The sequence below is a fragment of the Parasteatoda tepidariorum genome, chromosome 9, assembly GCF_982258835.1.
Source record: "Parasteatoda tepidariorum strain Cologne lab strain chromosome 9, Ptep-v5.0, whole genome shotgun sequence".
NCBI lineage: Eukaryota > Metazoa > Arthropoda > Arachnida > Araneae > Theridiidae > Parasteatoda > Parasteatoda tepidariorum.
Window position 1 is genome coordinate 25,787,964 of NC_141763.1, and position 70,800 is coordinate 25,858,763.

General features: G+C 29.3%; 1 protein-coding gene across 20 annotated transcripts; it reads left to right on the forward strand.

The window, feature by feature from the left end:
- Positions 1–1,230: 1,230 nt before the first annotated feature.
- On the forward strand, positions 1,231–40,814 carry LOC107452885 (uncharacterized). Of its 20 annotated transcripts, XM_087151109.1 has the most exons (18): positions 1,231–1,360; positions 1,567–1,661; positions 5,450–5,555; positions 15,286–15,393; positions 16,114–16,233; positions 16,753–16,872; positions 17,393–17,512; positions 18,033–18,152; positions 18,672–18,791; positions 25,354–25,476; positions 25,987–26,109; positions 26,620–26,742; positions 27,259–27,381; positions 27,892–28,014; positions 28,535–28,657; positions 29,178–29,297; positions 38,273–38,388; positions 39,803–40,814. In XM_087151109.1, the coding sequence occupies exons 3-18, from the start codon at positions 5,549–5,551 to the stop codon at positions 39,833–39,835; spliced, it is 1,722 nt and encodes a 573-aa protein (XP_087007235.1). In that variant the 5' UTR covers positions 1,231–1,360; positions 1,567–1,661; positions 5,450–5,548; the 3' UTR covers positions 39,836–40,814. The 20 variants fall into 20 exon arrangements, with proteins under 20 accessions (XP_087007235.1, XP_087007234.1, XP_087007240.1 ...); XM_087151108.1 differs by having other exon boundaries at positions 1,567–5,555; XM_087151106.1 differs by having other exon boundaries at positions 1,298–5,366.
- The last annotated feature ends 29,986 nt before the right edge of the window (positions 40,815–70,800 follow it).

Below are 70,800 nucleotides of genomic sequence, written 5' to 3' on the forward strand. Positions count from 1 at the left end.
ATATATATATATATATATATATATATATATATATATATATTCATAAAATTTAAATTAAACAGTTTTCCTTGTAATAAAAAGTGTGCTCTCTCTCACGCTACGCCTATGATCAGAATGTAAATTACAACTAAAAATGATTTAGATTACAGATAATAAATAATTTATATAGGATTTTGGCTTTTTAAAAATATTGCACATTTTAACGCTAATTGTAAATTTTATTAAAATTTTGTCATTAAACAAGTAGGCTTATTTTCCTTTATATCTCTTTGATAAATTTATTATTAATTTTATTAGTCTCAAGATATGTAACTACACTATTTTTCAAATGAGTTTATTAGCCTAATATTCAAAAAACTTAAGGAAATGACTGTCTGTTCAATACAAACTATGTACAAGTATTTTATTTCGATTATGTTGCAAATGGTTTTGAAGTATAAGGCATGGAATTAAACAAATATTTCTTTAAATACTTAAAATTGTTAAAAACAATCAAAAAAATATTCACATTTTGCGCAGTTTTGTGGTCATTTCTATTATTAGAATCAAAGTCACAGATATTAAATTATACTACTATTATGGCATGAACAACTGGACCTGATCTGCAAATGAGGGGCCCGAGGAGCAGAACTGTCAGAGGCCTTGTGGTCATTACTTAAAACTAAATTTACCCGTTGTTTGATAATTTATCCGTTGATTGATTATGAAGTGTTTTTAAATTATTTATGACGCAAATTAATTGTGATGTATTAGTAAATTTGAGCCTGTATTTATTTCAATATTTGTTAACTTATAACTAACTCTAATAGACAATTCTTAAGGAAAAACACAAAATAAGAATAAATAAATATAAAATTGTAATATTTAGGAGTCTTAGGCTTGGGCCTCTCAAGCCTTGTAATAAATCAGGGACTAATGGCTATGCAGGGGTCTGACTTTTAAGGACGAAATTAAAATACAAAATTACAATAGTTCTCTATAATAATAAGAAAAAAAAAGTTTTTATATTTGCAAAAACATTAATTATTTTTATTTTTCTTGTTTTTAACTGATGAATTTAAATCAATTGGAACATAAATATTGTCTGAAATACTGAAGAGGATATATACCTGCCCCCCTTCTTGCGCAACGCCGGCGTTGAATTTCGTAAATCTTTAGAAGGAGAAAATAAAACGAAGGCACGTGTGAGAATCGAAATCTGTCGCTAAACTCCTGCAAACGCCAGTGAATCAATATACGCTATCTCTCTCCCTGCATGCAGTGACGTCATTTTCGGCCAATAGCGTTGTCCGGCGCATTTAGTATTTAAACGCTCGTCTTTATTTACATTGCACTAGAGCTGTACGATTGTCACTGATAAGTATTATGCTTTTTTGGATAAAATATTTAATAAGATGAAGCTTAATGAACATTAATTTTATTTTTTCTCCTTAACTATTTTTGTTAATTGTTAAATTTGTATATCTCATTTTATCGCAAGTCTATTTTATTTTAATTCATATAAATACATTTGTTATCTGCTTTTCTTCTTTCATCTTAAAATCATTTAAAATTGCATTTTTTCAGAGGCATTGACGCAATTTAAGGAGTGATTTTTATCTTAGGATAATTATTCTTCATTTTGAAATGCATCTTTCGCTGCAAGGAGTGCTTCCGGATGAGTACCTTTACGTTTTTTCATCAAAATATTTTTTACTATTTTTTTCTAATTATATTATGTTTCTATATATGTATGGTATAATTGATGTAAAAATATTGATTTGTAATATAAAAAAATTTTTCAGCGTCATGATATCATAATAACGATATATTTATCTATACATATATTGAAATATCGTTATTATGATATCATGATGCTAAAAAAATATTTATTTTTTACTACTTAATATCCCTGTCTAGTGTGACATATTTTATTTTTGACTAGTAATTCGTGTGACTAGAAACTAGTAATATTTTGAGCTTTACATTTTCTTAAAAAGCTATTTTTAGTGGATTTATTATTTTAACGATAATTTCTTCAATTTGATGTATTAAACAATCACCTGATTTTTGGAAGAAAAAAATATTAATTTTTTTATTATTCCGTACCGTATTGTTATTGATATGCATTTTGTTCATTATTTACAAAAATAATTAAGCTGCTAATTTTGACTTTTTTTGATAAAAGAAAGGTATGTATCTGAGAGCTAATGAGTTTTAAAGTATTTACATATTTGTTAAGTTTTAAAGTCGAATGCCTTATTAGTGATTACATACTAGTGCATTGATTTTACGAAAAATTGAAGCACTAATATGCAATTTGTATTTATTCTGGATTTATTAATAGATACGCTTTTGGAAACTCCTATTAGTGCTTTTTTTCTCGACATATCTTTTTTTGTATTTCGATCATTTTTATTATATCTTTTGAGTATCATTTCATATAACTACAATTCACAATTTCAATTTTATTCATTTTTGGTGATTATTTTGTACATACATGTTCATTTTCACTATAGGTACAATTTTCCTCGAATAGTGATATTGTAATCATTGAAAAAACATAATCGTTCAATAATTTTTACAGCGTTATAGACTAGAGCATTTTGGTTACAGAATGTGTACATTTGGTTTAACGATATGCCTATCCTAAATGTATAGTTATTCATATTTATTTTTACTCACTTAAAATGAACGAGTTAAAATAGCTCAACTTGAGTAAAATTTCACTCATTCGTCTTGAAAAAAGTAGCCTTCTCATCTAGAGTTAAACTCACTCAAGTTAAAGAGTCAAATGAAATAACTCAAGTTAAATGGATAATTTTAAATCGAACTTAAGTGAAATTCAATCGTGCATGATTGACCATAAGTATTACTTGAGTGGATCGTTTTAAGTCGAACTTGAGTGAATTTAAATCGTTTTTAATTGACCATCAGTATCAATTGATTGGATTGCATTAACTCGAATTTGAGTGATTTTCAATCGTTTTTGAAAAACTATTAACATCATTTGAGTGCATGAATTCTCTGAATGTTCTGAATTCGTGAAGCTTCTGGTTTAATAAGTACGAGTTCCAATTCAATAAATCCAATCTGATTTAAATAAATTTCGCTATGTATTTCATATAAATATATCATAGAGAAAAATAAATTAATTCTATATAAAATGTTTAGAATACAGTAAATATAAATATATACCTATTGTTATTTTAATGTATTGTTTGGATAAGTACTGATGAGATTTGGACAAAATAATGGAAACATTTCTATACTAGCCCATATTTTGATCTTTATCAAAAAACACTTTCAGGATCATTTTATAAATATAGATGTGCTTATGCTACGCGATTTCTCATACTTGTCAATGAAGTTTTTAGAGGTTTGGGGGATTAACAATAAATTACAAATGACAAAATGAACAGTTTTGAACATCCTATGCAAAAATGTAGTAATAAACTTGCAATTTGTAATTAATTTTTATAAATTAAAAAAAAACAATTTTTTTGTCTTACGTTTTTATCTATAACTTTAAAAATATTAAATAAAATAAAACAAAATTTTTAGAGCAATTTAAATTTAATAACAAAATTTTTGCTTTAAAATTCGAAAAAAAAAATTCTTGATTTTCCATGAATCTAAAACCTTGTTCAGTTATTGAAATAAATTTTAAAAAAATAGTCTATGTTGTTTTAATCACAGGTTGCATATGATTTAAACGTAGTTGTAATCCTTCTTCAGTCACAAAATATTTCATTTTTATGTACTACATATAATCAAAATTGTGCAATTAATATTAAAAACCTAGAGAAATGGCACCTTTACAATTTTGCCCCCTTCACTTTTATAATATATAAATATATATATCTGATATTCAAATTGAACTCAAATTTTCTATGTTGTAGTAGTTACTATTTTTGATACTGCATTCTTTTTTTTTTTTTTTTACTGTTAATCTATAAATATTGTAAAATTATAATTTTTTTTGTATTTTAAAATACTTTAGCATTGTACTTTTAATTAATAATTCTGCATTTTCATTTTTGCTTCAAAAATTGAATTTGAGGAAAAGTGGTAGGAAATTTTATGTCAACAAATGGATGAATCCAGCGAGTGTAAACTTTCATAAATAAAAGCCCGTCAACTTTATTAATAGAAAGCAATATAAATAACAGCATGTTTAGACAAGGGCAAGACATAAAATCCATTATATTAAAATAAAAAGTTAAAATTTTAATATGAGATCTAAAAAAGTTATAAAAAACTTTACAGATCTAATATATCACCACGTACTTTGACAAAGATTCTAGCACGGAATCAGATTTTTTTGATATTCTATAATTATCATCATTTAACTCCTTCAATTTTAATAAATTTCATTTGAAAAATGATTTAAATGACTAGTACTTTATTTACAAACGCTAGAAAATAGCTAATTTAAATGGAAAGTGTATATAACATATTCTAAATAATGGTAATTTAAATAACTATAAGAACTACAGGTATACTTACTTACCAAAAAATAAAACAGCATCTTCTTCAAAAATATCGCTATTAATTAAATGATTCAAAATATTGAAAGACATATTCACTAGAAAAAAAAATTTAAAATAGAAGCGAGAGAATATCCTACTTAGATTGTAGAACACAACAATTTTATTGAGATTAATTATCGTTTGCTTTTTAAAATAAAACGATTAAAATTCCAGCTTATAGCTTGCACGCAATTAAATAATGAATAACAACTCAAGAATCGCTTAAATATCTGTCACTCTAATTCGATTTAACGCTAAGCAGGTATATCACTCAAACATAGGTGTACTTGTGGGTATTCAATTTATCGCCTATGTCAACTTTCATCTAGTAAAAGGTAACACACGATATATACAAGTTATTATATATTATATACTACTTATTTGGTATTTAATATTTATAGTGGTAGTTACGCCACATTACTCCCTTTCTAGAATTTTATCTGTGATATAATTCGATGAACGGTTACAACTAGTTGATTCATGCTGTTTATTTATTTATATCAATTTTTTGCTCATTATATGATTTTCTTTGTTTATAGCATTTCCGCTCATTATATTTTTTGTTTATTAACCGGAAGTCTTTATTTACTTCACCGGATTTTTTTTTCTTTGTTTGTGCAGTATATTTTTAAGCTAATCAACTGTTTAATGTCAATGTGGATCATTCATCATCACGTCTGGGTCACCAATGTGGGGATTTAATTTTTCGAGTAGGTCAAACTTTCATCTATCAAAAGGTACCTCATTGGTATTTAATATTTATAGTGGTAGTTACGCCACATATTCAACTCAAGTTGAGAGATAAGAATTTCACTCTTTTTTTAGTAGAAGAATTCACTCATTCATTTTAAGAGAGTATGTATTATTATTATGAAATTTATTATGTAAATTAATAGAAGTTTTTATAACAATCTTGTTCATTTTTTGTTTGTTTATAGCTGTCGATGCTTATAATCCCGACCAAAGCTTGACAACTGTATTGGAATCCACTCCGAAATATTTTTTTCCTCAAACCTAAAGATCCTAAACCGGACAATATGTCTGGTGAGTTGTTGTGTCCAGTGAATTAGTAGCATTGTTTTTATTTCTACAGATGAGTAATATTTTTTTTTTATTTCAACTGATTGTTAATGTCTTACTAAAGCAGTGATCACCAAACTTTTGAAGCTTCTTAACCCTTTGACGGTCAGGGAAATGAGCAGTTTTCGCTTCATTAATTCGCGCAGTATTACGAGCAAACAGTAGTCGAAAGTGGCAGCTGTTTTACCCATAGAGTTGATATACTGGGTAGAGAGAGTAGAATAACCCCCGACCCGTGGACAAGATAAAGTCACGTGACTGTAGCCCAAACTCGCCGTTCACTGAGACCGCTTCGATTCCCGTCCATTCGTTTAGCATTGCGATCGTCTGATGCAATTAACTGTCTGTCTTTTTAATTCAGAAATAAGAATGGTACAAAAGTCCTGAGCATTTTACTGCACGGAGAAGCTTTCTAGGGACTGTCCGATAACTTTTTACAAGAAAGGGCGACATTTTTTTTCACTTTTTCTATTTTAAAATTAATTTTAAAATTTTTCCGATACTCAGTCATGCTCTGATAATCATGTTTTATTTGCTTTAATAATCAATTACGCTCGTTTTTGCTCTCTTTTTTTTGCATTTAACATAAGTTTTTATTGTTTCTTATACTTTAAACTTATAATGTTTAAGTATATTTCAATATATATGCTATTTTTAGCTGAAATAGCTGCAAAGCTTTGTTGGCTTCCTTGGCGAGATACTTTAGCGCCAAGGAACAGTTGAGTAAACTTTCGGTTTTGTTTTGTTCTCTTTAAATGTCGATATCATTTCTGTATATTCTGAAGATTTTGTTTTATCTTTACCTCTTGATTACTAAAACCCAATATTTATCTTGTTCTGAAATGTTTCCTTTAAATTTATATATTTAAATAAAAAATGTGGTACATAAGAAATTGTGTTTTTTAAATTATATAGGAATGCTTAAAAAACCCATTATTTGTATATTCTTATATGTTTGATGAATAATTAAATTCTATGAAATATTTTTAGTACTTAAATATAAAATAGTGTATAGTAGTCTCAATGTTAATTTTCAATAAAATTGTATAATTCTGTTACTATACATAAAATGAATACAAATTATGTACTATTTAGAAAATAAATTAAGGTACATTTAAAATAATCATTAAGTACTTGTTTATCTTCTTTTTATTTAAAAATAGTTGCTATATTGGAAATACTTTATTTTACTAGTATATTAAAGTGTAGAATTAGTTTGATTTAGTGCAACAAATTTAAAAAACATAACATAGAAGTGGCTAAGTTGTATAGGAGTAAATTAATGCAGTAAATTAGCTCATGTGATGGATTGGTATGGAATAAATTGTTCAGACGGCCAAGGCTAACAGCTGGCTGTGGGGCAAAGATTTAACATCCTGAACCTTTCTTGTAAAATTTCAACTGTTTTTACCTTTGTATAGATTGTATATATTTTATTTGATAGCAGGCTGAAAGATGTAGTTTTAAAAGCGCTTACTATTTTTAAGAAAATTACGTTTTTTATGGAGGGGCATTGTAATTTTCTTAATGTCCATAAAATGATTATGGTTTTTTTATTTGTAAAATAAAATATTTTTAACTGTTACTTTTTAAGTTACTGATTTTCTGTATAAAAATTATTAAATATATATTGACCTATAATAGTTGCATGAATTTACCTCATAAAAAGTTGCATAAATTGCAATTTCTATCACAATAAAAGTAAGGTATTTTAATTATAAGTTCGTTATTAGTTTCAATCTACATTTAGTACAAAGCAAAAATTCTAATTGCTTTCTCTTTTATTTAAGTATTTTTCGTTTAAATTTCGAAAGCTTTTCTACTAGTCACTTTGCGTGTACAATTCAATTTTCCTTGTAACTTATGGAATTAGATTGTACATGAAATACAAAGTAAAATTTCTTATTAAACTCTTTTATTATTTTCCTTTATTAGTTTAATGCTTTTAATCTTATAATTTTCTCTATTCGGCGCTGAAAACTTTTATATTAGAATAAATATTTTATTTCCTATTTAGACAAATTGTTGAGTATTAAGTTAAAATGCAACAGTAGTTAATTTTTGAAAATATCTATTTTAAGTGTCAGGAAAAAAAGAAGTCAAAATTCTAAATTAATAATGTAAATAATCTTTATTACAATAATTAATATTGTAAATAATTTAATGTATTCAATAAATAAATAAAATTCTAAACGTTATTAAATTTAATCAAAAATATGTTTTCTAACTAATCTGTTCTACTAAAAACGGGTTTTATTTTCCTCGAAGCTATTTTTCCCGAAATTTAATATTACCTCTCGAGCAGTCTCTTGGTGAGCATAAATAAAAATGATAAAAGTGTTGCAACATTAACGTTATTTCTAAGCATCGAACTTTTTTCAGACAATCTGCTTAATTTTACAATTTGCTTTATCTAACAGTGATAAAACTTTTAAAACGTAAAGATTAAATTTATTTTTTAAATGAACTTATGTTTCATTAAAAAAGAAAGCGACATTTTCAAATTCACATTTTAAGCCCTGGTAAGAGTTAAAAAATCGTGATTTTTGTATCGAAGTTATTATTTTTTTAAAAAAAAAATAACAATAGTTAAATGTAATAATAGTTATTACAATATATGTTGTTAAATTTTTTTATTAAATAGGTCTTTGCAATAAAAACATTTAAAAATTTTTTTTCTGAGTATAGTAATAAATATAAGTGGTGCAAAATATCCTTTTTTATTTTTATATAATGAATAAATTTTTAAGGAATAGTGTTAAGGGTAAAGACGAGAACTACTTAAATTTTTTTAATAAAGGCAGTACTTTAATTAAAAATTATTTGTTAAGAAAAAAGCTCCTTATGTTTTAAAAACCCATTTAATAATATTAAAGAAATGTGATTAACGAAAATATTTTTTTGCTCTCTTTCAAATGCTGCGATTATTTGCGCATCGGTAATATCGAAATAAAGCTGTTTAAAACATTTTGTGCGCAAACATTTGTGATACTGCGCCAAGTATTGCACTCTTTCCATCACGTGATTGTTGCTCTTTGCTTGCTATCTGTGGCGCGTCTTTTCGGAAGGAATAAAGCGAACTTGGTTCCTCTACCTACTATTTCAACTCTATGGTTTTACCCCGCCGTTCTTCCGAAAATGTCACCCTTTTCTGGCGAGGCCAACTGCTCCGCTTTCTGGAATTGGTATAATAAAGTGGTAGCAAATTATGTAGCAAAATTCGCAGGAGAAGGACAGTTACGCCCACTTTTTAATTGAGCAACCAGTAGATATTGTTGCTTTAACGTTGCATTTTATATGATACTTATAATTTTTGATATTTAGTGGTGAAAAAATTACTTAAAAGAAAAAATACTAAACTGAAAGTAACTTGAATTTCGCTACCTCTAGAAAATACTATTTTACAAAGCGGTGGCGTAGATAGCTCACCTCACGCGTTTTAAAAACTTCTTAAAGTATTTGTAGTACATAAATAACAGTTTTTACGTACTTTAAAATAATAAATGACAATTATTAATAGTTAATTATAAATGATTATAATCAATTATATAAATAATAGTTAATTATAAATGATTATAATCAATTATATAAATAATAGTTAATTATAAATGATTATAATTAATTATATAAATAATAGTTAATTATAAATGATTATAATCAATTATATAAATAATAGTTAATTATAAATGATTATAATCAATTATATAAATAATAGTTAATTATAAATATAAGACGAATATTAAATTGAAAGGACTAAATAAATACAACTAATGTAAAACTTTATGAAGCATTTAAATACAGTAATACCTAAACACTCTGAACAAAGTCTACATCAGACTCAAAACTTGATAAGCTTTCTGTATCACGATCATAATCATCATCATAATAATCTAACTTTCGCTTTACACCCATTTTACTTTACAAACACCGTAAAAAACGCGCCAAAATAAGCATAGAAAGAACAAGGTAAAAAAATAAATTCCCCCTTCATTATGAAGAGAAATTCATGGAACCCCTACTGCCATCTGTAGGCAGGAAAACTAACTACGTTTTGAGAGAAGGATTCGTTTTAACGTAGTTAATGCAGAATAATAATGGCGAACGAGCTGAGCTCGTCAGCGCGCATTGGGGAGAAGTTTCACTACGCGAGTCAGGGGTGAAAGCGAGACAGAAAAGAGGAAAGGCTGGTAGTAAAACCATTTCAGTTATAGCTAGTTTGGTATACAGTTAGGAGTTTACTTATTCTCTTTTAAATTTTTCAACAATATCTACTTTATCTTGGACTTACTTACTTTATTTAAAAACAACTGGGCACCTGGACCGCGCAGCGGCCCCTATCCCATTCATCATGAAATTACAACAATGAGGTAAAAACATTTTGAATATAAGCAGTCGTTGTGGTAGCTTTACAATAATATTACCATGATTAGAGAAAATACAAACTTAAACAGAGATATTTACAGTAATTGCCATGAAAATATGCACAGAAAATATAACGTTGATTTGAAAAAAATTACAACTTGAACAAAGATATTTACATTAATTGCCATAAATATGTACAGAAAATTGAATATGAGCATTAATAAATGATGATTATGTATATACAAAAGTCGTGATTCAAGAACGTGAAGATTTAACATAAATTTTCGACAAGCCTTAGTGGCGCCATCTAGTATGCTCAACTTTAATTTGAAAGGGCAGTATGCAGTATTTATTTATAATCTGTATGGGAAATTAGAGTTCTGAATAATAATAAGAGTTCAAATAAAAGTTCAAATCAAGTAAAAAAAAAAAAAAAAAAAAAAGGAAAAAAAAAGATGTTACTGTGCAAGAGTGGCTTCCCCCATAATCCTTTGAAACAGTTGAAGCACTTCTTGATTTTTTAAAAGTTCTTGCAATTCTTTAATTATTGTAACCAGCCTTTGAGCAAGTCCTGTTATTGTTGGTGGTATGGCACGTGTTCCCCTCCTGCGGGGACGGGCTCTGCACCCCGTGTAGTTGGCTGTATGAGAGTCTCCGCAGTTGCTGCACTTAGGTTGGGTATTTTTATCTTTTTGGCACTCGTATGATCGGTGTTTGGCGGCGCACTTTACACATCTTGATGGTGAATTACATGATCTTTGACTGTGGCCAAATTCTTGGCAGTTGTAACACTGGATTGGATTTTGCCCGCCTCGGAACCTTTCAATACTGACCGGGATACTTTGTATATTGGTGATAGAGAAAATTTGTCGATTAACATCTGTTTCTGAGAGAATTGTAAGAAAAAGTGGGAGGAGCCTGTAGGTCCCGCACACTTTTCTCTTAAACTGAATTATCTTTTGCGTTATGATGTCTGACTTCGCCAGTTGCTGGGAGATATGATCAGTACAGAATCCAACTGGAAGACCACGAATAAGAACTTTTATATGCTTAATTGGTTGAACTTTTTCTGGAGTTGTGGGTGGATCTACAGTTGAACTGAAATCCTCCTTGGGTGGGGCTACGTCAGTATCAGATATAGATTCAGATGGTTGTAAGGAGGTGGCGGTATCTATCGGTGAAAAAAGTTTACTATTCGTGGTCATGATTAGATTTGCTTCAGCTTTTTTGACATTATTTTTCCTTTTCTTCTTCTTTAAAGGGGGTTCTGCAATATTTTTGGTTGAGCTTTCTGAATCTGTGGTTGACTCATTCCCCGTCTGTTTCAAAAGTTGGCCTCCTTCATAAGTTTTCATATCAATGACATCAATTGGTGTTGTCGGTATTTCGGGCCTATTTGGCACAGGCATGAGAAACTGCTCCAATTGATTTAGTTTCTCAAGTAGTTCTTTATTTTTCCTTTCATCTTCTTCAATTCTTCTTTCCATGTCTGCTAACTCTTTAGCCATTTTGGTTTCAAAATCCGAGCATTCCTCATCCGACGTTGAGCCACGTGTAGGTCTTTCGGTCAGCCGCTTTCCGCCACGTCCGTGGTGGTGATACGTAGCCATTGTTGCGTGATCAAAAGACACCAATGAAAATCCGAAAGTTCTACGACCTCCTAAAAGCATAAATTGTTCTTCCACATCACTCAGAGCATCAAAAACAACATGACCGAGTTAAAAACTGATCACGCGTAGGATCAAATACCACTTTATCTTGGAAAAGAAGCAGTTTTATATATATGCCAGAATTATAAAAGAAATCTTGATAGTTACAGATATTTCATTTTTTTCGAAAAAATGCTGGAATGAAATGTTCTACGTACCAGGTTTTTCTCTTTTCCGTCTTGCTGTATAAGGGGGTAGACGGAAAAAAAGGTCCCGGAAAAAAAAGTACGAAAAAAAAGGTCCCGGTAAAAAAGGTCCCTGGAAAAAAAGGTCCCGGAAAAGAAGGTCCCGGTAAAAAAGGTACCTTCATAGGGAAAATCTTCAGGGATATTTCCCCTCTCGCTTTCTGGGCAGCATGAATGCTTCTCGCTGTTTCAATGAATATTCTTTTTATCTGTAATAATTCAGATTAAATCATTGAGGTAAGGAGAAGGGTAAGGGGGGGGGGACTTATGGGCTGGTTGTATTACGCTTTTTTTTTAAATTTTATTTCGCTTATTTATTCTTCTTTGATTATTTTTTAAAGCGGGAAGATACTATTTAAATTTTTCAATTATGTTTTACTTTTTTTTTGTTAATTTTTTTAAGTGAAAAATGCGTTATTTTCTATTTTAAATTATATTTTGTGAAGAAGTTGCTAATGTGAGGCTTAAAGTAGCCAATCGGGGAAGTTTGGAGAATTTATGTGTTGGATGTTTATTCGTGATTGGAGGTGAAAGTATTGGTCCTTTTTAATTAGTTAAAAACGCGCGACACGGAAAAAAAAACATGCACGGAACAGCAAAATGCGCTTCAATCTAATCTTCTCATTTCAAATATTTTCCCCTACAGAATTTTCCCTACACAGGTACCTTTTTTTCCTAGAACCGTATAAGAGCTTTCACCCATGACGCGAGTAGTGCCTCCACACGGTCTTTCATAAGTAGTCCGCGCAGACTGCTTAAAAAGCGAATCAGTTGTGCGCATGTACCCAAAACCTTTTATAAAAGTAATTGAGAGAAATTTATCTTATATATTTGAGAATTGAATCTGTAGTGGTTGACAAGTGAATAAGGCAAACCAGTAATATTCATAAATAAAATAAATTTTTAGTCATATATTTGCTACCACTTTCTTATTTTAACTAGATTTTGTATTAAGTGACTAGTTCAGAAAGTGAATATCCTTCCCAGTGGTCTGATCGGACTACCTATAAAAAACCGTGTGGAGGCGTTGGTAGTGCTCGTTACTAACCATTACGGTCGAAAGCTTGCTCCCGAGCGGAACTCGTTTGCGCGCATTATAAAGCACGATTCGATTGCGAGCTGAACTCGTTCATAACCGTCAAAGGGTTAATTATGGTACAGTTTTTTAAATCCCTCTGTTGACTACCAGCTAAAAGAGCTTCCACCATTTTTTTAAATTTTAAATATGGTTATTACCTGTTAACTTACATTTCTATTAAAGACGACACGACGTTTCATATTTAATAGAACTAAAGACGTTTGAACTGGGAGCTTTAGCATCAATTTGGCGCACACTTAGATAGAAACAGGCCTCCTCAAAAGAGATAATGTTTCTTTATTAACTTGCAACAGAGAATAGTTCAAAATTTTTTCTGAAGCATTTATACGCTGATTTAACGAATACAATTTTGGGAATGGAGTAATCAGTTACTTGAAAAAATCAGCAATGAAAACAAACTTTCATATGTAAATCGGGATGCTTCTCCTTATGATCAGAATTTCTCTTGAGATAACAGAACTATTATATTGATGCATAATTCTTGCTCTAGCAGAGATGCCAACTTGCTCCGGACAGCAAATATTTATTTTAAAGTGGTAGTTTATCAATTGTGATTCTTGGTTTAAATAAATTCAATTTAGTAGATTTTTATCCACCACTATTTCTAAATAATTCGTAGGCTTATATAATTCATCACTTCATTGATCTTATAGTACAAAGCTATCGCAACGTTGTAATTTCATGATGAATGGGGCAGTGGGCCGCTGCGCGGCCCAGGTGCCTAGTTGTTTTTAAATAAAGTAAGTAAGATCTTATGGTACTATTCATGACTTGTGCTGCCCATGCAGATATTTCGAGTCACCAACTGCCTTGAACTCCTCCTTTATCTTTCTTCCCTATGCCAATAGTACCAGTCGCCCTAGGGCATAATATCAGATTAAGAGGTCAGGTGCCCCCGAAACGCGGGCAGGCACCTTAACAAATCCAGATCGTCGATCTCATGGCATGCTGTACCTTTTAAAAAGCAAGCAAAATTTACTTTGTAGTAATTTACCGCTTTTTTTAATTATTTTGTCGTGTCCGGAACAGTTGGCATCTCTGCTCTAGTTAATTTGTCCCCACCACGGCTTCTTTTTCCATTTTATTACCAATCATATAACTCAGATTATTGTAACCGGGAAGAAACCCAACAGAAGCTGCAGACAGCCGAGGGGAAGGTGGATCCCCCACCGTGCACATATATTGCCATTGTTTTTTCTACATTAATGTTTGTGTCGTCAATGTTTGTGCCTAGACAACAAGCCTAGTCATGTACCTAGCCATCAGTCATAATGTTTCAAGTCATGTACTAGGTTATGTATTATGTACTTAGTCATCTTATCTTTTTGAGTGAAGTCAGATCTAATCAATCAGTAAAAGCTCACCAGGGCTGGTGCTCAGATACCAAAACAAATGTAACTAGGTGCAGTTATCTCATGAGAAATCTTTAAAAAAGTGGTAATCAACTTAAATCGACTATCGCTTTACAACTAAACTAAACGTTTGCAGTGGCATAGTAAATGTTATTTCGTGTGGAGCGAAACTCTTTATTATCACTATATTACTTAATATAGTGATTTCTTTATATGCTTACATACATATATATATATATATATATATATATATATATATATATATACAAGAAAACACGAAGAAAGTTAAGAAAAACAATAAGTATCATTTATTGCGCATAAGCTGCAAGTAAACAGAACTCATTAGATAAGTTCAAAATGAAGATAAAACAAAGGAAAATTATAGACATATGAAAAAAGGGGGGGAATAATAATGAAAAATTAATAACAAACAACTGATCAAAAAAATAATTATTAAATTTTTTTAAAAAAATCGAAAAATTAAAGATATAATCTCATCAGCCCACACGATTATATCCGTTTTTTTTAAATCAGTTGTTTGTTATTTTTTTTCATTATTATTCCCCCCCCCCCTTTTCATATGTCTATAATTTTCCTTTCTTTTATTTTCATTTTGAACCTATATATATATATATATATATATATATATATATATATATATATATATATATATAAATAGATACATAGATAGACATTGTCAAGAATAAATAAAAATATTAAATAGTTAAATGATTTCGTATATTTAATAAATTATTCTATCATCAAAAATATCATGAGCCTCGAGATACTTTTGGATTGAGCGCGTAGATACTTTATGTTTTTATCTTACTATGATACTCACTGATTTTCTGCCTGACACGAATTAATCACTTACTAATGTCACTTGTGTATCACTTTATGTCATTCACTATCATTTTTAAAATCCATTAGTTGTGTACACTTTCACAGCTCAAAACGTTTGTTTTAAATTTAATAACGTGTTTATAGCTCCTGGATACTATGATCTGGATCAAGTCTTTAAGAAAATGGAAGGATCAAAGGCCAGTTACAGTTATTCATTTGGAGAGAAGGATCACGTGATGGATGACACACCGGGTAATCAAAACATCTAATGAAAAAACACAAAATATTACTGCATGTTAGAATAAAAGCATTTGTTTTCCATTAGAATTTTATTAGATTTTCAATATATTCAGGGGTAGAACAAAATTGAGGAGACATGCTAACTCTAACTCTATGAACACTCTATGAAAATAACTTCATAGTTTTGGAAGCCTTCCAGAGGCAAAGCTCTTGGCACAGTTTGGGAGAAGCTTTAAGAAACGGTGTCCTTTTTAACAGTGCAAAATTCGGATCGACCAAATTGAGGAGAGGAAAATAGTAACTTCTTTCTAAATTTAATGCCAAAAAATTTTTAAATCATGTTATAGGATTACGAAAGTTTTCAAAGGATAATTGCAAATTTAAATTCTGGGTAAGGAGTACTTACCCCGGGGGCTATCTGCTTCTTCATCGAAATATAATAGAATTAAAGAAGGAATGAGAAGATTACGTTAGTAAATTAAAATGATAAAGAAAACAAAGTTTTTTTACCTATTGCTACTCACACAAATTCAGGCTAGTGTGCTGACATGAAACTAAAATGTAATTAAAAAATATTATCACTAAATAATTTTAACAATTAAATTAGTAATCATAAGATGCATTACAATCGTAATTGAGAATCCTCAGCCTCTTGAATGCAATTGTAAATTCGAAATTTTGCTAATATTAAGAGTTATCGTATAAAAAATATAATATTTTTAAATATTTCAGCTGCAGGTTATTGCGATCCCGATTCCGGCTATAAGAATCAGCAAGATGACCATCTGCAAGATAACAAAACCTACACATGCGGGCATAAAGGTTTACATCAAAGTGTTGATGCAACCCCCGGTATAGTTAAAGATTTATTTCCTATTAAAAACTTATATTGATAACTGATTTAACTGATGACCAAACTGAGGAGAAGAAGTTAATAACTACTTTCTTACTTTAATACCAACAAATTTTGAAATCATGTTGTAGCATAAAGATATTTTTCAAAGGATAATTGCCAATTTAAATTCTTGGTACAGAGTACTTAACCCAGGGGCTATCTGCTCCTTCATCGAAATATAATAGAATTAAGGAAGGAATGAGAAGATTGCATTAGTAAATTTACATGACTAGCTATTCAAAGTTTTTTTAAAGCATTGCTACTCACACAAATTCAGGCTAGTGTGCTGACATGAAACTTATATTTATTCAATATTATTAACGCTAAGAAATTTTAATAATTAAAGTTGGTAATTATTATATGCATTACAATAGTAATTGATAATCATTAGTCTTTTGAATGCAAAGTTTAATTTGAAATTTTACTAATATTTACAGTGAGTCTTATGAAAAATATAATATTTTCAAATATTTCAGCTGCTGGTTATTGCGATCCAGATTCGGGCTATAAGAATCAACAAGATGACCATCTGCAAGATAACAAAACCTACACATGCGGGCATAAAGGTTTACATCAAAGTGTTGATGCAACCCCCGGTATAGTTAAAGATTTATTTCCTATTAAAAACTTATATTGATAACTGATTTAACTGATGACCAAACTGAGGAGAAGAAGTTAATAACTTCTTTCTTACTTTAATACCAACAAATTTTGAAATCATGCTATAGGATTACGATACTTTTCAAAGCATAGTTGCCAATTTAAATTCTTGATAGAGTACTTAGCCAAGGGCTATCTGCGTTTTCATCGAAATATAATAGAAATAAGAAAGGAGGGGGATGAGATGATTACGTTAGTAAATTAAAATGATAAACAAAACAAAGTTTTTTAAAGTATTGCTACTCGCACAAATTCAGGCTAGTCTGCTGACATGAAACTTATATTTATTCAATATTATTAACACTAAGAAATTTTAACAATTAAAATTGGTAATTATTAGTTGCATTACAATAGTAATTGATAATCATTAGTCTCTTGAATGTAAAGTTTAATTTGAAATATTACTAATATTTACAGTGAGTCTTATGAAAAATATAATATTGTCAAATATTTCAGCTGCTGGTTATTGCGATCCAGATTCGGGCTATAAGAATCAACAAGATAACCATCAGCAAGATAACAAAACCTACACATGCGGGCATAAAGGTTTACATCAAAGTGTTGATGCAACCCCCGGTATAGTTAAAGATTTATTTCCTATTAAAAACTTATATTGATAACTGATTTAACTGATGACCAAACTGAGGAGAAGAAGTTAATAACTTCTTTCTTACTTTAATACCAACAAATTTTGAAATCATGCTATAGGATTACGATACTTTTCAAAGCATAGTTGCCAATTTAAATTCTTGATAGAGTACTTAGCCAAGGGCTATCTGCGTTTTCATCGAAATATAATAGAAATAAGAAAGGAGGGGGATGAGATGATTACGTTAGTAAATTAAAATGATAAACAAAACAAAGTTTTTTAAAGTATTGCTACTCGCACAAATTCAGGCTAGTCTGCTGACATGAAACTTATATTTATTCAATATTATTAACACTAAGAAATTTTAACAATTAAAATTGGTAATTATTAGTTGCATTACAATAGTAATTGATAATCATTAGTCTCTTGAATGTAAAGTTTAATTTGAAATATTACTAATATTTACAGTGAGTCTTATGAAAAATATAATATTGTCAAATATTTCAGCTGCTGGTTATTGCGATCCAGATTCGGGCTATAAGAATCAACAAGATAACCATCAGCAAGATAACAAAACCTACACATGCGGGCATAGAGGTTTAAGTCGAAGTGCTGATGCAACCCCCGGTATAGTTAAAGATTTATTTCCTATTAAAAACTGATATTGATAACTGATTTAACTGATGACCAAATTGAGGAGAGGAAGTTAATAACTTCTTTCTTACTTTAATACCAAAAAATTTTGAAATCATGTTGTAGCATAAAGATATTTTTCAAAGAATAATTGCCAATTTAAATTCTTGGTACAGAGTACTTAACCCAGGGGCTATCTGCTTCTTCATCGAAATATAATAGAATTAAGGAAGGAATGAGAAGATTGCATTAGTAAATTTACATGACTAGCTATTCAAAGTTTTTTTAAAGCATTGCTACTCACACAAATTCAGGCTAGTGTGCTGACATGAAACTAAAATTTTATGAAATAAAATTAACATTAAGGAATTTTAACAATGAAATTAGTGATTATTAGATGCATTGCAATAGTAATTGAGAATCATCAGTGTCTTGAATGCAAAGTTTAATTTGAAATATTACTAATATTTAGAGTGAGTCTTATGAAAAATATAATATTTTCAAATATTTCAGCTGCTGGTTATTGCGATCCAGATTCCGGCTATAAGAATCAGCAAGATGACCATCTGCAAGATAACCCAATCTGCACATGCGGACATAAAGGTTTAAGTCGAAGTGCTGATGCAACCCCTGGTATAGTTAAAGATTTATTTCCTATTAAAAACTGATATTGATAACTGATTTAACTGATGACCAAATTGAGGAGAGGAAGTTAATAACTTCTTTCTTACTTTAATACCAAAAAATTTTGAAATCATGTTGTAGCATTAAGATATTTTTCAAAGGATAATTGCCAATTTAAATTCTTGGTACAGAGTACTTAACCCAGGGGCTATCTGCTCCTTCATCGAAATATAATAGAATTAAGGAAGGAATGAGAAGATTACATTAGTAAATTTACATGACTAGCTATTCGAAGTTTTTTAAAGCATTGCTACTCACACAAATTCGGGCTACCCTTATGAAATATCGAGGTATAAATGAGGTATATTTTAAAGATATAAAGGAGGTTGTTATTTAAATACGTCGTTAGGTTGAAAAGGGTGTGAATGAATACCTCAAACTCAAATATACCTTAAATATAACTCCAGAGGTATATATGTTTCAACCTGAAGTGTTTAATTTTACATCTGTGGAGAGGTAGATATTTAGTACTTTAAGGTGTTTCGTTTTCAACCTTAGGTTATTACTTACCAACCTGAAGTATATTTTTTTATACTTGTGGAAGCATTTATTCAACAACCTAAGGTGTTTCATTAAACACTTCAAGTTATTATAAATCTTCCTCAGGTGCATTTTTGACAGTTGGAAAGGTAACTTTTTACTAACTTGAAGTGTATTATGTTGGACCTCAGGTAATTATATTTCTTCCTTAGCTATCTAATTTTATGATTGTAGAGGTATTTATTTATCAGCCTATGGTGTGTCGTTTTACATTTCAGGTTATTATAAATCTACCTCAGGTGTATTTTTTAACAGGAAAGGTAATATTTTTCCAACGTGAGGTGTATTATTTTCGACCTCAGGTAATTATTTTTCAACCTCAAGTATAGATTTTTATGCTTCAAGAGGTATTTATTTATCAACCTATGGGTTGGCGTTTTATACATGAGGTTGTTATAAATCAACCTGAAGTGTATTTTCGACACTTGGAAAAGTTATTTTTTATTAACGTCTTGTGTTCCATGTTCTACCTTAGGTTATTATTTCGTAACCTCAAGTATATATTTTTGTAATTTTAGAAGTATTAATTTATCAACCTAAGATGCGACATTTTACTCTTCAGTCTTATGTAGTTCAACCTAAAACTGTTTTTTTGGTACTTACGAAGCTAATAATTCCCAAACGTGAGGTGTTATACGGTCCACCTAGTTTAATAATTTTTAACTTCGCTATATAAAAAATATAATATATATGAAGATATTATGTACATTATATGAAGAATAATGTATATCATTAAATTTTTTTACTCGTGGAGATCTTCATTTATCAACCTGAAGTTTTTAATATTAAACCTTCGGCAGTAATTGCTTCTTTTGTTAAGCTGTAAAAGAAAGTTTCAAATGCATAATTCTTCTGTAATTTTAAAAAATTTAATTAAATCATCTTGAATATCCAAATTCTACAGTTAGGAAAATTTATTTATGGGAACTCATATTTTTAGAAGATAGTTGTCGAAAGTGCTTGAATTTTCAAAGCTATAAAACAACAAATTTAAATAATCACTCAGCTGAAATTCAAATTACTTTTATTTGAAACTAAAATTTCATTTTTTATACAAACCCACAAAATTATTTTAAATACTGTTTCCGTCTACCTGTTAAAATTTGTAATTATTGGAACCTAAAAGGAAATAAATATGAATTAGTAAGAAAGTCATATTTACAATAATAGTGGCAGGTTCTAAAATATTATAAATTGTTTTTTGTTATGATTTAACTTAACTGGATGAAATCAATTTTCTTTTTCAGAAAAATAGCATTCCTCTTCTGCCATTTCTTTTCAATCCTCGTAGCTAAAAAGCAAGACAGGTACCACAGCCACAAAATTAAATACACTGAAAAAAGTATTAACATTACAACATTTACAGAAATTCAAATATATAATTCCAAACTTATTATGCAATTTTAACGCTTTTTATTTTCCTATTCATCTGATATCATTACGGTACTTGTAAGTTTGATAATTAGATTTTCTTTCTATTTTTCTTACAAATCTTTAAACTCAATAAACCTAATCTATATTTTTAAACTTTTTTGTCAGACTTCATGAAACTAATAGCTTTTTTATAAATTTTTGATGCTGATTCTGAAAAGGACTTCCGTTATTGTCAATCACATCAGAGTTTCTTAAAAAATAGTTATTTTAATATTTCTTAATCAATGTAATCAAGAATCAACAATCGTTTAATGAATTGAAATTTTTAAGTTATGTGCCAATTTTTATTCTTTTTTTTACACTCAATCTAATAGGACCGATTTCAAGCTGATAAGGAGCATTTATTTTAAAGTTGTGAGCAATTTTAAGAGAGGAAAATATCTAAGAAAGAATGATTTGAAATAATACTTTTAAAAGAAGTTGAGTATAATATCTCCTATATAACTTATGATACCGAGCAAAATAAAACTAGTAGTTAGGTGATAGAAACATTTGTTTAAATATGAAAACGCATCCCATAGGATGAAATTCAAAAAAAATTCTTACAACTTTCAGCAATAAATGTTTTTATTTGTAATTGATTTTATTCAATTCAGCATTAAAATTGCATAAGAAACTATACTAACTTATTTCTGAAAAGTTAAAGATTTTCGAAATTCGCTAATTTTTGAAGTAGTGAATCATAAAAAGCTGCAAAATATGCTCATAACCTTGAAACAAATAGTTATAGAAACATGAAATCGGGTTTTATTTAATTATGCTCAATATTCTAATAAGTAATAACAATCTGCTTAGAAAATAATTAACGTGGGTAATTTGTGAAAAAATAACATGTAGTGAAAAATAACAGTTTTGTGATCAAACATGAAAAAGTGAGCTAGTACAGTTACTAGCTCTCAATTATCAAATATCTAGCAAACTATTGTAATCAACAATTACATAAATACTGTAGTTTATTAGGAGAGATTAATTTTTCTTTTTGGTATAAATTCAGAACAATTTCCCAGGGGACGGCTGAGCAATACCTTGCAAGCCACCTTTCTTCGCTGCTGCACATGTGCTATTTACAGCCTAGGTCATCTCAGCAATATCAGAGAACTGTGGATAAGCTCTGTTAAAAAAAAAAAAAAAAAATTATATATATATATATATATATATATATATATATATATATATATATATATATATATATATATATATATATATATATATATATATATATATATATATATATATATATATATATATATATATATATATATATATATAATACAAAGATTAAATACTTTTGTATTAATAAAAGCATTAAAACTTCATTCCTTTTCATAAAATATCTTTAGTAAAGGATAAGGGTAGAAATTCTATTTTGGGACTTCAAGGCTAAAAACATGCCAATGAATAATAATTAGATTTATACTTCAAAAGAAAAGTTATTTTAAGATCTTTCACTTCCATATAAGGAAAGTCTAAACGATTTGCTGTGAGTAATAAATAAATTGATGAGGCGTAAGAATACAGAAAAAGGCAATAGTGACTGGCCTCTTCACAATTTGTAATCATCCTATAAAACGCAGGACCGAATGTGTTTGCGTGGCTTTTTGTTGTTTATCATGCTTAAATAAAATCCGTCAGCTTAGACGGGATATGTGTTTCCCCTCTCCCACTTGGAGAGGGGTTAAACTGCTATTTCACCATCGTTTAGTAAAATAAAATATTATGCCGAAACTGGACTCCTTAATCATGCTGCTTTGACTGTAAATAACTATGATGCTAGATTTTTAGATATAGACTTTAAAAATGATGAATTAGTTCTGTTTGAAGAATTTACTTATCCTAATACGAGGAAGTTGTCACCTCCTTTTAGTGGACCGTATAAAATTCTTCAAAAAATTTCAGAAATTAATTACAAAATAAATAAAAAGAATATTTTGAGTAAACAAAATTTTGAAATAGTGCATATTTCAAAGCTTAGGAAATATCACAGACCACAAATGTTGAAATTAAATCATGAATAGTCACCAAAAGAAATTTTTTACTTTCTTCAAGGGAAGAAGTAATCCCTATATTTTTGAGAGATCCGAATCGCGTTGTGTGGAGATGTTTACCTCAGCATCAGTTAGGAGTGAGGGCGAAGTAACTTGAACTTTTTTTTTTCTCAACACAGTGAGAAAAAACTTTCTAAACTATTTTTGTTTATGTCCATTCTGGATCTCTCAATTCCACAGTGCTTCATGAAATTCTGTTTTCCTCCATTTCAACGAGGAATGCAGAATTTCATCAAGTAAATAACCCCATTAACCACACAGAATCGTAAATTCTGATTAAATGACACTTGTTGTCCAAGTCATTTTGCATAAAAAAATTTTATATTTTTGTGTGGAAAAATTTTTGAAAAGTTTAATAGAAAAGTTATAAATTTATGTTTCATTTTTCTTTCTGTTTAGTTCACTAAACAGATAAATTTTATTATTATGTTTTTATTGTTGTTACTGTAAAATAATTTTTTTTCACATGTTGGAAAAAGGTTATTTGTAAGAAAGAGGACAGTCATACCAACATAAAGTTTATATATTCATAGTATTTTAAAATTTTTATTTTGGCTTACCAAAATTTTTTTGGGGGGATGTAATACAAAAATTAAATATTTTTGTATTAATAAAAGCATTAAAACTTCATTCCTTTTCATAAAATATCTTTAGTAAAGGATAAGGGTAGAAATTCTATTTTGGGACTTCAAGGCTAAAAACATGCCAATGAATAATAATTAGATTTATACTTCAAAAGAGAAGTTATTTTAAGATCTTTCACTTCCATATAAGGAAAGATTAAACGATTTGCTATGAGTAATAAATAAATTGATGAGGCGTAAGAATACAGAAAAAGGTAATAGTGACTGGCCTCTTCACAACTTGTAATCATCCTATAAAACGCAGGACCGAATGTTTTTGCGTGGCTTTTTGTTGTTTATCATGCTTAAATAAAATCCGTCAGCTTAGACGGGATATGTGTTTCCCCTCTCCCACTTGGAGAGGGGTTAAACTGCTATTTCACCATCGTTTAGTAAAATAAAATATTATGCCGAAACTGGACTTCTTAATCATGTTGCTTTGACTGTAAATAACTAAAAAATAACGGTGTGGTTCCACCGTTATTACATATATATATATATATATATATATATATATATATATATATATATATATATATATATATATATATATATATATATATATATATATATATATATATATATATATATATATATATATATATATATATGTATTACAAAAAAAACTTGTATGTTAATCAGATTTAAAATGCAGTGTTATTATACATATTTTCACTCATAAACAACAATATAAACTTCGCCTACAGATATCCAAGCAAACGATCACCATACAGCTATAGTAGAATTTCAAAGCAAAACTGCTATTTTAAAAATCTTTCAATTTTCAACGATTTATTTATAAGAGAAATTATGAACATTTTACTCAATTAATCAGCTTGCATATTTGCTACGTTTAAATATATACATTTAAGCGAAGTAAAAAAATAGTTATATTTGAATAAATAACAAACGATAAAATATACTATGCGTAACCTGCTGTAACGATTCACCAGTAACGTTACCCAAAACAGCGACGAGAAATATTCCGATTGTTCTCTCTTATTACAATAGACTACAACAATAGCCTTTAAGAATATCCTCCAACTTAAATCATTTAAGATCAAGACGCGTCCTTAATACAAAAATACTAAAATTTGAGAAATTGAAGCATATTTGATTAAAAGTGATAAAACTAAATTAATAAATGTCAAACACACTTACCGAATTTCGAATAGACTTTCGATTTTCAACACAAACGCCATTTGCCAGCTCGCACGGAACTCTGGGAAGTGAGCTAGTTAATATGAAGTGTACTTTAAACAAACTGAAAATAAGCTTAGGTATAAATAAAATGACTTCATACACCTCAATAAATACCTCACTCTTTTTAGTTGAAATAAGGTATATTTTTTTATACCTCGTAAATACTTAACTCTCGTTAGTTGAAATAAGCTTAATTTTTTTATACCTCATAAATACCTCTTTTGTTACAAGTATCAGAAAATCAACCTGGTATACCTTAAAAATAACCTTATCAGCCAAACTGATTTGAAGTGAATTTTAAACAACCTCAAAATTAGCTGAAGTTAATCTAAAACAACCTCCTATGCCTTAATTACAACATTAACGAGGTATAATTTTTATTGCTGTTTTCTCAGCAACCTTAAATATACCTCAAAACAACCTCGGTGCCTCAAAAAAATCTCAAATGTACCTTAAATATTCGTAAGGGAAGTCTGCTGACACGAAACTTAAATTTTATTAAATAACATTAACACTAAGGAATATTAAAAGTTAAATTAGTAATAATTAGATGCATTACAATAGTAATTGAGAATCATCAGTCTCTTGAACGCAAAGTTTAATTTGAAATATTGCTAATATTCAAAATAAGTCTTATGAAAAATATGATATTTTCAAATATTTCAGCTAATGGTTATTGCAATCCAGATTGGGGCGATAAGAATCAGCAGGAAGAACATCAGCAAAATAACCCAAGCTACGCATCATTTGAACATAAACATTCACCTCAAAATGTTGATGCAACCCCCGGTATAGCTAAAGATTTATTTCCTATTAAAATCTGATATTGATAACTGATGACCGAACTGAGGAGAGGAAGTTAATAACTTCTTTCTCACTTTAATACCAACAAATCTTGAAATCATGTTATAGGATAAAGATATTATTCAAAGGATAATTGCCAATTTAAATTCTTGGTACAGATTACTAAGCCCGGGGGCTACCTGCTCCTTCATCGAAATATAATAGAATTAATGAAGGAATGAGAAGATTACAGTAGTATATTAACAGGAGAAAAGAAACAAAGTTTTTTAAAGTATTGCTACTTACACTAATTCAGGCTAGTCCGCTGACATGAAACTAAAATTTTATTAAATAATATTATTGCTAAGGAATTTTAACAATTAAATTAGTAATTATTAGATGCATTTCATTAGTAATTGAGAATCATCAGTCTCTCGAATGCAAAGTTTAATTTGAAATATTGCTAATATTTAGAGTGAGTCATATGAAAAATTATAATATTTTCAAATATTTCAGCTGCTGGTTATTGCAATCGAGATTCGGGCTATAAGAATCAACAAGATGAACATCAGCAAGATAACCCAAGCTACACATCATTCGGACATAAACGTTCACCTCCAAATGTTGATACAACCCCCGGTATAGCTAAAGATTTATTTCCTGTTAAAAACTGATATTGATAACTGATGACCAAACTAAAGAGAGGAAGTTAATAACTTCTTTCTTACTTTAATGCCAACAAATTTTAAAATCATGCGATAGGATTACGATATTATTCAAAGGATAATCGCCAATTTAATTTCTTGGTACAGAGCACTATGACCAGGGGCTATCTGCTCCTTCATCGAAATATAATGGAACTAAGGAAGGAATGAGAAGAATACGGTAGTAAATTAACATGAGAAACTAAACAAAGTTTTTTACAGTATTTCTTCTTACACTAATTCAGGCTAGTCCCCTTGAATGAAACTAAAATTTTATTAAATAATATTATTGCTAAGGAATTTTAACAATTAAATTAGTAATTATTAGACGCATTTCAATAGTAATTGAGAATCATCAGTCTCTTGAATGCAAAGTTTAATTTGAACTATTGCTAATATTTAGAGTAAGTCGTATGAAAAATTATAATATTTTCAAATATTTCAGCTGCTGGTTATTGCAATCGAGATTCGGGCTATAAGAATCAGCAAGATGAACATCAGCAAGATAACCCAAGCTACACATCATTCGGACATAAACGTTCACCTCCAAATGTTGATACAAGCCCCGGTATAGCTAAAGATTTATTTCCTGTTAAAAACTGATATTGATAAATGATTTAACTGATGACCAAACTACAGAGAGGAAGTTAATAACTTCTTTCTTACTTTAAAACCAACAAATTTCAAAATCATGCTGTAGAATTGCGATATTATTCAAAGGATAATTGCCAATTTAAATTCTTTGTACAGATTACTAAGTCCGGGAGCTATCTGCTCCTTCATCGAAATATAATAGAATTAATGAAGGAATGAGAAGATTTCGGTAGTAAATTAACATGAGAAACTAAAAGTTTTTTACAGTATTTTTTCTTACACTAATTCAGGCTAGTCCCCTTGAATGAAACTGAAATTTTATTAAATAATATTATTGCTAAGGAATTTTAACAATTAAATTAGTAATTATTAGACGCATTTCAATAGTAATCGAGAATCATCAGTCTCTTCAATGCAAAGTTTAATTTGAAATATTGCTAATATTTAGAGTGAGTCATATGAAAAATTATAATATTTTCAAATATTTCAGCTGCTGGTTATTGCAATCGAGATTCGGGCTATAAGAATCAGCAAGATGAACATCAGCAAGATAACCCAAGCTACACATCATTCGGACATAAACGTTCACCTCCAAATGTTGATACAACCCCCGGTATAGCTAAAGATTTATTTCCTGTTAAAAACTGATATTGATAACTGATGACCAAACTAAAGAGAGGAAGTTAATAACTTCTTTCTTACTTTAATGCCAACAAATTTTAAAATCATGCGATAGGATTACGATATTATTCAAAGGATAATCGCCAATTTAATTTCTTGGTACAGAGCACTATGACCAGGGGCTATCTGCTCCTTCATCGAAATATAATGGAACTAAGGAAGGAATGAGAAGAATACGGTAGTAAATTAACATGAGAAACTAAACAAAGTTTTTTACAGTATTTCTTCTTACACTAATTCAGGCTAGTCCCCTTGAATGAAACTAAAATTTTATTAAATAATATTATTGCTAAGGAATTTTAACAATTAAATTAGTAATTATTAGACGCATTTCAATAGTAATTGAGAATCATCAGTCTCTTGAATGCAAAGTTTAATTTGAACTATTGCTAATATTTAGAGTAAGTCGTATGAAAAATTATAATATTTTCAAATATTTCAGCTGCTGGTTATTGCAATCGAGATTCGGGCTATAAGAATCAGCAAGATGAACATCAGCAAGATAACCCAAGCTACACATCATTCGGACATAAACGTTCACCTCTAAATGTTGATACAACCCCCGGTATAGCTAAAGATTTATTTCCTGTTAAAAACTGATATTGATAACTGTTTTTACTGATGTCAAAGCTGAGGAGAGGAAGTTAATAACTTCTTTCTTACTTTAATACGAACAAATTTTAAAATCATGCTGTAGGATTACGATATTTTTCGAAGGAAATTTTCCAATTTAAATTCTTGGTATAGAGTACTTAACCCAGGTTCTATCTGTTACTTCATCGAAATATATTAGAATTAAGGAAGGAATGAGAAGATTACGGTAGTAAATTTAACATGAGAAACTGAACAAAGTTTTTTAAAATATTGCTACTCACACAAATTCAGGCTAGTGTGCTGACATGAAACTAAAATTTTATGAAATAAAATTAACATTAAGGAATTTTAACAATGAAATTAGTGATTATTAGATGCATTGCAATAGTAATTGAGAATCATCAGTGTCTTGAATGCAAAGTTTAATTTGAAATATTACTAATATTTAGAGTGTGTCGTATGAAAAAATATAACATTTTCAAATATTTCAGCTGCTGGTTATTGCGATCCAGATTGGGGCTATAAGAATCAGCAAGATGAACATCAGCAAGATAACCCAAGTTACACATCATTCGGACATAAACGTTCACCTCCAAATGTTGATACAACCCCCGGTATAGCTAAAGATTTATTTCCTGTTAAAAACTGATATTGATAACTGTTTTTACTGATGTCAAAGCTGAGGAGAGGAAGTTAATAACTTCTTTCTTACTTTGATACCAACAAATTTGGAAATCATGCTATAAGATTACGATATTATTCAAAGGATAATTGCCAATTTAAATTCTTGGTACAGAGTACTAAGCCCTGGAGCTATCTGCTCCTTCATCGAAATATAATAGAATTAAAGAAGGAATGAGAAGATTACGGTAGTAAATTTAACATGAGAAACTGAACAAAGTTTTTTAAAATATTGCTACTCACACAAATTCAGGCTAGTGTGCTGACATGAAACTAAAATTTTATGAAATAAAATTAACATTAAGGAATTTTAACAATGAAATTAGTGATTATTAGATGCATTGCAATAGTAATTGAGAATCATCAGTGTCTTGAATGCAAAGTTTAATTTGAAATAATACTAATATTTAGAGTGTGTCGTATGAAAAAATATAACATTTTCAAATATTTCAGCTGCTGGTTATTGCGATCCAGATTGGGGCTATAAGAATCAACAAGATGAACATCAGCAAGATAACACAAGTTACACATTCGGTCATAAGCGTTCACCTCGAAATGTTGATGCAACCCCCGGTATAGCTACAGATTTATTTCTTATTAAAAACTGATATTCATAACTGATTTAACTGATGACCAAATTGAGGAGAGGAAGTTAATAACTTCTTTCTTACTTTAATTCCAACGAATTTTGAAATCGTGCAATATTTTTGATAGGATAATTGCCAATTTAAATTCTGGGAACAGAGTACTTGATTCAGGGTGTGGTGTGATCATGGGATCACCACAATATTTACTCTTCCTACTGGGCTGTCTCCAACAGGAGCGCCCTCTTCATTGCCTTTGCAGGATCTCTAGGGCTCGACTCATAGCTCGTCTTTAGAGATTCTTGCAACCGCTAGGGAGGGGACGCTATCTTTTGGAGATAGACCAGTATTCCCCGTGGATCTCGAATAGTTGGTTGCTTTCTTAAGCAGCAGGATAATTTTTTGTTTTTTCCCCCTGTGTGCTCTAGAGTTTAATCATTGATTTTTACCATAATAAGTTTTTCCTTATCTCCTAATTATTTGAACCATCAGGTAAATTCAGCAAGAAAACAATTATTATTCAAATGACTTAAATTAAATTACTATCTACTCCCTGGAGCACACAGGGAGGATCCAGCATGCACGTGGTGCAGTTAGGCTCTTGTGCATGGATGAGCCGCTTACTGAAATGAACATGTTTCTCAAAAACTGAAATGAAATAGAAATGTTAAATAAAATGCCTTAGTCTACAAAAATCTGTATTTTTCATTTGAATGGAGACATACAACTTCCAGCACAAGCAGATGGCGAATGATCTTCACCACATGGCCCTTCCATCAACCACATCCCCCGAGTAACATAGTAATATGGAGCCGCATGACCAGGATCCTAGAACAGCTGATGGTTTTAGATGCTAATCTAGAGAAATACCGGAAAGAAAATTTTTTTCTGTGCACGCCTTCTAGTGTGATCGTCTTCCATTCGAAATGCAGGGGTTTCAACAGTTTACGATGAAAAAGGAACCAAGGATGAAGATCGTAAATAGATGTTCCGCATTTTGAGTAGTGTTATGCTCCGCGTGTGCTAATTGACGTTGACGTTGTGCTTTTGGAAAATTCGTGCTCCGCGTGTGCTAATTGACGTTGTGCTTTTGGAAAATTTCACCTGTGAGTATAAAATGTCAAGATAACGATATAAAGTTTTTGAAAATTTTTACTTGTTGATATCCGGAGGTGTTTTGTTTATATGTGTCAAGCTCACCGTTATATTTATATATATCTTTCGCATTTAATATTTAATGCATTTTATTTATTACAAAAATTTTTTCAACCATTTAAGTTTAAATATAATATTTGAATATTGGTATTTAATGGGTCTCATAAGAGTTAAATTAATATAGTAAACAGTTCATTAATTTTAAACAAATTAATATGTTGTATTCAATTTTTATATTTTTAAAATTTATTCCTTATTCAATGTGCCTCATTATAAATTTTATATAAGTAACTATTTTGTTTTAAGGCATTTTCATTTGGCAAAACCTAATTATATAACTGTATTTTCTAATTGTATTTCATTTTAATGCGCACTAGAGCTCAAGCAATGGCCGACGCTAAAAATTTTAACCTAAATATTCAAGCCTTTTCTGGTGATGAATCCATTGCTTGGTTTCTGGAGCAGATTTGCCAGATGAAAGCATTGTTCGGCTGGTCGGAGGAGGTTGCCTTACTTTTTTTGAAAGGGAAATTGCAAGGGGTTGCTCAGGATTTCGTAGCCAATAATCCCAAATTTGTAAATGCTAATTTTGAGACAACGTGTAAGTTGCTCAAGGATTTTTTCCAAAATGATGTGAACCCTACCAGTAATCTGATATCACTCAATAGTATGTTTTTGCTGCCAGGTGAATCGATTCGAAGTTTCGCACATAGAATCGAGTCCCTGGTTGCAAAAACATTTACTTCAGTAAATGATAACAAAGCCCTAAACCAGATCAAAGCCCTCCAGCTGATCAATGGCCTGCCCAATGAGTTGAAGGAGTCATTAATTTTAGAGGACTCGTGTGATTTTGAATCGCTAGTGATTAAAGCTAATAAGTTAGCTATGGCGAAAGCCACCGTTCAGGTACTAAATTCACATTCTATTTCAAATAAATCAGATAATGATACTTTAAAGAGGCTGGAAAGCCAAATACAAACCCTAACATTAAAAGTACAGGAAATATCTTGCCAATATTGCTCAAAGCCACATACATTGGCCAATTGTGAAGAGTTTAAATTATCTATAACACCATCAAGAGAGGCTTCAAATATGCCCAGACAGGAAAGTTTAAACTATGTAGATAACACCCATCAAAAACCACAGCAGCCAATAATTTGTCATTTTTGTAATAAAAGAGGTCACATTATGGCCCACTGTCGACTATATTTGGCAACTGTTCGTCCCACTAATTATCCTAGGTTTCAGGGTCCACGATATGTGACCCCTCGTTTCCCTCATTACAATTATCCCAATAGATATGATAGGTTTCAAAATCCTAATTCACAAAGGTATAATGCAAGGCAATTTAACAGTCAAACGAGATATAATTCTGAACAAACTATGCCAAAATCTACCTACAAGAGTCATTTAAACTTAAGACGAGGCCATTAAAGGGTGACATAATGTCCTCACTCCCACGTACAAGTTCACCCAAGCAAAAACTTAATCAATACTTAAATTCTAAGATGAATTCTGAACAATTTGATACAGTTAGAGATTATTTTAATAGTTTTAATGTAGAATCTAAATTAATTTATATCAATAATGTTTATACAAGTAAGAATTTACCCATAATAGATATTAAGTTTGGCAATCAATATTTTAAATTTTTATTGGATTCCGGTTCAAGTGTTTCACTCATGGCTAAGGATGTATACTCAGCAATAAAGAACTATAACAAAACTAGACTTCTTTCGAGCAATGTTCAAATTAGAACTGTAAATTCAGAGTTAAAATTTTTGTTTTGCTCTGAAATTTCGTTTAAAATTGATAAACAACATTTTAAAAACCCTTTTTATATTTCTGAATTTGCACATGGCAATTTTGATGCCATACTGGGCTATGACTTCATTTCCAAACATGATATTAAAATTTTCCCCCATGATAATGTTGCTGTTTTTCAAAATTTTAAAGTTAATTTAACAAAAAAATGTGAAACACTTTGTAATTCAATTGTTGACTCTAAGGCAATTGTAAATAGAAAATTAGTAATTGAACCAAAACAATCAGCTCAAATAACTTTAAAAATTAAAAATTTTAATGATAAAGACAAAACCTTCTTGTTTGAACCCACCTTTAAAAATCCAAGTATTGAAATTTTTCCCTCTTTACATAATTGTGACAAATCTAAATTTGTTACTGTTGTTAAAAATATTGGCGAACAAACTATTCATATAAACAAAGACACTAACTTAGGCAATATTTTCTTTAATCCTGAATTTGAAGAGAATTCTTCTCAGGAAATTATTCATAATTTAGAAGAAGATATGGAATTTTGTAATTTGATATCTGCCACACAAGAGATTTTGGATTTGAGGAAAATTGAATTAACTAAAGAAGATTTTGACCTTGCCCATTTACCATCTGATAGGCAAGAAAAATTATTGCAATTGTTTACTTTAAGATATGCTGCTTTTTCAAAATCCCTTAAAACTTTAGGGCACTCAGATATTATTAAACCTCAAGTTAAGTTTAAATCAAAAAATCCTATGAAGTGCCAACCATTTACAATTCCCTATGCCATACAAGATCAAGTAAGAACAGACTTAATGGAATTAGTAGAAGCAGGCATAATAGAACGAAATATTTCTTCTTGGTCTTGCCCTTTAATTGTAGTTAAGAAAAGACCTAATCCTAAAGACCCTAATGCACCTACAAAATTTAGACTAGCCCTTGACCTGCGTTTAATAAATACTATAATAGATTCGGCAACTTATCCCTTACCCCGCATTAATACTATAATTAATGATGTATCACAATTTCAATTTTTCTCTACCATGGACATGCCCCATGCATATCAACAATTAAAAATTTCAGAGGATCTTAAAGATATTCTCACATTTACCACACCTTTCGGAACTTTTGGTAGCAAAAGACTGGTTTATGGCTTAAAAACAGCTGCCAGTATATTTCAAGCTATGATAGACACTATCATAGATGAATTAAAGAATATGGGAATCACTGGCATATTTTCGTATCAGGATGATATAATTATTGGAGCTAATTCATTTGAAGATATGTTGGAAAAAATTCAAGCAGTGTTAGATATTTTTATTAAGTATAACTTAACTTTATCCCCTAGTAAATCTGAATTCTTTAAAACTGATACTAATTATTTAGGATTTAATATTTCCCATAAAATCGTTAAACCTATTTCCACTAACATTGCAAAAATAATGAAATTTGAACCACCTAAAAATCATGACCAAGTTAAATCATTTTTAGGAGTCTGCGGTTTCTACCGCCACCTAATTCCCAAATATGCAGAGATAACTGATATTTTATGTAAACTCAGTGCTAGTAAATCAAAATTTGTATGGACGAAAGAACATAAAGATGCTTTTGAATATCTTCAGCAAATATTTTTTTCCGAACCTTTTGTCAATTTCCCTCAATGGGATAAACCTTTCCTCTTGAACACTGATGCCAGTAAACAGGCAATTTCAGGTGTTCTTTTACAAGAATTTGAGGGTGTCCTTCACCCCATCTCATATTATAGTAGAGCACTTTCTAAGGCTGAACAAAATTATCCGGCCATTAAATTAGAACTCTACGCCATTTTTAAATCTGTAACTTCTTTTAAGGATTATCTTTACAACCGAAAATTTACAATTTTAACAGACTCCAAGCCCCTACTCCATTATAAGAAAATTACTTCACCTGCAAATTTAATTACTCGTTGGCTACTAGAACTGTCCGAATATTCCTTTGAAATGAAATATATTCCTGGAAAAATTAATTTTCTTTCTGATTACTTTTCTCGAAGAGAAAATCCTAGTAATTGTGCTCCTGCTTTACAGTCCCAAGATAATGAGCTAATACTTCCTTTTGTTGACCAAGATATAGAATTGGAAGCTGTAAATATTATTCAAAAACAAGACCCTCAAAATGAAATATCTAACAACACCTTTTATGAAGAGCAAAGGAAAGATCCAAATATAAATGAAATTATTGATCTGCTTGAGTCACCTTCTTTAATTAATGCACATAAAGTTAAAAATTTTATTGTTGATCCTGATACTAAACTATTAATGTTTATTACAAACAAAAAAAGATTAGTTAAGTTAATTGTTGTTCCAAAATCATTACAGAGTAAGGTATTAAATATTAGTCATATCTCACATTTTGGGTTAAAGAAAACATATGAAATTGTTCAAAAAAATTTCTTTTGGAAAAATATGTATAATGATACAAGAAACTTTGTTTTATCTTGTGACTCATGCATACGCAACAAATCCTACAACATTCCCAAAGCACCTTTACAGAATGTTCCCATCCCTAAAGTCCCAGGAGAATTTATTTCAATTGATATAGTAGGCCCCATTAAAAATTGTGGTTATGCATTAACCGTTTTGGATCATTTTTCCAAATTTTTGACTTTATACCCTTTAAGAAATTTGACTACCGAAACTGTATCACAACATCTAATTGAATATATCTCGATACATGGTAGACCAGCCATGATTTTGACAGATTTAGGCACTCAGTTTAATTCAGAGGTATTTCATTGCATCAATAAAACTTTAGGTATATTTTTGACCCATACTTCTTCTAAACACCCACAAGCTAATGGTGCCACTGAATCTTTGAATCGTGCCATTAAATCATCTATTTTGACTTTGCACGAAGCAGGTGTATCGTTTAAGAATTCATTACTTATGCATCAAAATTTGTACAATAATGCTGTCCATCCCAGCACTAGTTTTGAACCTGTATATTTACATTTTGGTAGATGCCCTCCCACTATGTTTGATACTTTTGATCCAAATATAGAGCCACAACAACTTGACAAGGTTTCCTTTATTCAAAATTTCATATCAGATTTAAGGATAACTTATGATATAGCATTTAATAAACTGAAAGAACAGCAGATCTTACAAAATCAAAAACAAATGCAAAAGGCTAAACTTCGAAACTTTAATGCAAACGATATTGTGTACATGAGATCAAATGATACTTTTAAACCAAAATTTTTGGGTCCTTATATTATAGTAAACAAGCAAAGTGATGTTAATTTTAAAATTAGACCTTTAGACACACCTTCTCATAAAGGTTTTGTAATACATAGTGACAGGTTAAGACTTGCACCCCGCCGACTCTCTCATTTAGATCTTAATTATTCTACGAGCCCACCAATTAATAATCCATTTCATGGATATAACCTTCGAGCACGATAAGATGAATATAATTTTAATAGATATTGCTGTCATACATGAGATTCCATATTTTGGTTAATTAGCTAAGTAAATGAATAAGTAATTAAGGATTATTTTCTTGTGAAATATTGTTAGTTTCTATTGCTGGCAATGGTGAACAGGTGCGCAACTGTTCTTTACATAACAATATTTTATCTTGAAAATGATAGGTTTATATGTAATCAAAAAAAAAAAAAAAAAAAAAAAAAAAAAAAATATTTTTATGGATGACAACAATACTTTCTTGGGCGTGACTGTGTGGACATTATCAAACTCTGGACTTAATTAGACTCAATTAACATTATATAACTATTTCATTTAACTGTATTTAATAAGGATTAAATTTAACTTTAACTCTAACTTTCAAAAAAAAAAAGGAAAAAATTTAAATTATTTGTTTACAATTACTGGCTAATGATCTATTCCACTGAGTCGATTTTTCTCAATTTAACAATTGAGTATATTTTTACAAGGTTTTTCAAATGACAAATGTATCAAAACTATTCAATGTTGATATAATTGCATATTTTACTTTTACTGCATGTCATATGTTAATGATATGTGTACCATGATTTATTTAATATGATTTTTTGATCATTTATTGAAATGATCATACTTGTTTTTATAAGGAATGAAAATGTTGTCCGTGTACATAATTAACAGGGTCATTCTTATTTTTACGAGTGATATTTCTCTTAGAATTGGTAATTGTTACAATTATGAAGAAAAATGTTTGTATTTTACAAACAAATTAAAATTTTAGGTTCTTTTAAGAGAAAATTGAATATCACGATTGAATTTTGATTATCACACTGAATACTCACACGTATTCACCTTTTTGGTTATATTTATTTATCCAAGTTTTTTCATTTATTTTAGCTACATAATTACAAACATTTAATAATGGTGGTCATAATTACTAATGCATAAGCATTTTATAGTTGACTTTATTGTCATGCGTCTTAGGATTTCTTTATCGAAATTAACATTCAAAAAAAAAAAAAAAATATTTTCTTTTGTGGAATTAACATTTTTCCTAGGTTTTTTTAAAGTTATTCCATAATGTGACAAAAATATATTTGAATGACTTCCAATGAGAGTTTCTAAGGGTAATTCCTATTTGCTTTAATATGATTGAATTACTTATTGTGAGAGTTTTTTGATGTTATTCCAAGTGCAGCGAATGCTTTTATAGTGAAAAGTGCATTTAATGTGTCAAGGTTGTTATTATATGTGATATTTACTCATACTTGTAAATGCCATTTTACTTTTCGTGAAAGGTTTAACCTCACCTTGTCATCCCACCTCAACAATTATGGTTTGAATTTCAAGAAAAAAAAGCAATTATTTTATAATTGGCCATCAGGACAATTGAACTCTGTTTTCAGGGCACCAGTCAAATTGTCTTTTACTGAGGACACTTATGTAGCTCAACATTTTATTTAATGCATATGTTTACTCAAGATTTTTTATGTTGAACATGATATGTATGTATGATTTTTTTATCTTTATGATTCACATTTTATGTTAACGGTAACTTAAGTTTTTTGATTTTAACCTTTACATTTTAATGGGGTAATTTAAACTTAATTTTTTCATTAAAGGGGTGGCTATTAATTTTTTCCCATTCAAAGGGGGAATTTGTGGTGTGATCATGGGATCACCACAATATTTACTCTTCCTACTGGGCTGTCTCCAACAGGAGCGCCCTCTTCATTGCCTTTGCAGGATCTCTAGGGCTCGACTCATAGCTCGTCTTTAGAGATTCTTGCAACCGCTAGGGAGGGGACGCTATCTTTTGGAGATAGACCAGTATTCCCCGTGGATCTCGAATAGTTGGTTGCTTTCTTAAGCAGCAGGATAATTTTTTGTTTTTTCCCCCTGTGTGCTCTAGAGTTTAATCATTGATTTTTACCATAATAAGTTTTTCCTTATCTCCTAATTATTTGAACCATCAGGTAAATTCAGCAAGAAAACAATTATTATTCAAATGACTTAAATTAAATTACTATCTACTCCCTGGAGCACACAGGGAGGATCCAGCATGCACGTGGTGCAGTTAGGCTCTTGTGCATGGATGAGCCGCTTACTGAAATGAACATGTTTCTCAAAAACTGAAATGAAATAGAAATGTTAAATAAAATGCCTTAGTCTACAAAAATCTGTATTTTTCATTTGAATGGAGACATACAACTTCCAGCACAAGCAGATGGCGAATGATCTTCACCACATGGCCCTTCCATCAACCACATCCCCCGAGTAACATAGTACAGGGGTTGTCTGCTCCTTTATCAATATATATTAGAATTAAGGAAGGAATGAGAAGATTACGTTAGTAAATTAATACATGATAAACAAAGTTTTTTTAGCAAAGTATTGCTACTCGCATATATTCAAGCCAGTGTGTTGACATGAAACTAAATTTTTATTCAATAACATTAAAACTAAAAATTTTTAATTATTAGATGCATTATAACAGTAATTGAGAATCATCAGTTTCTTGAATGCAAAGTTTAATTTGAACTATTGCTAATATTGACAGTGAGTCTTATGAAAAATATAATATTTTCAGATATTTCAGCTGCTGGCTATTGCGATCCAGATTCGGGCTGTAAGAGTCAGCAATGTAACCCAAGCTACACATTCGGACATAAACCTTCACCTCCAACCTCCTTGATGCAATCCCCGGTATAGCCAAAGATTTATTTCCTATTAAAAATTTATATTTTTTATCACAACTCCATGTTACACAAGCACTTTTAATTAAACGAAGTTATTAAATAACAATAATTTTTTTCCAAATTTGTTTAGTCTCAAACTAACACTTCCTATTTAAAAAAAAAATTATTTTGCTGTATTAATTAAAAATTTGTTCCTAGCGCAGCAAGTACAAATAAGAATAATACTGTGGCACCATGCTTATATCATTCCTGGCAGCCGCTACCTTTACGCAATATTTAGTTCTTCAAAAATGCCCATTCTCCGTTGCAAGTTAAGACGAGACCATTGCGGTGGAGGATATAAGTAATCGTACACGACTGCGCGTAGTTTCTTTTAATTTCTTTAAAAAATTATAAAACTATGCTTTCAAAAACAACATAAAACCTTTAAAAAGTGAAACATGTCAGATAATTCATCCCATCTATTAATCATAGAATTATTATAAAAAGAGAAACAGGTTATAATTTCGTGTTTATACTGAAATCCTAGGCGCCTCTTACAAAAGTTGGCACTTCTTATACTGACATGACTTAACAAATCAAGTGCGAGACAAAGAATTTTTACTTTTGTTTTACTGTAAAAGAAAATCGTCCGCGAGATATACATTTGAGCTGGGAGCTTAACATCAATTTGGCGTGCACTTGTATACAAACTTTCTTTTTCAATCGAGATAATGTTTTTTTGTTAACTTATTTGCAAGTATAGTTGCTAATTTTGGCTGAAGAATTTTTACTCAGATTTAACCAAATCAGCTTTGGGAATGGAGTAATCAGTAACTTGGAAAAATCAGCAACTAAAAAAAAACAGACTTTCATAGGTAAATTGAGATGCTTCTCTGTATGATCAGAATTTTTCTTGAGGTAGCAAAAATAAGATATTAATTCTTGCTTTATTTATAATTGCACCGTCCAAAAACTAGGCTATATGCCTTGTCATGTATCATTATGTCAAGTATATTACCTAGTTATCTATCATTATGTATTATGTTCCTAGCCATCTTATCTTTTTGAGTGATGTCAGACCTAGTGAATCAGTGAGAGCCAACTAGGGGTGGTACCAGAACTATTCTAACCAGTTTTTTTTTTTTTGAGAAATCTTTGAAAGAGTGGGAGTAATTGTCCTTATTCTGTAAGTTTTGCTCGCTATCAATTTATTAAAACATTAGCAGAAAGCGAAACAGTTATCATCCCTGATAATGTACCCAAGCTGCTTTTGCACTGATACTCACTGATATTCTTCCTGACACGAATTAATCACTTACAAATGTCACTTGTGTATCACTTTATGTGATTGCCTTTTTAAAGCACTTTTAAAATCCTTTACTTATGCACACTTTCACATCTCAAAACTTTTACTTTTAAATTTAAAAATGTGTTTATAGCGCCTGATCACTATGATCCCGATCAAGCCTTAAAGAAAGTAGAAGGTTCAAAGGCCAGTTACAGTTACTCATTTGGAGCGAAGCATCACATGGTGAATGACTCATCCGGTAATCAAAACGTCTAATGAAAGAACACAAAATATTACTTCCTGTTAGAATAGAAGCATTTGTTTTACATTACACTTTTATTAGATTTACAGAATATTCAGGGGTTGGACAAAATTATGGGAACGTACTAATTCTAACTCTATGAGATCTCTACTCTAACTCTATACTAGCTTTACTCTAATTCTATATTAGCTCTACTCTAACTCTATACTAACTCTCTGTAAATAACTTTCGTTTTGCAGTAAATGTTTTGGAAGGTTTTACTTAGCAAAGCTCTTGGCACAGTTTGAGAGATCATGCTTTCGACTTTTAGAAATGGTATCTTTTTACCCATGCAAAATTTGGATTGACCAAATTGATGAGAAGGAAGGTAATAACTTCTTTCTAACTTTAATACCAATAAATTTTGAAACCATGCTATATGATGGCGATATTTAAAAGGATAATTGGCGATTTAAATTCTGGGTATGGAGTACTATCTGCTCTTTCATTGAAATATAATAGAATTAAGGAAGGAATGAGAAGATAACGTTAGTAAATTAACATGATAATATAATACTCTAATAAGTTATATACAAGAATGAAAATTACGGGATAGGGAAATTTTTTTTAATATAAATATCGTAATTATATATACTTTTTAAATTGTGGAGGTATTTAAAACAGGGAAAGGAGCTTTTAATTCCTTAACGCCCATTTCGGTAAATGGAAATTTTGCATGGGTAAAAAGGGCACCTTTTAAACCGTTCTTTTGAACTGTGCCAGTTGATTAACCATATAAAATCTTCAAAAACATTTGCTGCTATAAGAAAGATTGTTCACATAGAGTTAGTATAAAATTATTACCATATTTTTGTCCATCCTCTACACGTTGGAATTTTCGTAATAAATGCTTATAATTAACCATTTTGTCTCTTATTGCTTTATTGTGAGTGAGTCAATCGAGGTATCTGCCTTTCGGCACCTGCCTCTTCATCTAAGTGATATAGCTATAGTCAACGAAGTGGACATATCTCTGATATGTCCCCTTACAGTCGATCCCCTTATCGAATATGTCCCCGTATAGGAAAATTACAGTCAATTATTTTTAAAATCTTAATGCATTCAGAATCCCTCAAAACTCCCTGAAAATTACTTGTTATTGCTTTTTTAGAAGTGCAATTTATTATGTTATTTTCAGGCAAAAAACTTTTACTTTCGTTTTCACCTGAAGCGGAGAGTCACGTGATTCAGAGATGCCGCTCCGGACTGCAAATAAATATTTTAAAGTGGTGGTTTAACAATTGTGATTTTTTCTTAATAAATTCAATTTAGTAGATTTTAATCCGCCACAATTTCTAAATAATTCGTAGGCTTATAAAATTCACCACTTTATAATAGTTATGTCATGCTATACCCTTTAAAAAAGCAAGCAAAATTAGTCCAATATTTACAAAATTTAGCTCATAGTTATTTCGAGTTTTTTAATTATTTTGGCGTATCCGGAGCAGTTGGCTTCTCTAAGTGATTATTCGCTCACTGACGTCACATTCATTTACAACAGCTGTACTGTGAAAACCTATACGTTCTTGCTTGCGTTTGAGTTTTCGTAATTAAATACAACTAATTTAGATGGTCAATAAATATCTGTATAATAAACTATGCCTTAATGTAAGTTGAAGGAAAATGTGCGTTAGATATATCGTTTTTTTTATAACGTTAAATTTTAATGGTTCCCACCAAAACATTGTCAATGGTTGTCGAAATTTTCTAGTTCTGAATATTTAAGATTTTTTAGTTCAGTAAAAAATGTCTTAGAATGAGTTATGTATGTCTGGTATTACTTATTAAAATGATGCGTTAGAAATACAAAATGATTTTGTTCTTTCATTTTTTTAACATTAATCTTTATTTTAAAGTATATTTCAAATAAATTTTAAAGATTTATATTAATGTTAAGTGAAAGAAATGTTGAATCGATATTTTATTTAGAATAGTTAAAGATTTTAAAATATAGGAAAGCTTAAGTTATTGATATTTTTCATTTATTTATTCTAGCGTGAATTAAAGACAGGGAACAGTCAAACCTATGTATAAAGTATATGTGAGTGCAAGATGCAAAGGACTTGAGAAATATCGTGATACTCAGCATATTTATATTGTTCTAGAAAGCGTTTCTTGACAGTTTTTACAGGCTAGATAGTCTCGAATGCATTCACTCACTGTCAAATGCAACTCACTGCAAAGCCTTAAATGTCGATGTTTGATATGAACGACAAAAATCATTTTAGTTTTGTGATTATTAATAACATTGATAACTACTCGAATTTTCATTTTGTGACGTAGCTAAGTTAACTGTTAGCTGTGCTTTAAAACAAAACATAAATATTTTCCTTATAAAAGCCTCATCTTTGCTCTGAATATAAACAGAACCGATTTTGAAACGTGCGCAGAGGTTTCCCTTCTTCCCAGATACACAAAGCAAAACTCCTAGCATCATCGAACCAATTAACTCTCTTCCCTTGCTTTAAGGTCCCACAGTTGATCGTTAAGACACGGTTCCCATCAGATCACCTAAGTCAAGCATCACTGGCTGCGGTCAGTGTGTGGGTGGGTGACCACTTGGATCAGTCTGCGTAGGAACCGAGGGTGTGCGGTATGGGTCCTCTTTAAACTGTGCTACCGTAAAGTGCTCGACTTCGCGTGCAGGTCGTCGGGCTGCCGAAGCGGGGTTGCATCCCCTCTGCAGAGGATCAAAATTGTGATGGCATGTCTTCGGATCATCCGCCGGGATGTTTCCCAGACCGTCGCCAATAGCCCATTGTGCTGCTCTAGTGCGACGTAAATTAACAACAACAACAAAACCCTTGCTTTAAGGCCTGTTTAGACGATCCAATTTCTTGGACAGAGATTGATTGATATTGATGGAAACTTGTTTTGCTTTGAGCTTGGATCATGTAAACAATCATCCAAGAACTTGGTCCAAGATCTTGGACGATAGTAGAGCATGTTCTACTTTCCATCCAAGTTTTTTCTCCCTTAACCAATCCGCGTCTTGCAGGCAGCAAATTATGTCATCTTCTTGTCTGTTTTCATATATTTTAGTCCAAATAAATTGATCTGTTGCGGTTTATTTGTGTTATTATGATTTTATTTGAATATATTTAGTAATTTTAAACTTATGAAAGTATTATCTTATAATGTTGAATATGAACAATCTTTCAACGAATCAGTGACATTCAAGATTTTGGATAGTGTCGACGAATCATCCAATTTCTTGGACAGAGAAATCGGTCTAATTTCTCGGATTCAGGAAATTGGACCTTGTAAACAGGTCTTAAGCAAGGGTTAAATAAAAAAATTTCTCTCTTAGCACCTGATACATACGATATAGGTAGGTAGGTACTTTGTTTACGTCGCACTAGAGCTGCACAATGGGCTATTGGCGCCGGTCTGGCAAACATCCCTGAAGATCTTACCCTGAGGACCCATCGTAATTTCGATCCTCTACAAAAGGGATGACTCCCCTGCTTTGGTACCCCGAAGACCTGCGAAGGAAGTCGAGCACTTTGCGGTAGAACAGATTTACGAGGACCCATACCGCACACCCTCAGTCCCTACGCAGACCGATTAATGCGGTCACCCATCCGGTTACTGACGGCATCTAATGATGCTGGACTTCAGTCTTCTACTAACAACCGTGTCTTTACGATCAGTCCACTGCGGGATCATGCGATGTAGAAAAAGTCGACAGGAGCGTAATTCATACTTCTCACCAGCATTTTCATTTGGTGTTAAATCTAAAAACCAAAAGCTTCACGATATACCTGGTGAATCAAACTATTTCAATCAAAACTCTGTTCTTATTTGCACGTTTTTCCATCGCATGTTTTTCCTTTGCACTATATTCTTTCGCATTTTCTCCAATAAACTAAAATAACCCGTTCGGGATCTCAATATCTTACAAACCAACATTAGAATGAGTTGATGCTGCCATCTGTTTGCTCAAAAAGAAAAAAATTTAACAAAAAGTAAAAAAAATAGCTGAAAATTTGTTTACTAAATTTTTGCTACGTTTTTTAATTTTTACTTCAGATTATCCAGTAATTATAGCTCGTAGAGTTTTCATTTTTCAGTCAAAAATTTGACTTGAAACATTTTAATTGTTTGTAAAGCTATTTGTGAATTTGCATTTAAAATATTAGCACAATGAATTTGTATTCCAACTCGTCATAAGGATAATTTTTCTTTGATATATATTGCTCAAAACAATTAAAACATATTGAGGTTGTGGGTTGATCTTGCACCTGGAGAATTGTTTGAATGATTGATATGTTATCGACGGACGTAGTAGGCTATATGAGATAAAAATGACACTTGTTTGGCAGGAAAAAAATGCGTTTTAATGAGCATTTGCGTACAAAAGGAAAAAAGAGTTTAAACTTGTGCATATGAGAAAAACAAATAAAAAGGTGTTTCCTTAACACGTTCACGCCGCGGTGACCCACCGGTGGGTCACGCTAGATTGTCTCATCTTAGCAGCGCACCGGAGTAAAAACTGGTAACAATAAATTTCATTTTTTAGTTTTTTTCCGGGAATAATAAAAATCCATAACTACCAATTGTTTTTAACGGATGCAATTTTTATAATGAATTGCTTCTTCGCCGTGATAAATTTCCTTACAGTGAATTGTTATTGTTGAGAATAGATTAACTCCTCCCGAATATTATCTAATATTGAAATAGTTCTTCTACCAGTATTTTCTCATTTCCCGGCGTGAACGTGTTAAAAGAAAATCGTTTTTAGAGGGAGTTTGGTTTCCCAGCAACGTTGAATACCTTTCAGGCATTGGAATTATATGTTATATATATACTTTCAAAAGTATAGTATGTTTACTTCATAAAGAGAAACATGTTATTTTTTCAAAAAAAACTATTTCCAAAAATCTGATTATGTTCATATTTTGTAAATATTTCATATCCATCAAAGAAGAAGGATTATTTTTCTGCTGCGAAAGTACAGCTTTATGTTTTATTTCATACTTTAAATAAAATCACTTATTAATTAATATCCTAATTCAATCCTATCCTAATAAAATCCTAATTATCTTTAGATCCTTACACTGAATCATACTACCGAAAACTCCGATAAGTAGATGTAAAGCTGCTCAGGATGTTATCTTATTTTGTTTATATGTTGTTCACTTACATCTTTAATTAGAATTCAATTAATCTTGATGTATTTACAGATTTGAACAGTTAATATCAATTAATCTCTATAAAATGAATTTTGTAAATCTTGACAGAATTTATTTCCTCTGAACTTTCCTTTATTTAATAAAACTTTATCAAGGCTTTTTAAAGACTTAAGTTTTATTTTTCAAGTTTTCAAGGACAATTTTTCGTTAATCTAGATAATCGTAAGTGATTTCAAAATATGCGTTTTAAAATCCAAATTACAAGGACGATTTAAAATATCGACGTCAATTTCACGCATACAAAGAGCCTACAACTTACATAAAAATGTTTAAAAGAAGTGTTCAATATTTTGCAGGGCTCGTAAAAACTTAGAAAGTTTACCCGTCCCCGAGGATGGCTTGTCCAGAAATGTACCCATCCTCCTCTGAAACTAACCCGTAGCTTCTAAATAAATAAAAATATAATTTTCTCTTATTTATTACAAACATTTATATAAATAGCATAATGAATTAATACTTACTAGGATTACATTATACAGTAATAAAAGAAATACAAGGTTACTAATAGTATCCTAGTATTTCTTTTATGAAAGAATTAATTTCTTTTGTAAAATAATTTAAATGACAAAGGTCAAGTTATCTGGATTGGCAATTTATCCGAGGGTACTGCATTTTTTAAATGAATCAAATATGCCGTTTGATGTACCCGTCCGCCTTTGCAACTAACCCGTAGCTTCTAAAATAAATATATAATTGTTTCTTATTTATTATGAATTAGTAGTTACTAGTTTTACAAATACTAGGATTACATTATACAGTAATAAAAGAAAGTATTTCTTTTATGAAATAATTTAATTCTTTTATGAAATAATTTAAATAACAGAGGTCAAGTTATCTGGAATGTCAATTTATCCGAGGGTACTGCATTTTTTAAATGAATCAAATATGCCGTTTGATGTACCCGTCCGCCTTTGCAACTAACCCGTAGCTTCTAAAATAAATATATAATTGTTTCTTATTTATTACGAATTAGTAGTTACTAGTTTTACAAATACTAGGATTACATTATACAGTAATAAAAGAAAGTATTTCTTTCAAGAAATAATTTAATTCTTTTATGAAATAATTTAAATGACAAAGGTCAAGTTATCTGGAATGGCAATTTATCCGAGGCTACTGCATTTTTTAAATGAATCAAATATGCCGTTTGATGTACCCGTCCGCCTTTGCAACTAATCAGTAGCTTCTAAAATAAATATATAATTGTTTCTTATTTATTATGAATTAGTAGTTACTAGTTTTACAAATACTAGGATTACATTATACAGTAATAAAAGAAAGTATTTCTTTTATGAAATAATTTAATTCTTTTATGAAATAATTTAAATGACAAAGGTCAAGTTATCTGGAATGGCAATTTATCCGAGGCTACTGCATTTTTTAAATGAATCAAATATGCCGTTTGATGTACCCGTCCGCCTTTGCAACTAACCCGTAGCTTCTAAAATAAATATATAATTGTTTCTTATTTATTATGAATTAGTAGTTACTAGTTTTACAAATACTAGGATTACATTATACAGTAATAAAAGACAGTATTTCTTTTATGAAATAATTTAATTCTTTTATGAAATAATTTAAATGACAAAGGTCAAGTTATCTGGAATGGCAATTTATCCGAGGGTACTGCATTTTTTAAATGAATCAAATATGCCGTTTGATGTACCAGTCCGCCATTGCAACTAACCCGTAGCTTCTAAAATAAATATATAATTGTTTCTTATTTATTATGAATTAGTAGTTACTAGTTTTACAAATACTAGGATTACATTATACAGTAATAAAAGAAAGTATTTCTTTTATGAAATAATTTAATTCTTTTATGAAATAATTTAAATAACAGAGGTCAAGTTATCTGGAATGTCAATTTATCCGAGGGTACTGCGTTTTTTAAATGAATCAAATATGACGTTTGATGTACCCGTCCGCCTTTGCAACTAACCCGTAGCTTCTAAAATAAATATATAATTGTTTCTTATTTATTATGAATTAGTAGTTACTAGTTTTACAAATACTAGGATTACATTATACAGTAATAAAAGAAAGTATTTCTTTTATGAAATAATTTAATTCTTTTATGAAATAATTTAAATGACAAAGGTCAAGTTATCTGGATTGGCAATTTATCCGAGGGTACTGCATTTTTTAAATGAATCAAATATGCCGTTTGACGTACCCGTCCGCCTTTGCAACTAACCCGTAGCTTCTAAAATAAATATATAATTGTTTCTTATTTATTATGAATTAGTAGTTACTAGTTTTACAAATACTAGGATTACATTATACAGTAATAAAAGAAAGTATTTCTTTTATGAAATAATTTAATTCTTTTATGAAATAATTTAAATAACAGAGGTCAAGTTATCTGGAATGTCAATTTATCCGAGGCTACTGCATTTTTTAAATGAATCAAATATGCCGTTTGATGTACCCGTCCGCCTTTGCAACTAACCCGTAGCTTCTAAAATAAATATATAATTGTTTCTTATTTATTATGAATTAGTAGTTACTAGTTTTACAAATACTAGGATTACATTATACAGTAATAAAAGAAAGTATTTCTTTCATGAAATAATTTAATTCTTTTATGAAATAATTTAAATGACAAAGGTCAAGTTATCTGGAATGGCAATTTATCCGAGGGTACTGCGTTTTTTAAATGAATCAAATATGACGTTTGATGTACCCGTCCGCCTTTGCAACTAACCCGTAGCTTCTAAAATAAATATATAATTGTTTCTTATTTATTATGAATTAGTAGTTACTAGTTTTACAAATACTAGGATTACATTATACAGTAATAAAAGAAAGTATTTCTTTTATGAAATAATTTAATTCTTTTATGAAATAATTTAAATAACAGAGGTCAAGTTATCTGGAATGTCAATTTATCCGAGGCTACTGCATTTTTTAAATGAATCAAATATGCCGTTTGATGTACCCGTCCGCCTTTGCAACTAACCCGTAGCTTCTAAAATAAATATATAATTGTTTCTTATTTATTATGAATTAGTAGTTACTAGTTTTACAAATACTAGGATTACATTATACAGTAATAAAAGAAAGTATTTCTTTCATGAAATAATTTAATTCTTTTATGAAATAATTTAAATGACAAAGGTCAAGTTATCTGGAATGGCAATTTATCCGAGGGTACTGCGTTTTTTAAATGAATCAAATATGACGTTTGATGTACCCGTCCGCCTTTGCAACTAACCCGTAGCTTCTAAAATAAATATATAATTGTTTCTTATTTATTATGAATTAGTAGTTACTAGTTTTACAAATACTAGGATTACATTATACAGTAATAAAAGAAAGTATTTCTTTTATGAAATAATTTAATTCTTTTATGAAATAATTTAAATAACAGAGGTCAAGTTATCTGGAATGTCAATTTATCCGAGGCTACTGCATTTTTTAAATGAATCAAATATGCCGTTTGATGTACCCGTCCGCCTTTGCAACTAACCCGTAGCTTCTAAAATAAATATATAATTGTTTCTTATTTATTATGAATTAGTAGTTACTAGTTTTACAAATACTAGGATTACATTATACAGTAATAAAAGAAAGTATTTCTTTCATGAAATAATTTAATTCTTTTATGAAATAATTTAAATGACAAAGGTCAAGTTATCTGGAATGGCAATTTATCCGAGGGTACTGCGTTTTTTAAATGAATCAAATATGACGTTTGATGTACCCGTCCGCCTTTGCAACTAACCCGTAGCTTCTAAAATAAATATATAATTGTTTCTTATTTATTATGAATTAATAGTTACTAGTTTTACAAATACTAGGATTACATTATACAGTAATAAAAGAAAGTATTTCTTTTATGAAATAATTTAATTCTTTTATGAAATAATTTAAATAACAGAGGTCAAGTTATCTGGAATGTCAATTTATCCGAGGCTACTGCATTTTTTAAATGAATCAAATATGCCGTTTGATGTACCCGTCCGCCTTTGCAACTAACCCGTAGCTTCTAAAATAAATATATAATTGTTTCTTATTTATTATGAATTAGTAGTTACTAGTTTTACAAATACTAGGATTACATTATACAGTAATAAAAGAAAGTATTTCTTTCATGAAATAATTTAATTCTTTTATGAAATAATTTAAATAACAGAGGTCAAGTTATCTGGAATGTCAATTTATCCGAGGGTACTGCGTTTCTTAAATGAATCAAATATGACGTTTGATGTACCCGTCCGCCTTTGCAACTAACCCGTAGCTTCTAAAATAAATATATAATTGTTTCTTATTTGTTATGAATTAGTAGTTACTAGTTTTACAAATACTAGGATTACATTATACAGTAATAAAAGAAAGTATTTCTTTTATGAAATAATTTAATTCTTTTATGAAATAATTTAATTCTTTTATGAAATAATTTAAATAACAGAGGTCAAGTTATCTGGAATGTCAGTTTATCCGAGGGTACTGCGTTTTTTAAATGAATCAAATATGACGTTTGATGTACCCGTCCGCCTTTGCAACTAACCCGTAGCTTCTAAAATAAATATATAATTGTTTCTTATTTATTATGAATTAGTAGTTACTAGTTTTACAAATACTAGGATTACATTATACAGTAATAAAAGAAAGTATTTCTTTTATGAAATAATTTAATTCTTTTATGAAATAATTTAATTCTTTTATGAAATAATTTAAATAACAGAGGTCAAGTTATCTGGAATGTCAATTTATCCGAGGGTACTGCGTTTTTTAAATGAATCAAATATGACGTTTGATGTACCCGTCCGCCTTTGCAACTAACCCGTAGCTTCTAAAATAAATATATAATTGTTTCTTATTTATTATGAATTAGTAGTTACTAGTTTTACAAATACTAGGATTACATTATACAGTAATAAAAGAAAGTATTTCTTTTATGAAATAATTTAATTCTTTTATGAAATAATTTAAATAACAGAGGTCAAGTTATCTGGAATGTCAATTTATCCGAGGGTACTGCGTTTTTTAAATGAATCAAATATGACGTTTGATGTACCCGTCCGCCTTTGCAACTAACCCGTAGCTTCTAAAATAAATATATAATTGTTTCTTATTTATTATGAATTAGTAGTTACTAGTTTTACAAATACTAGGATTACATTATACAGTAATAAAAGAAAGTATTTCTTTTATGAAATAATTTAATTCTTTTATGAAATAATTTAATTCTTTTATGAAATAATTTAAATAACAGAGGTCAAGTTATCTGGAATGTCAATTTATCCGAGGGTACTGCGTTTTTTAAATGAATCAAATATGACGTTTGATGTACCCGTCCGCCTTTGCAACTAACCCGTAGCTTCTAAAATAAATATATAATTGTTTCTTATTTATTATGAATTAGTAGTTACTAGTTTTACAAATACTAGGATTACATTATACAGTAATAAAAGAAAGTATTTCTTTTATGAAATAATTTAATTCTTTTATGAAATAATTTAATTCTTTTATGAAATAATTTAATTCTTTTATGAAATATTTTAAATAACAGAGGTCAAGTTATCTGGAATGTCAATTTATCCGAGGGTACTGCGTTTTTTAAATGAATCAAATATGACGTTTGATGTACCCGTCCGCCTTTGCAACTAACCCGTAGCTTCTAAAATAAATATATAATTGTTTCTTATTTATTATGAATTAGTAGTTACTAGTTTTACAAATACTAGGATTACATTATACAGTAATAAAAGAAAGTATTTCTTTTATGAAATAATTTAATTCTTTTATGAAATAATTTAAATAACAGAGGTCAAGTTATCTGGAATGTCAATTTATCCGAGGGTACTGCGTTTTTTAAATGAATCAAATATGACGTTTGATGTACCCGTCCGCCTTTGCAACTAACCCGTAGCTTCTAAAATAAATATATAATTGTTTCTTATTTATTATGAATTAGTAGTTACTAGTTTTACAAATACTAGGATTACATTATACAGTAATAAAAGAAAGTATTTCTTTTATGAAATAATTTAATTCTTTTATGAAATAATTTAATTCTTTTATGAAATAATTTAAATAACAGAGGTCAAGTTATCTGGAATGTCAATTTATCCGAGGGTACTGCGTTTTTTAAATGAATCAAATATGACGTTTGATGTACCCGTCCGCCTTTGCAACTAACCCGTAGCTTCTAAAATAAATATATAATTGTTTCTTATTTATTATGAATTAGTAGTTACTAGTTTTACAAATACTAGGATTACATTATACAGTAATAAAAGAAAGTATTTCTTTTATGAAATAATTTAATTCTTTTATGAAATAATTTAATTCTTTTATGAAATAATTTAAATAACAGAGGTCAAGTTATCTGGAATGTCAATTTATCCGAGGGTACTGCGTTTTTTAAATGAATCAAATATGACGTTTGATGTACCCGTCCGCCTTTGCAACTAACCCGTAGCTTCTAAAATAAATATATAATTGTTTCTTATTTATTATGAATTAGTAGTTACTAGTTTTACAAATACTAGGATTACATTATACAGTAATAAAAGAAAGTATTTCTTTTATGAAATAATTTAATTCTTTTATGAAATAATTTAATTCTTTTATGAAATAATTTAAATAACAGAGGTCAAGTTATCTGGAATGTCAATTTATCCGAGGGTACTGCGTTTTTTAAATGAATCAAATATGACGTTTGATGTACCCGTCCGCCTTTGCAACTAACCCGTAGCTTCTAAAATAAATATATAATTGTTTCTTATTTATTATGAATTAGTAGTTACTAGTTTTACAAATACTAGGATTACATTATACAGTAATAAAAGAAAGTATTTCTTTTATGAAATAATTTAATTCTTTTATGAAATAATTTAATTCTTTTATGAAATAATTTAAATAACAGAGGTCAAGTTATCTGGAATGTCAATTTATCCGAGGGTACTGCGTTTTTTAAATGAATCAAATATGACGTTTGATGTACCCGTCCGCCTTTGCAACTAACCCGTAGCTTCTAAAATAAATATATAATTGTTTCTTATTTATTATGAATTAGTAGTTACTAGTTTTACAAATACTAGGATTACATTATACAGTAATAAAAGAAAGTATTTCTTTTATGAAATAATTTAATTCTTTTATGAAATAATTTAATTCTTTTATGAAATAATTTAAATAACAGAGGTCAAGTTATCTGGAATGTCAATTTATCCGAGGGTACTGCGTTTTTTAAATGAATCAAATATGACGTTTGATGTACCCGTCCGCCTTTGCAACTAACCCGTAGCTTCTAAAATAAATATATATTTGTTTCTTATTTATTATGAATTAGTAGTTACTAGTTTTACAAATACTAGGATTACATTATACAGTAATAAAAGAAAGTATTTCTTTTATGAAATAATTTAATTCTTTTATGAAATAATTTAATTCTTTTATGAAATAATTTAAATAACAGAGGTCAAGTTATCTGGAATGTCAATTTATCCGAGGGTACTGCGTTTTTTAAATGAATCAAATATGACGTTTGATGTACCCGTCCGCCTTTGCAACTAACCCGTAGCTTCTAAAATAAATATATAATTGTTTCTTATTTATTATGAATTAGTAGTTACTAGTTTTACAAATACTAGGATTACATTATACAGTAATAAAAGAAAGTATTTCTTTTATGAAATAATTTAATTCTTTTATGAAATAATTTAATTCTTTTATGAAATAATTTAATTCTTTTATGAAATAATTTAAATAACAGAGGTCAAGTTATCTGGAATGTCAATTTATCCGAGGGTACTGCGTTTTTTAAATGAATCAAATATGACGTTTGATGTACCCGTCCGCCTTTGCAACTAACCCGTAGCTTCTAAAATAAATATATAATTGTTTCTTATTTATTATGAATTAGTAGTTACTAGTTTTACAAATACTAGGATTACATTATACAGTAATAAAAGAAAGTATTTCTTTTATGAAATAATTTAATTCTTTTATGAAATAATTTAAATAACAGAGGTCAAGTTATCTGGAATGTCAATTTATCCGAGGGTACTGCGTTTTTTAAATGAATCAAATATGACGTTTGATGTACCCGTCCGCCTTTGCAACTAACCCGTAGCTTCTAAAATAAATATATAATTGTTTCTTATTTATTATGAATTAGTAGTTACTAGTTTTACAAATACTAGGATTACATTATACAGTAATAAAAGAAAGTATTTCTTTTATGAAATAATTTAATTCTTTTATGAAATAATTTAATTCTTTTATGAAATAATTTAATTCTTTTATGAAATAATTTAATTCTTTTATGAAATAATTTAAATAACAGAGGTCAAGTTATCTGGAATGTCAATTTATCCGAGGGTACTGCGTTTTTTAAATGAATCAAATATGACGTTTGATGTACCCGTCCGCCTTTGCAACTAACCCGTAGCTTCTAAAATAAATATATAATTGTTTCTTATTTATTATGAATTAGTAGTTACTAGTTTTACAAATACTAGGATTACATTATACAGTAATAAAAGAAAGTATTTCTTTTATGAAATAATTTAATTCTTTTATGAAATAATTTAATTCTTTTATGAAATAATTTAAATAACAGAGGTCAAGTTATCTGGAATGTCAATTTATCCGAGGGTACTGCGTTTTTTAAATGAATCAAATATGACGTTTGATGTACCCGTCCGCCTTTGCAACTAACCCGTAGCTTCTAAAATAAATATATAATTGTTTCTTATTTATTATGAATTAGTAGTTACTAGTTTTACAAATACTAGGATTACATTATACAGTAATAAAAGAAAGTATTTCTTTTATGAAATAATTTAATTCTTTTATGAAATAATTTAATTCTTTTATGAAATAATTTAAATAACAGAGGTCAAGTTATCTGGAATGTCAATTTATCCGAGGGTACTGCGTTTTTTAAATGAATCAAATATGACGTTTGATGTACCCGTCCGCCTTTGCAACTAACCCGTAGCTTCTAAAATAAATATATATTTGTTTCTTATTTATTATGAATTAGTAGTTACTAGTTTTACAAATACTAGGATTACATTATACAGTAATAAAAGAAAGTATTTCTTTTATGAAATAATTTAATTCTTTTATGAAATAATTTAATTCTTTTATGAAATAATTTAAATAACAGAGGTCAAGTTATCTGGAATGTCAATTTATCCGAGGGTACTGCGTTTTTTAAATGAATCAAATATGACGTTTGATGTACCCGTCCGCCTTTGCAACTAACCCGTAGCTTCTAAAATAAATATATAATTGTTTCTTATTTATTATGAATTAGTAGTTACTAGTTTTACAAATACTAGGATTACATTATACAGTAATAAAAGAAAGTATTTCTTTTATGAAATAATTTAATTCTTTTATGAAATAATTTAATTCTTTTATGAAATAATTTAATTCTTTTATGAAATAATTTAAATAACAGAGGTCAAGTTATCTGGAATGTCAATTTATCCGAGGGTACTGCGTTTTTTAAATGAATCAAATATGACGTTTGATGTACCCGTCCGCCTTTGCAACTAACCCGTAGCTTCTAAAATAAATATATAATTGTTTCTTATTTATTATGAATTAGTAGTTACTAGTTTTACAAATACTAGGATTACATTATACAGTAATAAAAGAAAGTATTTCTTTTATGAAATAATTTAATTCTTTTATGAAATAATTTAAATAACAGAGGTCAAGTTATCTGGAATGTCAATTTATCCGAGGGTACTGCGTTTTTTAAATGAATCAAATATGACGTTTGATGTACCCGTCCGCCTTTGCAACTAACCCGTAGCTTCTAAAATAAATATATAATTGTTTCTTATTTATTATGAATTAGTAGTTACTAGTTTTACAAATACTAGGATTACATTATACAGTAATAAAAGAAAGTATTTCTTTTATGAAATAATTTAATTCTTTTATGAAATAATTTAATTCTTTTATGAAATAATTTAAATAACAGAGGTCAAGTTATCTGGAATGTCAATTTATCCGAGGGTACTGCGTTTTTTAAATGAATCAAATATGACGTTTGATGTACCCGTCCGCCTTTGCAACTAACCCGTAGCTTCTAAAATAAATATATAATTGTTTCTTATTTATTATGAATTAGTAGTTACTAGTTTTACAAATACTAGGATTACATTATACAGTAATAAAAGAAAGTATTTCTTTTATGAAATAATTTAATTCTTTTATGAAATAATTTAATTCTTTTATGAAATAATTTAAATAACAGAGGTCAAGTTATCTGGAATGTCAATTTATCCGAGGGTACTGCGTTTTTTAAATGAATCAAATATGACGTTTGATGTACCCGTCCGCCTTTGCAACTAACCCGTAGCTTCTAAAATAAATATATAATTGTTTCTTATTTATTATGAATTAGTAGTTACTAGTTTTACAAATACTAGGATTACATTATACAGTAATAAAAGAAAGTATTTCTTTTATGAAATAATTTAATTCTTTTATGAAATAATTTAATTCTTTTATGAAATAATTTAAATAACAGAGGTCAAGTTATCTGGAATGTCAATTTATCCGAGGGTACTGCGTTTTTTAAATGAATCAAATATGACGTTTGATGTACCCGTCCGCCTTTGCAACTAACCCGTAGCTTCTAAAATAAATATATAATTGTTTCTTATTTATTATGAATTAGTAGTTACTAGTTTTACAAATACTAGGATTACATTATACAGTAATAAAAGAAAGTATTTCTTTTATGAAATAATTTAATTCTTTTATGAAATAATTTAATTCTTTTATGAAATAATTTAAATAACAGAGGTCAAGTTATCTGGAATGTCAATTTATCCGAGGGTACTGCGTTTTTTAAATGAATCAAATATGACGTTTGATGTACCCGTCCGCCTTTGCAACTAACCCGTAGCTTCTAAAATAAATATATAATTGTTTCTTATTTATTATGAATTAGTAGTTACTAGTTTTACAAATACTAGGATTACATTATACAGTAATAAAAGAAAGTATTTCTTTTATGAAATAATTTAATTCTTTTATGAAATAATTTAATTCTTTTATGAAATAATTTAAATAACAGAGGTCAAGTTATCTGGAATGCCAATTTATCCGAGGGTACTGCGTTTTTTAAATGAATCAAATATGACGTTTGATGTACCCGTCCGCCTTTGCAACTAACCCGTAGCTTCTAAAATAAATATATATTTGTTTCTTATTTATTATGAATTAGTAGTTACTAGTTTTACAAATACTAGGATTACATTATACAGTAATAAAAGAAAGTATTTCTTTCAAGAAATAATTTAATTCTTTTATGAAATAATTTAATTCTTTTATGAAATAATTTAAATAACAGAGGTCAAGTTATCTGGAATGTCAATTTATCCGAGGGTACTGCGTTTTTTAAATGAATCAAATATGACGTTTGATGTACCCGTCCGCCTTTGCAACTAACCCGTAGCTTCTAAAATAAATATATAATTGTTTCTTATTTATTATGAATTAGTAGTTACTAGTTTTACAAATACTAGGATTACATTATACAGTAATAAAAGAAAGTATTTCTTTTATGAAATAATTTAATTCTTTTATGAAATAATTTAAATAACAGAGGTCAAGTTATCTGGAATGTCAATTTATCCGAGGGTACTGCGTTTTTTAAATGAATCAAATATGACGTTTGATGTACCCGTCCGCCTTTGCAACTAACCCGTAGCTTCTAAAATAAATATATAATTGTTTCTTATTTATTATGAATTAGTAGTTACTAGTTTTACAAATACTAGGATTACATTATACAGTAATAAAAGAAAGTATTTCTTTTATGAAATAATTTAATTCTTTTATGAAATAATTTAAATAACAGAGGTCAAGTTATCTGGAATGTCAATTTATCCGAGGGTACTGCGTTTTTTAAATGAATCAAATATGACGTTTGATGTACCCGTCCGCCTTTGCAACTAACCCGTAGCTTCTAAAATAAATATATAATTGTTTCTTATTTATTATGAATTAGTAGTTACTAGTTTTACAAATACTAGGATTACATTATACAGTAATAAAAGAAAGTATTTCTTTTATGAAATAATTTAATTCTTTTATGAAATAATTTAAATAACAGAGGTCAAGTTATCTGGAATGTCAATTTATCCGAGGGTACTGCGTTTTTTAAATGAATCAAATATGACGTTTGATGTACCCGTCCGCCTTTGCAACTAACCCGTAGCTTCTAAAATAAATATATAATTGTTTCTTATTTATTATGAATTAGTAGTTACTAGTTTTACAAATACTAGGATTACATTATACAGTAATAAAAGAAAGTATTTCTTTTATGAAATAATTTAATTCTTTTATGAAATAATTTAAATAACAGAGGTCAAGTTATCTGGAATGTCAATTTATCCGAGGGTACTGCGTTTTTTAAATGAATCAAATATGACGTTTGATGTACCCGTCCGCCTTTGCAACTAACCCGTAGCTTCTAAAATAAATATATAATTGTTTCTTATTTATTATGAATTAGTAGTTACTAGTTTTACAAATACTAGGATTACATTATACAGTAATAAAAGAAAGTATTTCTTTTATGAAATAATTTAATTCTTTTATGAAATAATTTAAATAACAGAGGTCAAGTTATCTGGAATGTCAATTTATCCGAGGGTACTGCGTTTTTTAAATGAATCAAATATGACGTTTGATGTACCCGTCCGCCTTTGCAACTAACCCGTAGCTTCTAAAATAAATATATAATTGTTTCTTATTTATTATGAATTAGTAGTTACTAGTTTTACAAATACTAGGATTACATTATACAGTAATAAAAGAAAGTATTTCTTTTATGAAATAATTTAATTCTTTTATGAAATAATTTAAATAACAGAGGTCAAGTTATCTGGAATGTCAATTTATCCGAGGGTACTGCGTTTTTTAAATGAATCAAATATGACGTTTGATGTACCCGTCCGCCTTTGCAACTAACCCGTAGCTTCTAAAATAAATATATAATTGTTTCTTATTTATTATGAATTAGTAGTTACTAGTTTTACAAATACTAGGATTACATTATACAGTAATAAAAGAAAGTATTTCTTTTATGAAATAATTTAATTCTTTTATGAAATAATTTAATTCTTTTATGAAATAATTTAAATAACAGAGGTCAAGTTATCTGGAATGTCAATTTATCCGAGGGTACTGCGTTTTTTAAATGAATCAAATATGACGTTTGATGTACCCGTCCGCCTTTGCAACTAACCCGTAGCTTCTAAAATAAATATATAATTGTTTCTTATTTATTATGAATTAGTAGTTACTAGTTTTACAAATACTAGGATTACATTATACAGTAATAAAAGAAAGTATTTCTTTTATGAAATAATTTAATTCTTTTATGAAATAATTTAAATAACAGAGGTCAAGTTATCTGGAATGTCAATTTATCCGAGGGTACTGCGTTTTTTAAATGAATCAAATATGACGTTTGATGTACCCGTCCGCCTTTGCAACTAACCCGTAGCTTCTAAAATAAATATATAATTGTTTCTTATTTATTATGAATTAGTAGTTACTAGTTTTACAAATACTAGGATTACATTATACAGTAATAAAAGAAAGTATTTCTTTTATGAAATAATTTAATTCTTTTATGAAATAATTTAAATAACAGAGGTCAAGTTATCTGGAATGTCAATTTATCCGAGGGTACTGCGTTTTTTAAATGAATCAAATATGACGTTTGATGTACCCGTCCGCCTTTGCAACTAACCCGTAGCTTCTAAAATAAATATATAATTGTTTCTTATTTATTATGAATTAGTAGTTACTAGTTTTACAAATACTAGGATTACATTATACAGTAATAAAAGAAAGTATTTCTTTTATGAAATAATTTAATTCTTTTATGAAATAATTTAATTCTTTTATGAAATAATTTAATTCTTTTATGAAATAATTTAAATAACAGAGGTCAAGTTATCTGGAATGTCAATTTATCCGAGGGTACTGCGTTTTTTAAATGAATCAAATATGACGTTTGATGTACCCGTCCGCCTTTGCAACTAACCCGTAGCTTCTAAAATAAATATATAATTGTTTCTTATTTATTATGAATTAGTAGTTACTAGTTTTACAAATACTAGGATTACATTATACAGTAATAAAAGAAAGTATTTCTTTTATGAAATAATTTAATTCTTTTATGAAATAATTTAATTCTTTTATGAAATAATTTAAATAACAGAGGTCAAGTTATCTGGAATGTCAATTTATCCGAGGGTACTGCGTTTTTTAAATGAATCAAATATGACGTTTGATGTACCCGTCCGCCTTTGCAACTAACCCGTAGCTTCTAAAATAAATATATAATTGTTTCTTATTTATTATGAATTAGTAGTTACTAGTTTTACAAATACTAGGATTACATTATACAGTAATAAAAGAAAGTATTTCTTTTATGAAATAATTTAATTCTTTTATGAAATAATTTAATTCTTTTATGAAATAATTTAAATAACAGAGGTCAAGTTATCTGGAATGTCAATTTATCCGAGGGTACTGCGTTTTTTAAATGAATCAAATATGACGTTTGATGTACCCGTCCGCCTTTGCAACTAACCCGTAGCTTCTAAAATAAATATATAATTGTTTCTTATTTATTATGAATTAGTAGTTACTAGTTTTACAAATACTAGGATTACATTATACAGTAATAAAAGAAAGTATTTCTTTTATGAAATAATTTAATTCTTTTATGAAATAATTTAAATAACAGAGGTCAAGTTATCTGGAATGTCAATTTATCCGAGGGTACTGCGTTTTTTAAATGAATCAAATATGACGTTTGATGTACCCGTCCGCCTTTGCAACTAACCCGTAGCTTCTAAAATAAATATATAATTGTTTCTTATTTATTATGAATTAGTAGTTACTAGTTTTACAAATACTAGGATTACATTATACAGTAATAAAAGAAAGTATTTCTTTTATGAAATAATTTAATTCTTTTATGAAATAATTTAATTCTTTTATGAAATAATTTAAATAACAGAGGTCAAGTTATCTGGAATGTCAATTTATCCGAGGGTACTGCGTTTTTTAAATGAATCAAATATGACGTTTGCCAGTTCCACAGTCAAGCCAATGATTTACAGAGGTTTCTGCACAGAAATCTGAAAGGGGTTTTCCAATATCGTAAATGTAATTGCGTTCAACGCTTCTCGTTTAAGACCAGTACGTAATGTTTTTTTTTTTTTTTTTTTTTTTTGTAAACTCATTGCTGAAAAGCCTCTTTCAACCGCTGCAGTACTCCCAGACAGAGAAAACATTCTAGATTAGAGGATCATTTTAGAAGTGAGGAGCCAAGCTCTTGTAAGATAACAAAAATTGAAAATGTATCACGAACATTAAAAGGAAAATGGCCGTTCGCGCGAACGTCGGATTCGAGAACTTTTCCGACGTCCGCGCGAACGGCCATTTTCCTTTCCGCGCCGCGGGGAATTTTTGACCGCCGAGGACGGGCGGTTTTTCGAGCCCTGGTCAAGAGTACAAATCCGTGGAAGAAAAGGTATGTTTATTCAGAGAAAATACGTTTTTTTATGTGATTTAGACAGTTAAAGTATCATCTGAATCATATAATCTGAACTGAATAATTTGCATATTTAAAGTTAGGCCCTTCGAAATGTAGAGATTGATTCTAGTATGCAGCAATGCCAACTGCTCCGCTTCCTGCAAAAGTTCTATTGAATTGGTGGCGAATTAAATAGCAAAACCCTTAAAACAATGATAATTGCGTCTACTTTTTGAATATGCCACCACTAGATAGCTTCAATATAGTTGCATTTCATATGATACTTTGCATTTTCGATATATAGTGGTGGAAAAAATACTTAAAATGAAAAATATTAAACTAACAATAATCTGAATTTCGTCAACACTAGAAAATATTTTTTAAAAAGCGTAGTAAGTTGGCATGTCTGACCACCTGAAAGTCCAATCAATAAATCAAAAGGTATTCCGGGAGCTCGTTTTTTTTTATTATTTTGTGCACTGCAAAATTAGAAAACAAATATTCAATTAAATATATTGTTTTCTTATCTTTTAATAACGATTTCACATGGAGATCCCCAGTATCTTTCGGATTTCAGCAGGGGCTCGTAAGTTGATAAAGACTGTGAGCCACCAGCTTAGAGAGTTAAATTAATTTTACATTAAGTCACGAGTACTACGACAACGTGAGCAAAATGATAAGTAGTTTTTCTTACGCTAAAACGCAATTGTATGCTAATGAAAAAAATTTACTATGCTCGCGTGTCAAAAGCACTCCACATTCCGAAATAAAAACGAGTTCTAAAAATAACTTCTAGACATTTTGAGTATAGCTTATTTAAAGATTCGTGAATCATTTTATAAAAGAAACAAAGTGTACAAATTGTTTTTCTGAGATTATTCATTTATCAGGGTCACGTGTTTAATTAAAATATTTCGTCGACACGTGTTTATGTTTTTGTGGGATGTACACTTATAGGAATTATTAAAATAAGCTTTTGAGATTAGACAAGGGCATTTTCATGACAGAATTTTTTGTGAAAAGAAAATTAAATAAAGAAAACACCTGTTTACTTGTAAGCAAATTTTGTTTTTTGTGAAATTTACGTGTAAAAATAAGTATAATTTTGAATTTGGGCTTTTGCTTAGAACTTATGGTTTTCTTGATTAGAGACATTAAACGTAAAAATATAGCAAATAATAAAACATTTCTCTGATTTAGGCTTTTGTATTTCGATAAAGTTTAATTAGCATTTTTAGAAAGGAATGAGGCATAAATTAATTTCAAATAGATCTATTTAACAGAAAAACATACATTGCACATATATAAAAACATATTTTATATCGAAAAAAAAGTTATGTCACTGTCACCGCTATTTTACAATGCTTCACACTGTCCTAATTCAAAAACTATTCTTCGAAACAATTTAAAATTTTTCACATTTCCAAGAAAAATGTTTAGAGAACATTCCGATAACAAGATATTACTGACGCAGTTGTTAATTTTTTAATTATTTTATCTTAAATTTGAAGTTTTCTGCTAGTTAATGAGTGATGTGGACAATTTTGCACATTTCAAGAAAAGTGTTTTTAGAGAACATTCCGATAATAAGATATTACTGTCGCAGTTGTTAATTTTTTAATTATTTTATATCAAATTTGAAGTTTTCTGCGAGTTTGTGAGCGATTGTGAACAGGAGTTGAAATCTCCATGTCAATTAAAAAAGATTTTCAACATTTAAAAAATAAATAAAAAGGCTAGAAATAGCTGTTTATGATCAGAACCGCTCAAAGAAGATTTCGGAAATTACTACAGGTCTTACAAAACCAACAAAAGTATTCTTTTAAAAGCAAAATTTATAAAAAAAAAAACTAAACATCTAAAACTAAACTAAAGCATCCCAACTAAAATTAGTAACATAAAGAGCTGCAAAATGGTTTAATTTGAATTGATTTTATTTGTGAAATATTGAAATTAAAATTTTTCTGCTGTTTCTATCATTTTTTTTATTTGGTTTTTAAAATAATTGACTCGACTCGTTGAAATAATCAAATAAGCTAACTCATAACGCGCGAAAGAAAATAGCACCATGGTGCTGTTTTTTACTGTTACCCACATTTACGTAAGCAAAGCCTTTCATAAGTATATATATATATATATATATATATATATATATATATATATATATATATATATATATAGCACAATAAAAACAAAGAGAAAAACGAAAATAATTAATAAGTTTTATTAACTGCCCATAAGCTGCAAGTATATAGAACTCATAAAATAAGCTAAAAAGTTGAGGAAAAAATAAAAAATAATGACAAGAGAAGAAAAATATTTACAATAATTTTTTAAAAGTATTTAAAAAACATAATTTTTAATACCTTACAAAAAAAAAAAAAAAATTAATTAAAATTTTAATTAATTTTTTTTTTTTTTCTCTACGCTTACTCTTTAACAAAGACAATCTATGAAACTGAAAGAGTTTTAATTCTTTTATTAATACAAAAGTATTTATAATTTTTGTATTATACAATATATATATATATATATATATATATATATATATATATATATATATATATATATATATATATATATATATATATATATATGCATATATAAATGACAGAACAATGAAAAAAGGGAAAAAGAAAGAAAAAAAATAATAAAAATCAGAAAAATAAACGATATAAGCTTTTCATCTGCTCACACGATTATATCCGCAAAAAGAAGTGCTTACGAATTTAATCGTGTGAGCTGATGAAAAGATTATATCTTTTACTTTCCGGATTTTTATTCCTTTTTTTCGGATTTTTCCGGATTTTCATTATTATTATTTTTTCCCTTTTTTCATTGTTCTGTAATTGTTTATATATATATATATATATATATATATATATATATATATATATATATATATATATATATATATATATATATATATATATATATATATATATATATATATATATATATATATATATATATATATATATATATATCGAAAGCTACTAGGAGATGACCGCACAAGTCATAAGTTGGAAAATAACTCCCCATGACCTTATAAAGTTTTAGAGCACCGGTTGGGCAGTCGGAGCATAAAACAATGCTTAGTGGTGGTCACAAATGTGTCGAAATATCGACGCTCCTTTCACTCCAAGCACCACTATTTAAAATTATTAAGAATCATTGTTTATTGTAATAGATAATGGTTTTTAAGTCATTACACAGTTAGCTTTTTTCTTAAGAAATATTCCTACAAAATTAAAGCAAAATGATTTTTGAATACGTATATATACAAACATGTGAATGCTGTTACAATAAAAACGCGTGTGACAGTTACCGGCGCGTGTGACAATTTGCGTATTAAAAGTACTTCAAACATACAAGAAAAATATATCTTGAATAAATATTTAGATAGTATTCATTCAGCAGTTCATAAGTAAACAGGGCATATCAAAGTTCTAATATCACAGATCATATTCCGATTTTCCAGATCAAACACACTTTGTTTTGAAAAGCGACAACGCTCTGATAAAAGTTGCGCAACTTTTTTTTTTACTTTTTTTTACCCACTCTCAACTTCAATTCTCCTTTTCTTGTGTGATTTATTCTTTACGTCAATTGCTGCTAGATTAATAACAACAATTCAAAGTCCAGCCTACGTCATAAAATGCAATCAAAAATTTGTTTGTGTTTTCCGCGAGTCTGCTTCTGAATAAGCAAATTAAACAGCTAAAAATATCTCCACTTTTTGTGATATTTTATTGTTTTATCTATATTTAGAATATTTTTATCTTTATTTAGGACCATTTCTTAATATCGTTCAAACATGATTTCATCTAATGTTGTATAGAGTTACGCTTTAAAAGACAAAACAAATTGTATGCCAATGTAAAGAATGCTGGCATTCTTTCGAATTCCTACAATACCAATGAGTACGGTGTCTGCCGTTTTTAGTTTAAGTATGAAATATGAGATTTATTATATACTTTGTCTAGTTTACTTAAAGTATGCCTAGGCATTCAATAGAATGGCAAATCGTCTTAAGGCAAAGTCTTAAATAGGTGAATTTTTTGGTGTTTTGCCTAATCAGATATTTCGTAGAAAGCCTAGCGTTCTTAAGCAAAAAATTAAATACTAGATTTGTTATAAACTTTGTCTTGTCGTTGCACAGTATCCCAAGTCATTATATTGAAAGCTCAGCCGACCGGCTTGGGTAGGCGTCAGGGAACTGAACTTGCACCAGAAAGGTTCTGAGTTCGAATCCCGGGCAAGACATGGATGTTCTTTCATTCTCTGTACTATCTTACCTTACTGTGGGGGCAACGTCGGCACACATGATATAGTGCCCTAAAAGAGGTCATTCTCCAGGTAGGCATTGGAGAAAAAAAGTTTGAAAGCTCGAGGGTTTTTAGGCAAAATATGAAATATGATATTTATTATATTATAGTCTCTTGGGCAATTTTACAAGCCATTTTCTGGATTAAAGAAAACGAAATTAAGGACACAATAAGAATATACTCAGACTCATTTTCAGGAATACAAGCCTTAACTAAACCTGCCGATAGTGACTACATGACTACTATAATCAAAAACAATTACACACAAAATATAGTCTTACACTGGATTAAAGCCCATGTGGGGTTTAAGGGAAACGAAGAAGCAGATAAGTGGGCGAAAAAGGCATGTGAAAAGGAAAAAATAGACATATTCAATCTCCCTTCCAAAAGATCGGTCAGACTAGATTGTCGAAACCAAGACGTGATAACATGGCAGAATAGATGGAACAGCTCAACCTCAAAGGGCAGACATACTCAAAGTTTAATACCTGAGGTCTCTTATAAAGTTCAATATAGCGACTTCTATATAAACCAATTTTTAACCAATCACGGCACACAAAAAGACTATCAACGAAGATTTCATAATAAACCTTTAAATTGCGATCAATGCAGAGTAACAGACGACTTGGAACACATTCTACTAAAATGCCCAACTTATGAACATAAAAGAAAATTATACTTTCCCAAAAATCTTAGCTACGAAAATTTAAAGAAATACTGGAACCAAAAAAAGATAAAAGAGGGTATAAGGGAAATCATCAAAGATCACTTTGGAAAAAATACACCAGAAATAATTTAGTTAAGATGAAAACCAACTAATTCCCTAAATCAGCGTTTCTCAACCTTTCAGTATTCGTGGCCCAGTTTTCAATCATAATTTTCATCGCGCCCCCCACTTACAGTAAAATGTATACAACAATAATCTATATTGAGTATTTTGAATTCTGTCTTTAAATTATTTTTAACTAACTGCCAAAACAAAAGTAAAATAAAAGCCAGCAGCAATTAAGATTGTAGAAACTGTGTTTGGAGTTAATTTTTCAAAACAAGCATGACCCCAAATATATTGGAGAAATTTTTCACAACAATTACAGTCCATACCTCTTTCAAATGATACTGTTGCTTGTCGAATTGGTGATACAGCTGAAAATGTAATGTCAGCTTTTCTCGATGGTGCGTGACAAAATGTTTTCAATACGGTTTGATGAGGCAACAGATATTAATAAAGATGCTCATTTAATTGCCTATGTTTGATTTTGTGATAATATGTCAGTAGCAGAACTACTTTTCTGAAAATCCATAGAACTCAAAACATCAGCGCTAGCATTATTTACTATTTTAAATGATGTTATGAATGAGGCAAACATAGAATGCAAAAATTGCATCGGAATATGCACCGATGGTGCTCGTTCAATAGCCAGAAGGTTCGAAAGTATACATGCACTTGTAAAACAAAAATCGCCACAATGCGTCTGGACACATTGCATGATCCAAAAAGAAGCTTTGGCTTCGAAAGAAATGCTGGTTTAAATATTGTGTTAACTACGGTTGTAACCGTTGCAAATTATATAAAAATGAGAACCCTAAGATCGAGAATCTTTTCCGCTCTTTGTAACGACATGGGTTCAGTACATTCAGAGTTACTATTTAAATGCTGGGCAAGATGTTCATCACGTGAGAAATTTTTGCAACGTGTTTATGAATTAAGAGAAGAAATCGCCATTTTCCTAAAAGAAGATAACAGAACGGAAACCGAGAATTTTCACTATTGTCTATTTGTGATGAAATTGAGCTACTTGATCGTCATATTCGAGAAATTAAATAACTTGAATCTTCAACTCCAAGGAGAAAATACACATATGTTGGATACGAGTGATAAAGTTAATGCTTTTTGTAGAAAATTTGAATTGTGGGGCAGAAATTTAAAGCAAAAAAACTTAACAATGTTTACAAATGTGGATAATTGTACTAAAACTTATAAGGCTGAAGAAGAACATGTAAAAGTTCTTTTTGTAACCATTGAAAATCACTTAGCCATGATGGCAAGGAATTTTAAAAAGTATTTTCCTGCTGACAACAAACTTATTGCAAGTTACGAGTGGGTTAGTAATCTCTTTTATAAGACTCCCGAATGACTCTCAATTGATGAGGAAGAAAAATTCATAGACTTCACGACAAGTGGCAAAACCAAAATACAGTTTAGTAATAAATCACTATTTGAATTTTGGGCAGGAGGATGATTTTTCTGCACTAAAAACAAGGGCATTTCGCATTCTATTACCATTTTCAACATCTTACCTTGTGAAACTGTATTTTCTGCTGTGGCTTCTTTGAAGACAAAATATAGATCACGGCTAAATATAGATACAAAACTGAGAGTGACTATTTCTAATATTAAGCCTCACCTCAAAAAACTTTGCTTTGCAAGACAGGCCCAAGGAAGTCATTAAAAATTGCTAATTTTTTAAAACAATTTTGTATGTTTTGATTAAGTAAGGTGGGTAAGCCAAAGGTGGCCAGTGTTTCTAACGTAGCCCACCCCCCAAAGTAAAATTAAATTTATTTTGAACCATAAGATGTCCCTGCTGCATTGTAAATCTTGTATCTGAGGTGCACGAGGCTGAAATGTAAGATATTTCATTGAATGGCCTCCATTGTATGAAGTGATCTAAGTTTTTGCAGTTGTCGTTCTGATTTCCGGGTGAGAAGATATTGGAATTTATATGTGTTTAAATTCTTAGAACTTTGAGTTAGGATATGTTTTCCGAAAGTTTATTTCTTTTTCTTTAACCACATTACTTTAATTCAAATTAATCTATCAGATTAATAGTTTTAAGACACCGGTGCCACCTTGGGGACACATGGGCCACCTTCGGAAACAAAGGGAAATCTATAAAAGAGTTAATTATAAATCATTACGTAGCATATTATTTCTCAAAAAGGAATGATTGAATTGAATGCCAATTGATTTATTTTATTTTAAGCAAATGTGGAACTTCGGTATTTTTTGAACTTTTATAATATTTTGATGTTCTCTGCACTTTAGTAGAGTTTGCGATATTTTGTTTCAAGTTTTTTGTATTGTTTGCATTTTAAAGTAATTTTTCAGGTATTTTTTTATTTTTGTGGTGATTATGAGTGTTTTTGTGGTCGATTCTGGTATTTTCTTGTAAATTTGAGTATTTTTATACTAGTTATGGGTTAGGTTAGTTAACTCTATTATGGTTATTTAACTTGTGTTAGTTAATCCTTTGAAAAAATCAACTCAGAAATTCTTGATTAATTCTAATGAGTCAACTCAAGAGAATCGCTAGTGACTTCACACAAGAACTATTAATGTAAAATCAGTAAACAAATTATACACTCTAAAAACAAATATCTTTTTTTATAGTCGGGAAACTTGTTCCAACCAGCAAGCCTTTTTAAAAAGCGCTTGCCAGTCCAAATGCTTTTTCTGAAGATAATCTGAGGAAGTGAAAAAGTGATTTCTTTATCTGGCTCACCTTTGGAACCTGAGGGAAACTTTAGGCGCAGAAGCTACAATTTTGAAATTGTACTATAAAATAAATGAAATTTTATTTTACAATTAAAAGTATACATGGTATATATTAGAGATAGGTGTAAGATGTTACAGAAAAAAATTCAGCCGCACAGACTTAATCAGAAAATTCGGAAAAATCCTCAAAGCAAAGCCACCCTTGGCTCCCCACCTTAAGTTTTGATTTAATAAGTTGTTTCACTTTAGTAAGTTATTAAATATGTCGAAATGTATTTTGTTTTCTATGTGTATGTGCGATTTCCCTTCATCCAATTTTTAAATAATATTTCCTCTTGAATATTCTCGCGCCACCCCTCTAGTATGCTCGCGCCCCCCTAGGGGGGGGCGCCCCACAGGTTGAGAATCACTGCCCTAAATAGAAGTCAATGGAAACGTGTGCAAATAATAGAGTGAAATATATGACGAACGCAATATACGAAGACGAACGATACGATACGATACGACGATATACGATAGACGAACGCATCATGTTCATCTTTTCATCTGTATAAAGAACATTTTAGCTCATCATGTTATAATTTTTGTAAATATTAATACCCGGATGCCCCCATAGGGGGCGGGACGGGGTATAGCAATAAATTTATTATAGTCTAGTCATTACAAAAATGCCAAAGCATTCTATAGAATAGCAAGTGGTGTTTAGGTAAAGTAATAAATATGAGATTTGCTGCATATTTTACCTACTTATTGTATAGTATGTTTATAGAATGACACAGCTGAGTGAGAAGTATTTTTCATTTCTTACTTAGCCGGTCGCTTTCAGGCATTCTATAGAATAACTGATTTCAACCACTGATGATAACACAAATAAAAAAAATTATACAATTAAAACACAATTATAAATTTTAAATATTAGAATAATATAAATATATCTGCGTGTTAGGATGTATCAAACCCATTGAAGATTTTTTTTATGATCATTTTGCAAATTAATTCTAATATTTTGCACACTTATCAATTTGAATATTTAGAATACAATTTTTAAATTACATTTTGATTGGTTATGTAATACCTAATTAATTTTTAATCTTTTATTTTCTGTATATACTGTGAAGTATCATCTTGAAAGTAACCAAAGGATATTGTTGCTCTCAAAATCGTTTAATTATCATTTGATTTGGAGAATAGTAATAAACTATAAATAAAACTAGCCGGCATTACGTTCTAACGCAGTAATAAATTTAGCAATGAAGAAATACAACAAAGTATAACTTCAAATTTAAACACAGAAGACAGTTTTGAGTTTTTAAATTTTAATGGAGGTAAAGATAAGTTTTTTTTCCATTAAAAATATTTTGAGTATTAAAAAATTGTAGTATGTTCTTTTTCTTTTCATATTCAAGAAGTGATGACTATCAAGGCTGTTTTGAGGAGTCTTAAACAGTGTTAAATAAATAATTTTAGTGAAAAATATGCTATTTTTAGAATCATTGCAGTTCCTAGCAATAAGTCACACCTGTTAGATTAAATTTTATACATCTAAGTTGGTAGTGAAAATGGAGCCAAAATACTGGTGGATAAAATTTACGATTTCTTAAAAATAAAAAGCGTTTGTGATTTAACTGCATCATTTGGAATCAATGAATACTGGAAGAAAGGAGAATTATTCATTGATCTTTAAAAAAGGTAGAAAAAATATTCATTAAAAATCCCGCCTATTTGGAGATTACTCTACAATTAATTTAATTAATAAATTTAATGTTTATAATATTTTTCTGTTTGCAAGCCTGGGGAATTACTTTAGGAGTGTTGTTGTAACTTAATATAGCAGGAAAAGGTATTTATCACTTTATCGTTTTATGCATTTAAAATGGACAGACAAATAACATGATATGATCATTAATAAGCAAAGATCTGCACTGCACGTTTTCTACATATTACTTATCAGGTAACTTTCTTATTTTTTGCCTTATTATTTAACTTAACTTTTACGTCAGGTAATTCTTTTATTATTTAACGATATTTATCTGTTTATCTTCTCTTCTTAATATTATTTTTTACTGTTATAGTGTTTGTGGAATTCGATTCTTATTCAAAGCTTACAGCTTAAAAACAAAAGTGGTGTTTCTTTAACTTATTGCGAAATAATGCAGTTATGATACCCTATTAAGCAATATTTTACGATAAAGATATTTTATAATTACTGTTTTACATTGATCACGTTGAATACCATGCTAATTTTACATGACTTGCCCGTCTGGCCAAAGTGACTTTCT

What these genes read in the sequence shown, in the direction of transcription:
- LOC107452885 (XM_087151108.1), top strand. An exon ending in AAGTGTTGATGCAACCCCCG is followed by an intron (nt 17,513 to 18,032) that starts GTATAGTTAAAG and finishes CAAATATTTCAG; the next exon opens with CTGCTGGTTATTGCGATCCA. An exon ending in AAATGTTGATGCAACCCCCG is followed by an intron (nt 25,477 to 25,986) that starts GTATAGCTAAAG and finishes CAAATATTTCAG; the next exon opens with CTGCTGGTTATTGCAATCGA.